The following is a 70,705-nucleotide window of genomic DNA, read 5'->3' on the forward strand; positions in this document are numbered from 1 at the left end:
GCAGAATGCGTGGAAAGACCAGGCTTCTAGGGATACAGTTTGAAAGAAAAAAAAATTCAAAGTATTTTTAACGAAGGGCTAGTTGAGTGAGGGTAAGTGGCGCTGGCCAAGTGTGGCCCCATTACTGTCCGATAGACCCTGGATATAGAGCGAATGATTTAATATGTGGTTGGTAGATTGTGGGCTGGGCAGGCAGGCGGGTAGATGGACACATGGGTGAAGAACTGGGTTGATGGGTGGCTGTTACTCTGTGTGGAGGAAGGCCAGGGTTTGGAGAAGACCAGGTGGGATGGAGGGTGGGCTGGAGAGAGCTTATTTCACCCAGGCCAGCCAGCTCAGCATGAATTGGGGTAGGGGTGTCTGAGAAAGGCCCCTGGTGAGGCTTGGGGGAGTACTGCTCCTGCATGTTTCCACCTGCGGGGAAGGCACAGGGGGGCGTCCCTTAGGTCAGTATAAAGGCAGCGGGATCGAGGTGCTGTAAGGGGCTGAGTAAGGGCGGGTGGTGGGCCGTGGGGAGTGGGCCCAACTGGAGGGAGTCTGGAGGCTTGGACCAAGGGCTAATGGCCTCTGTTCCCAGAGAATTCCCATAGGAAGGGAATCAGGGCAAGTGAGACACTCCCTCTAAGAGGTGGTGGAAGGGCTGTCACCCTACAGAGTGTGGCTGAGTGCAGATCTGGGGAGGGCTTCAGGGAATTCTTATTCCAGAAAGGGCTTTTTTCCTGTTGGTCAGGTAAACAGGCAGTTGGTGAGTTCAGCTGGTCAGCCAGTTAGCCAGGCAGTCAGTCTGTCTGGCAGGTAGAGATAGTTTGTCCATGCACCACCTGGATGGGACACTGGATCAGTCAGTTGGGTGGGTGGGTAGGAGCACGTCGTGTGTGCATGTTGCTGGTGAGCTGAACCAGGCATATGGACAGTAGGAGTCAGTCAGGAAAGAGAAGAGAGGGGTCCAGTCCCTGAGGACCCTCAACCAGTGGTTCCTAATGGGGTAGGACTGTGCCCTTAGAGACCATTGGAAATGTGGGGGGTTGGTTATAACAGTGTTGTAGGAAGTGGGCACTATGCTGTGTCAGGGGCCTAGGGCCATGGTGGCCAAGTGTCCTGCAATGAAGGATAATCCCACACAGCCAAGAATGATCTCACTCCAAAGGCCAGTAGTGTCCCTTTTGAGAAATATTGTGTCTGGTCAAATGGAGCATTGTATACAAATGGCTTGCAGGACCAGCCCTGTTGCCTTGTACCCCCCACCCCCCGCCGCCCCCCGGCCCCGGCCTCTGGTGGCCTCTTCATTCCCTCTTCCTTCTCTTCTCTGGAAGATATTAAAGTTGCTAACTTGAAAGTTCGCAGAGTGCCATGAGCTGTGGGGAGGGAGGTGGCAAGTGAGAAGTAGAAACACCATCTGGCTCCCTCCTGCAGCAGGAGTTGGACCACGGGGCTGGAGGAGGTGGGCTTCTGGGAAATGCGAGGCAGGGAGTCTCCCCATTCCCCCTGGCTCAGGGCCTCCAGAGCCTCCCAGCAGAAAGTCAGAGGCCCCCGGGATCCCCGGGAGCTGCCCTCAGCTCGGCGATGGAGGAGGGTAGCGGCCCGGATGCTCCTATTCCAGCATGGGCTTGAGAGGAGGACACCCCCATCTCCAAGTTGGTTCCTTCCCTCACCTCAGGACCGGGGAGGAGGGGGAGCCTGGCAGGAGGCTGCTTCTTTCAACACCGCATGTCCTGGAAGGACAAAATGTGAAAATATCAGAAGCCTCTGGTCTTGGTGCAGGATCACACGGATCACACGGCTGGGTGGCCTGTCACCCTGGCTGTCGGGTTTTCTCTGTCTGGGAAGGCTGAGGCCTGGCTGCAGCCAGAGCTGGGGACTGGGGGAGCCCTGGTCTTGGTAAGAACAGTACCTCTGGCTGCAGAGTCCTTCCTCATGAGGTCTCCTGGAGATGCCCGCCAGCCCCGTGGTGTTGGCTGGGGGCACCATATCCATATCCACTTCTCCAACAAGAAAACCTGGGCTTGGGTCTGTGGGTGACTAGTGGTGCTGTCAGACCCATGCCTCTGACTCCTATTCCAGTGCTCACTCCTCGACAGCAGGATCTGGCTGTCTGCTTGAGGGCAGGGAGCTGGTCACCCTGGAGGCCTTTTCCTAGGGGCTGTTCTGTGGAAGTTGTGTGGAAGGCTCAGCCTCCTGTGCTGTGGCCTGGCAGAGGCGGTGTGGGGGCAAGAGAAGTGGGCCCTTCGGGGTGAGCTGCGAGACTGGGGACTGTATGCAGCCCTCTTGGAGGCAGCCCGGTGAAGCCCAGGAAGGCCAAACCCCTGGTGCCTGGGAGGCAGCCGGTGAAGGAGAGGGGGCCACCAGGCCAGCCTTGATGACCCTGGGCTCCTTGCCAATCAGTCTGCTCCCTACCCGCTCCCTGACGCTAGGCACCCCAAGGGGCCAGGACAGGGGCCGTACTACTCTGGCCACCTTGGGTCCCCCTGACAGGAGCCTCTATCCCTGGCTTCCTCAAAAACTCTGCTTAATGCCCCTAGATTGCTGTGGGGCTCCCCTGGGCCTCTGCTCAGCCCAGCAGCCTGGGCCATGATGCAAGTGAAGCTGTCAATAATTCATGCGCTAGCTCCCCCCCACTTCCCCTGCTCAGCGGGCTGTAAATATTTCACGGTTTCAAGGGGGCAGAGATGGCCCAGCAGACTCCCAGGATGGGGCTCGAGGGAGTCTCGCCCTTTCCTGGAGGCTCCAGACCTTGCCCGCTGGCAGTGGGGAGTGGGGGCTACGCAGAGCTCCTCACCGGGCTGGCCTTGGCTTCTCTGGTGGGGACAGGGAGTCAGCCCTGAGGCCACCCTCAAGTCAATCCTCCTTCTCGCCTCCGGTTCTCTTGGTTTATCCCCTCCTCGGCTGGGCTGGCCGGGCTCCCCGTCTTACCTGCCCTGCCTCCCGCCTTGATTATCTCCTTCCTGGACAGTTGGCCAAGCCACTCTGACCACACCCAGCCCTGGAAAGCCTCAGGAACAGCACTCAGGCCCTGTCCCCTTGTCTCAGAGCCTTCACAAGCTCAGGTTACTCTCGGAGGGAAAAATCCACCTTCCTACCCCCATGCAGGGCCCCGCACGCTCAGCCATCTGGCCCTTTGAGCCCTGTTTCTCAGCCCCTTGGCCTGCTCCCCTGTGCTCTAGTCGTGCTACTCCTGCATCCCTAGGCTCCTACCCATCTTGTTCTGTGTCCCTCTGCCAGGGGGTGCTAGGGTTTCAAACTCAGGGCTCTGTGTAGACACAGAGCTCATTGGGGGAGTCACGGATGTTCTGGATCCAGGCTGGCCATGCCACGTAAGCCAAGGTGAGATCCCTGATGGGGCCGGGCCAGTTGCTTCTCTCTTATTCCTATTCTTTTGACCTTGGTATGTGTGTCTATAAAGTGGGGATAGGATTATGTATCTCACAGGGTAGTTGTGAGGCTTGGAGAGAAGGTCTGTAAAGGCACAGCCCAGGCCACAGCATGGCATCGGTGCACTAGCTGTGGCAGCTGTATGGTCGCTGTGCACTCTGTGGACCATGGGCTGCTGAATTTCCCCCAGTGGGGTAGAAAGTCTGTGGACAGGAGCCAAGGAAACAGCAGAGGGCTAGGGGCACTGAGAACCCTCCAAGGGGTCTTATGATAGGTAGGATAGCTTGGGAGGCTCTCTCCTCCCCGGGAAAGGGACAGAAGGAGGACAATCCAATATAAGGGTGCATCCTGGAGGACACTGCTCCAGGGAACTGGGCTGGGCCCCACTGAGAACCTTCCATCTGAGGGTGTGTGCTTATCCCCTGGCCCCTCTACCATTGATTGAGGGTTGCCTCCAAGGATATTGGTTTCCGGAACTTGCGGACTACATAGGCACCTATGCTGAGTGGGTCCCTATTGCTGTTTGCAGTTGCACAGAGACCGTGGGATGGGGGGAGACTTCCTGAGAGCATTGGAGGTAGGTGCAAGGGCACGGAGCTATGGCCAGGAGACAGGGGAGAGGGCAGCAGGAGACCAGGGTGTTAACCATGGGAGTAAAGTTGAGGCAGATGGAAGAGGGGAGCATGCTGTTGGGGGTGCACTGGCCTCCTCCCTGAGCTTCTCCCATTCATGTGCTCACTTGTTCATTCATCGGTGATTGTTGACTGTCCCCTAGGTACCACAGAGCAACCAGAGCAATCCAAAAATGACCAGCTCATCTTCTGCTCCTATGCTGGGCCCTTGAGGTAACGTGGAACCAACTGAGGGCATAAGGCAGATCTGATAGGTGCATAGCCTATCAGATCTGTGGGTGGCCCCCTCTTTAGGTTGTGGGGAGCCGTGGGGAGATGTCTTCTCTTAAGCTTCTTCTCAGGGCTCAACAGACCTTTCTTCTTCCTCTCGGGGCACTTGCCCTCCTGCTGGCTTTAGAGGGACAGATGCTCCGCCTGGGAGAGCCTCACCTTTCTGACATCAGGTAGACATCCTTGGCTGTGGTGCTGGAAGCCAACACGCGGACGTCCTAGAGCACGTTTGTACAGGCTCCCCTCGCTGCTGCATATATATTTGGAACTGAGAAAGGTCCTTTTATGTCTTCTCTCTCTCCCTCTCTTCCCAAACATTTCCAGAAACACTGCCAAGTATCGATTCCTGAACATCTGTCCATTCACTCATCTAGACAGTGTTCCCCCGATCTAGGTCCACTAAAGAGGAAAGGGGAACTAATTGGTCTCCTGGTTCTGAAAACCCAGCCTGGAATTGCCACAGAAAGACATCCGTGGTCCTGCCTCAGCCCTTGGATGAAGTCACTCAGCCCTGAAGCTCAGTTTCCTCTTCTGTAAACCAGAAGCTGATAATCATGATCATAATGAGCTCCCAGTGTTGGTAGGAGGCTAAAATGAGAGTCGGAATGTGTGAAAGCACTGCCAGCAGTGGAGTGTTGTGCCCATGGAAGGCCTGCCCCTCTCTATCGTTTTTATCATCTTCATTAGCCTCTCTGTCACCATCCTTAGCCTCAGGGAAGAGTGGTTTTCTTACAGCAGGAGGAGTTTTGCTGGTGTTCTCGGAAACAGCTGTTTCTCAAGTAGGCCACCCATGGGCTGCATGGAAGAAATGGCTTTAATTTATAATCAACTTCATTACGGGCCCACTTCAGAGGTGGGTTCATGGGAGCCTCAACCTGCGCATCTGCTGGGCTCTCCTCTGTGATGGCATGGTCTTCCCCAGCTGTACAGAGCTTGGCCATGCAAAGGGGGAGAGGCAGGAACTGCAAAGGAAGCAGCAGCTAATGAAAAATTCAAGCTAATTGTTTGTTAAAAAGCCCTGTCTGCTTTGGAGGGGATTCTCTAGGCTGGGAAGGGGGATGTGGGGTGGCCTGCGGCTACTGTCAGTTTGTCAGGTGCTTGCTTCCTGGAGGACCCAGGAGCAGGGGCTGGAGAGGATGGGGAGCTTCCTGGGCAGGCAGCCAAGGGCTGGAGGGAGGAGGAGCGTCCTCAGAAGCTCTGACTTCCATTGTGTTAAAGTACAATGTCTCTGTCTACACTGCCATCTCTGTGTGTGTGTGTGTATGTGTGTGCACGTGTGTGCATGAGCACACACCGTGCAGAGAAAGAGAGAAGGCAGACAAGTGTCCTGTTTAAGTCTCCAGAGTAGTCAAGACGCTCTGGATTGGAGAAACTCCCTCTCTGATATGAAGGGCACCCACTGTGTGGGTAGAGGGCTTCGCCTAAGATGCCAGGAAAGGTGCATGTGCTCTGCTACAGGGGAAATCAGAAATGGGTTTGGTAGTGACGGGACTAGTGACGAGCTAACTGAAGGGTATCAGTGGCGTGGCGGCTCCCTGCCAAGCCCCCCCAGCTGGGCTACTGCGTGTGCGGAGTGAGCGTTGTCTGAGCGCAGCCAGTTGGGGGCGGGGGGCGGGGGGCATGGGTGGCGCCGCTGCTGCTGGCTGCGTGGATGCTGGGAGCGCGGGTGCAGGGCTGAAGAGTGGAGAGATTAGATCAGACTACTTGGTAAACGGGTTGAGGTTTCAAGAAGTGGCCATTGGGATGGGCTGCAGAGTTGACAGCAGAAAAGAGAGACAAGAGGGGAATGTCTGTATGTGGGTCTGGAAAGGGAAGATGGCACCTTGGAACTGGAGTTCCAGAGGCCGGGCAGAGAGCAGCCCGCCCCAAACGGCACCTGAGGTCCCATGAGGAAGGTCTGTGCTCCCCAAGGTCAAGGCTAAAGGAGAACGCTGGTCTTTTTGATGGAAATTCCCAGAGTCATAGGTCATCCTGGAGCATAATTTTGAGCAAAACTCTGTCACTAGGCTTTCATTATGATCTGCTTGCTTGACACTGACCTCTCTCATCCAGTGTGATCTGTATCCCCAGATTGCCTCACTGTGGGGAGATAGCTTGTGCAGTGTGGCACAGTGAGAAGGGCTCGAGACCTGGGGTCGCATGGACTTGGGTCCAGATCCTGGCTCAGCACTTTTGGGACACCTTTGCTAAACCCTGTGGATAGGTTACACTGACTTCCGTGGCCCCCATGGCTGACTTATCTCTGTCTCTAAGCTCCACAGCACAGAGAAATAAATTTGAGAGAGAGAGAGAGAGAGAGAGAGAGAGAGAGAGAGTGCTTGCCACTGGGGGGAGGGGCAGAGGGAGAGAGAGAATCTTAAGTAGGTTCCCACCCCCCGGTGGTTCGGGGGTGGGAGCTCAATCTCAGGACACTGACATCATGACCTGAGCCTAAATCAAGAGTCAGACGCTCTAGCGACTGAGCCGCCCAGGCACCCCGAAATTGCATATTTTTGAGTGCAACTGTCATGTTTATTATGGGACTGCCCGACACTGGCCTCTGTAGAGTGTAAGCCAAGACTCTAAAGACCCGCGATCTCCTCATTGTTGAGTCTCTACCTTCACACTATGAGCTCCTCAAGGATGGGACGGCATCTAGTTTTCTGCGGGTCCCAAATGCCTGGACCTGTGCCTTGGAGCACCTAAGTGATACATGTTCAGGACACTGAACTGATCTTTGGCAACATCACCTCTCAGACCCTGGTTCTCATTGGTAAAATGTAGACAAGCAGTAGTGCCCACCGCGGGATTGCAGTGTGGCCTGAATGAACTAAGGACACTAACGAAAGGTCTGCCGGACATCTGGCACAGAAGAAGGGGCTCACACATGTGTGAATGAACAAGCGTCTGAGTCTGGCATCTTTTAATGGAATGGAGGAGAAATTCTTACTCCTCAGGTGAGGATAATAGAAGTGACTGTGAATTCCCAGAGACCTCTTCTTGGGGTTTTGCCTGAGTCCACTTTGTAAAGTTTCTTCTCTTGAAACACCTGCAACTTAGGCTTTCCTGGCAAAGGATGGAGAACTGTCCTTCCCAAAGAGGTTTCCAAGGCCAGGGAGACTGGTTAGAGGCAGAAATTGGCAGTGGAGAGGATGGGAAGTGGGAAGACAGGAACTTCTGGAGAGGAGTGGGCTTGGCTTTTACATTGCACTTGGGATGGAACAAACCATGTTTATGCGCCATGAAGACTGAACTTGGAGGAAACTTCCAGAGGCTTCCAAAGCTGGTTGTCTCATTCTATCTCAAGAGGTCATTCCTAAGGGTAGCCCTGGTGGCGCAGCAGGTTTAGTGCCACCTGCAGTCCAGGGTGTGATCTTGGAGACCCAGGATCGAGTCCCACGTTGGGCTCCCTGCATGGAGCCTGCTTCTCCCTCTGCCTGTGTCTCTGCCTCTCTCTCTCTGTCTCTCATGAATAAATAATAAAATCTTAAAAAAAAGAGAGAGATCATTCCTAAAGTTGAGGCAATTCTTGATAGTCTGGTTCAAGAGAAAACAGCCAAGGTGACCTCTCCAGTGTTTTATTTTATTGTTTTCTAAAAAATATGGCACGTAGAGGAATATAGTTTTGCAAAGGATTTAAACAGTAGGCACATTGGCAAATAAAGTAAATGATGGCTGTCCCCTTGGTCCCCAAGCAACCTCCTTCATTCCTACTTCATCCAAAGAGACACGACTGTTAACAATTTGATGTGGATTCCTTCAGAATTTTGCCTACCCATTTATGTGTATATGCATATGAATGGAAACAGATATAAGGCTTTTAAGCATACAAGGGATCATACTATTTGTATTTTTCTATGACATATATTTTTTAAAGATTTTATTTATTCACGAGAGATGCAGAAATGGAGGCAGAGACACAGGCAGAGGGAGAAGCTCCTGCAGGGAGCCCAATGTGGGACTCGATCCCAGGACCCTGGGATCACAACCTGAGCTGAAAGCAGATAGATGCTCAACCACTGAGACACCTAGGCGTCCCTCTACAACGTATTTTTTTATGAAATATGTTTGGAAATCTTTCCATGTTTGTACATGTAAATTGACCTTAATTTAAGCAAATAATGCCTCCATAGCATTCTATAGTATGGATTATAATTTTTAAACTACTTTTAGTGGATATCTGATGGGTATTCTGATTATAAATGTAGTGGAATATGTTAAATATTATTAATTAACCATTAATTTTTGTTACTGAATTGTCTTTTCATAATTTCTGTCCATGTTTATGTATATTCCAAATTTAGTCTTTTCTAATTGATTTTAGGTTATTGCCTGAAGGCCAGATATCAGTCCTTCATGTATTATGTATATTGCAAATATGTCCTTCCAACCTCTCACTTTTTTCTTTGTTTATAAGTCTTTCATTGTACACAAGTTTTAATTTGTAAGTTGTCGCATCTGTCAACAATTTTCTTTATGGCCATCAGGTATTATGTTTTGCTTAGGGAGGCCTTTATCTCCACTAGATGACACACTTTTATATTTTCATGTGATACTTTAAAATTGTTGTTCATGTCTGGCATTTTTGACATACTTGGAATTAATTTTGGTTGCTGGCATGAATCTATTATTTATTTGTTGTTGGAACATGTTAATGATGTAGAAAGACAAAGGCAAAGTAATTCCAAATGGCAAAGAAATGTTTAGCTTTGAAATCATGTGATTATATATTTTTATTTTAGAAGGTCAGTTTTTAAGAAATTTCTAGGGGCACTTGGGTGGCTGAGTCAGTTAAGCATCTGCTCAGGTCTTGATCTCAGTGTTATGAGTTCAAGCCCCATGTTGGGCTCCACACTGGGTGTGGAGTCTACTTAAAAAATTTTTCTAAAAAGTTTATGATAATAAATTTAAACAACGCAGAAATACATAATGTAAAAACTGAAGGTCCCTCAAGCATTCCCATCCAATCCTCCTTTGGGTGAATTGAAATTTTTTTATGACAACCATATCTTACAAAAGTAGGATATATTTGTTGGCTATTTGTATTTCTTCTATGAATTATGTCTTTGCATATTTATCTGTTCTTTTTTTTCTATTGGGTTATCTTTTTCACATTGATTTTCAGGCAATCTTTGTATATTAAGACATTAGCTCTTTGATTATTATATATGGTTCATATATTTCGGACTGTCCAGTCTGTAATGACTATCTATTACAATATTTATGATCAATTTTTGTTTCATTCATTCATTCATTCATTTCTGAGGGACTGAATAGTATAATGCAAAAGAGCACTGGACCAGGAATAAAAACAGTGGGGTTTATGACTTGACACATCCACAGACTAGCTGTGTAACTCTAAGTCACTCAAGATCTGTGCCTCGGTCTTCTCTCTTGTAAGAAGAAGATAGTGCATTAGGCTCTAGGATCCCTAACTTCTATGATTTTTATTATTCAGCTGCTGTATTTGTGATGGCCTTATTTTCTGGATGGGGAGGGGTATGTTAGATTCACATCCTGAATATGTTGTGCCCAAGTCCATAGTAGAGATTCTGATTCACCAGTACATATACTGACCAGAAAGTTGGGAGGTGGGTGAATGTTAGCTAAAGAGCAGAAAGGTACTGACCTGGGTGGGCACAGTCCCTCAGAGAGGACACAGAAGGACTGGAGAAGCAGGAGATGAGACTTGACGTCCTAGACAAGTCATTTTTCCTATCATGGGCTCAGATTTTGATTGGAAAGTGAAAATGGGGAATAGCAGGAGACTAGGGGTTTCTGAGCTTCTTGTAGCTCTGCTGTTCTGTGATGGCCCACAGAAGTCACAGGTAAGTGCTTCTGTGGCTGCCGGGCCAGCTCTTTGTCTGGTCACCTCCTCTCCTCCCTCCTGCAGGAGATAACCTCCCCCCACCCCTCTCCGTCCCTAACATATTATGCACAGCAGCTTTTGTGTTAATAGCATCGATCTGGCAGTTAGTGCCTGTCTCTGTCTGAGCAACTTGAGAACAAGACTTCTCAATAACTTCTTAAAAACCTTAATAAAAAACATTTTAATCCCTCCCCTGCCCTATTACCAATACAGGCTCATTGTGGAAAAAACAGTTCATAAAGTGGTTAAAGTATCCTAATTATGGGAGACATCTGCGGTTAGCATGTTTGTCATCATTCCTTGTCTCTTCTCTTCTTGTTCTTGTTTATAAACTATATACACAATTTTGTATTCTGAGTTTTTCGCTTATACCACAAGTATTTCCTTATTTTGTTCAACATTCTCTGTAAAGCATCATTTATAATCGCTACATATCAGTAGGGCAAGATGTTTTATTGTTCAAAAATATCTTCACATGTATATGCCATTTTTGTCTCCAAAACAACATTGGAAAAGAGCCTGTGTGGTTATCTCTGTTGTGGAGGATGGAAGTGCAGCTCATAGCAATTACTGGGACTTCCCCAGGTCATGGAGCTGGCCAGCTGCAAGGTAGAGCTACTGTGTAGCTGACATCTGCTTGGGACAATTCACTGTGTTTTCACATTTACCTTGTTCACTTTTCCCAATAATTCTGTAAGGAAGGTGGCTAGGAATTATCATCCTCTTTACTGAGAGCAAACTGAGGCTCAGAGAGTTGCGTGACTTGCCCAAGGACACAGAGCATCAGTGGCAGAGCCAGAACTGGAATCCTCCTTTTCTTATGCCAGATTTGGTGCTCTTGTGTCCCCCATTGAAGGCTCTTTCCACTCAAGTCCCAAGGCAACAGGAAATCTGAGTGATGCTGGTTGGCAGCAAGATTTCAGAATCGAGAGGTCAAGGTTGTTGCCGGAGGGAAATCCAATCCTCTAATCAATCCAGACATCATTTATTTATAACTGTAGAGGCTTGAAGAAGGTGCATGTCAGCAGAGGAAGGCAGGGGGAGGAAGCAACAGAATGCATCCAGAAGGGGCCGGAGGTGTCCTGATACAGGGAGGGCTGGGCCGGAGTAGGCTGGGGCTGGGGGGGCCTGGAGAGGAGAGAGGACAGAACTCAGTATGGGGGTTCCTCCTGGCACCGGTCCTGGCAGAAAGTGCCTCTCCTGGGTCGATGGGATGGGCCTTGGAGAATCCTCCTTCCTCCGTCCTTCTGCATTAGGTTCTTTAAAAGAAATGTGCTTTTGTCGCTTTTTCTCCCAGCCCTTAACTCCTCTGGACAGACATAGCCATAAAGAAACTGCTCTGTTGGCCAGAGCAAATGGTGGGTTTGGTGTTTCTCCAGAAAACACTGGTCTCAGCTTGATTTTTCCAGACCTAACCTGTCTGGTATGATTTTCCATCAGCATTGAGACTGCTTAGTTCTTTGGCTTAGGTCCTCAGGGATGAGCGCTGAGAGGTTGTCCTGGGGCAGCAGATGAGCTGCTGTGAGAGGAAGTGGTGTGGGGGTGGGTAGCATTGCCCTGGGAGTCAGGTGACCTGGGTTGCCATCCAGCTTGATCACTGAATACTGTGTGCTTTTGGGTGGATTAGCTTCTTGGATAGGCCCTCAGTTTCTTCATCTTAAAGATGAGGTGGTTGTACTAGATGACATTCAGGGCCCATGGGGCTCTGGTGTCCCTTGATTCATTTGGAGATAGCATAGCTCAGAAGACAAGTGTCTGGATCCTCGAGACAGAGCTAGACCACCTGGGCTGTGTCCAGCTCCACTACTAGCCGTGCATTGCTGTTGACTTGTTAAGAGCAAGTCACTCATCCTCTTCTGCATCTCTTTCCTCACCTATCCATTGGGGACAGTTGCTAATTCGCTACCTTATTAAGATGATTAAATGGGTTAATTTGGTGAAACCCTTGGAACAGTGTGTGGTACACAGTAAGTGCCTTTGAAATGTGTATCACGGTTAAACTCGAGGGAAGTTGGGACTGGGTGCCAGATAAGGCTTCTTCCTCCCAGAAGGCACACAGCTTGGCTGGGCCACCACTAGCAACTGTTCACAATTGCTTCTTCCTCCTAGAGCCCAGCGGGAACTCCATGGGTGCTCAGGACTGATCAGTGGCTCTGCACAGCCAGCTCCTTCCCAGCACCAAACCCATCATGCCAGTAACTAACTTGGATGCTTTCAAAGAGCCTACCTACTTCCTACATTATTTTATTGACTCTTCTCTCAACCCGGGAAGTCACTTGGTGGGGCTCACTCCAAGCTCACAGGTAAGAGACAGAGGTATACAGAGGTGCACAACTAGCAATGGTGGGGAAATGGTGGGGACCCAGCTTGTCCTATTTGCCTATGTAGCACTGGTCCGAAGCAAGGGCCTTCTGCCAGTGGGGGGAATCTGTGCTTGAGGTCACCTCATGGAGCACAAAGTAGCTGGAACGGGGAGGGGAGACTACCAGGTGCCTGGCCAGAGGACCTGATTTTTACAGATCATATAAAAAAAAGTATATAGATTTACCATGCTTCTGAAACTCACTCCCTTTTTGCTGAACATTTAAGCTATTTTCAATTTAGAGATATCATTATTTACCTATTAAACTAGTAAAAAAAGAATTCTTTCAGGACCTTAGAAGCAATTACATGTATATTGCTGATGGCTCCATAAATTGGTCCAGTTTTTCAAGAGAACAATCCAGTAATGTTTAAAAGCTGTAAAATTATTCCTACCCTTTGACCCAATAATTCCACTTCTGAGAATATACTCCAAGGAAATAGCTTAAAAGAGGAAAAAAAAAAAGAGAAAGTAATTTGTACTTAGTTGCTCTTAGAAATGCTATTTATAAAAATTGGAAGCAACTGAAATGCCCAGCCTTCGGGGTTTGGCTTAAAACCCATGGTGTATTTACATTCTAGAATATTACAGAACTTTAAAAAATGACGAATACGGGAACCATGTCAAAGCACGGACAAGTACACACATATGAAATAATGATACCTGGAGAAGAAAGTAAGTATGTTTGTATGCATTTTATAATAACATAGGCCAATATTTGTTCAATGAATTGATAAAGGTTAGATGCAAGTTGGCCTTGCTTTTAATATTCATTAAATGGTTTAAGCTTACAGTAAAAATAAAATGAGTCCTTTTTTACTCATAGATGAAGAGGATCAGCTACATAATTTGCAGGGCTCACTGCTAAATGAAAACGTGGAGTGTTCAAAAATTGAGATTTCAAAATGGTGGCAGCAGAACTTTAAACCAAGTGGAGGTCTTTTCAAGCCCCGGGGCCCCCGTAACTGCGCTATAAGCCTGTGAAGCTGGTCCTGGGTGGAGCTGTCGATCCAACCTACTCAATTCACCGACGAGAAAAATGAGTTTCCGAAACTCAGCTCTGTGTAGAAAACCTCAGAGGCACCAACGATCAATGCCCCTGGGTCTTGGCGTTCGTTAGTGCAGAGGTTACTGAGCACCAGAAGGGTGCGGTCTGGAGATGATGTGGTCACAGAACTCTGGCCTTTTGTCCCTTGGCTTTGCTGCTTTAGCTGGAGAGTCCATTGTGCTTTGTTCACCTACCCATCTGTTCATTTATCAAGCATTTATTCACAAATCATGTGTCCCGGATGCTATGCTGACTGATGGGGACACAGAGGACAAAGACTCAGGAGCTAGGGTTTACTTGCAAAGACAAAGGAAATCCCTGAGTAGAGAATTATATTTGGCAAAAGCTACGGTAGGTTTGGACAAGTGGTTTAGACATCACAGGAGAGGTGTAGGGGGCCAGGGCTCCTCTGGAGGAGCTGACCCCTGAGTCTTGAGGAAGGGCTGCCTTGATAAGGAAGGTGAAGAGTACCTGGCTACCTAGGAAACAACATGCTCTGCAAAGCCCCAGTGAGGATGGTATGTTTGGGAACTGCCAATAATGGCTTTGGGAGCCCTGTACCCTGATCCGTTAATACGAAGAGAAGTCAACTAAAGCCCTGACATCTTTACCTGAAGACAAGCTTGGAATTTCCCATTCTGTGTTTATGGAGTAGACTTTGTTACCTTGTAGCCCATAATCCCAGCCTACAGAATCTTTTAAGATGGACCCTGACATCTTTTCTGGCTTCATGCCACCTCCAGTTTAATCAGCAAGCTCTCCATTTATTTATCCAAGTAATCAATGGGAATACTGTTCAGGACGGAGCCAACACCTGGGACAGCCTCCATGGCCGCCCTCCCTTGGACACGTCCGTAAGTTGCCCACAGGACTTTGCAAGAGGCCCTGCTGAATGTCTTCTGACATAGCAACATAGTGCTATAGTGCCCCTCACAAAGGAATCTTGGGAGACGGGCAGTGTTGTTTTTGGAGAACCTGCTTGATTTCTAGTAGGCAGTGCTTGCCATTCTGAGAGCTCAAAGACAGACTAGCTGTGGACACTCATTCCTCACTCCCCAGAAACTTCTGTTTTGACCCACTCCTGAGACCTGGAGGTTGTCCATAGTGAGCTTAGAAACAGAAAAATGGAGACAGAGCTCCTTCCCTTTCCCACACGCCCCCTGACTCTCCCAACACACACACCATCCTGGCCACACATCTAATCCCTGGCTGATGTTAGTAGTATCAGATGGCTGCCCCTAATGTGGGGCCCTGTGTGTCATGTCCTTGACGACTGACTACTGACTTCTCCGCACAGGGCTGGTACAAACGCCCAGGGAAGCCAGAACCAGGCAAAGACTGTTCAGTGGATTTTCTCTTAGAACCTTCAAATATTATCCTTTACTACCCAGCTGAGTTTGTTCTTGCTACTCAGGTTTTTTTTTTTTTAAGATTTTTTTTTATTTATTCAGAGAGAGAGGCAGAGACAAAGACCGAGAGAGAAGCAGGATCCCCACGGGGAGCCCTATGTGGGACTCGATCCCAGATCCTGGGATCACGCCCTGAGCTGAAGGCAGACGCCCAACTACTGAGCCATCGAGTCGTCCCCTTGCTACTCAGGTTTAAAAATTATCATCTTTTGTATTTACATGTAAATGATTGGTAGTAAAAGAAAATATTTGCTTGAAAAAAAGCTAACCCATTCATATTACCAAAAAGAATCATCATTAACAGTCTGTGATAACCATTTTGGTCATGTCTCTATGCCTATACGGAGAAAGAGGAGTAGATGAATGGGCACTTAGTAGTTAGAGAAATAATTTGGCCAAGATGGAATCATACTGTGCAGGGCATTTTTACTAAATATGTGTTAAATTTAATTTAACTGAAATTTTTAATAGCTCAACAAGAAACTTAATGAACTGACACGGAATTTCTGGAGATTAGATCAATTTTTTTTTCCTACAAGAAACATTAGTTCCTAAAGTAGCCTTCAAAATTAAGAGCAAATACCATAAATATTAAGAAAGTAAAGTAAGTTCTAAACGCAATTTCAATTTGAGACACTATCCAGTGACTCTCTGTTAATGAGAAATAAGAAAACTAGTACATTACTCTTTTCCCCTCCCTCTCCCACAACAGAAGGTGCTTATTAAATGCACTGCTTTCATATTGTCCAAAGTAGTAACACTTATTTTCTGCTCTATAACTGAAATTTCTAGTTGCTTAATCTGTGGACTACTCACTGCCACCTGTAAGTTTTTTTAACCACAAATTTTCTCTCTTCAGGTTATTTTGATTCACTATTTGGTTGACTAGATTTATTGTTGAATAGTTTTTCTGAGGACAAGTTCTTATTTTGCCTTTGTGGTGGTGTCTGTCTGCTGCTTTACACTTGAAGTTCTTTCTTTTCTCAGAATGTTGTAGGCATTACTTCCCTGTCCTGAAGATGGAGTGTAGCTAAGGCACAGTCTGAGGGAGGCAGCCCCTCTTGGGTAGCTAGTAGGCTGTGCAAAGTTAACATAACCTAACCGAACTCCCCCAAACCGGTCCTCCACCAGCGTTGCCCAGTACTGTACAGGCACCACTGGTCACCCAGTTGTCCAGGCAACACCCTTCCCTTGGAGTCATTCTCTTGTACCTCATTTTCAGTCCTGAGGTAAAAAGTGACTTTATGCCCAAAATACATCCAGGTTCTGACCACTCCCCATTTCCTCCACTGATTTCATCCTGGCGTATGTCAACTGCAAATCTCCCTTGCACTATTGTATTTAGGTCCTGACTGCCTTCTTGCTTATAGTCTATCCTGTCCTATACTGCCATCCTGTCCCATCCCATTTTAGTTATGCATATTTTATTCTTTATTCTTTTAACTTGGCTTTCACACTTGTGGTGTTTTCTCTTTCATTTCTTTCCTCAGCTCTGTCAACTCAGTTTTTTTTTTTTTTTAAGATTTTAAAAATTTATTTGAGAGACAGAGAGAGAGAATGAATGCGTGCACGACCCGGAGGTGGGGGATATGAGGGGGGCAGTGCAGAGGGACAAGCAGACTCCCGGCTGAGAAAGGAGCTGACTGCAACTTGGGGCTTGATCCAGGACCCTGAGATCATGATCTGAGCCGAAGTCAGACACTTAACCCACTGAGACACCCAGGTGTCCCCAACTTAGTTTTTCTTTTACTACTTATAATTCCTGTTTTTGGTTTTCAAAGCATTTTATTAGATTCTGTTTTTTAAGTTTACATATGGTAAAATTCACTCTATGTGGTGTACAGTCCTATGGGTTTTGGCAAACGCATATATTCACCGCCATGTGGAGATACAGAAGAGTTCCATCATCCCAGATAATTCCCTTGTGTTGTCTTTTTTGTAGTCAACTCCTCCCCCTTACCTCTAACCCCCGGAAACCACTGATTGGTTCTCTAACCCCTTAGCTTTGCCCTTTCCACTAAGATCATAAACAAAGGTGTATGTTATATAGTCCTTTGGGTCTAGCTTCTTTCACTTAGTGAAATGCGTTTGAATTTATCCAAATCATTGTGTGTATGTAGAGTTGATTACATTTTATAGCTAAATAGTACTCTGTTGTTTAGGTATTTAGTTATTTGTCTATCCAATAACTGATTGAAGGATATTTGAGGTGATCTCAGTTTTCAGTTATTATGAATAAAGCAGCTATAAACATTCACATGATGGTTTTTACATGATCACAGTTTTCATTTCTTGGTTCAATATCTAGGAGTAGGATTGATAGATTATACATTAAGTATATGTGTGACTTTATAAGATACTATTAAGTTGTTTTCTAAAGGAGCAGTAGCAATTTGCAGCCAGTGATGTACGTGAGTCCAGTTATCCCACATTTCTAGCGCTTGCAATTGCCAGGATTTTTTATTTTAGTAACTCTTTTATTTATTTATTTTATTTTATTTTAGCAATTCTAGTAGGCATGTAGTGGTATCTACACAAACCACACATACTGTGGTTTTAATTTGCATTTCTTTTATGACTAAAACGTTTCACAACTTTTCATGTGCTTATTTTCCATCCATATACCTTTTCTTCTTCTTCACGAAGCTCAGTATTTCCAAGCCATTTATTGTTTATTGAAGTATGACTAGCATACCATGTTATGTTAGTTTCAGATGTGCAACATAGTGATTCAACAGTTCTATCCATTACTCAGCCATAAAAAGGAATGAAATCTTGCCATTTGCAGCAACATGGTTGGATCTATAGGGTGTCACGCTAAGTGAAATAAGTCACAAGACAAACGCCATACAGTTCCCCTCTATGAAGAATCTAAGGACCAAAAGAAAACAAAGAAACAGCAACAAAAAATCCACATGCCTTTTTAAGTAAAACATCTGTTCAAATTTCTTGCCTATTTCAGGAGGAGTTTGTGTTTTCTCACTGTTGAGTTTTGAAAGTTCTTTACATACACTGGATATAAGGCCTTTGTTTGTCAGATAGGTCATTTGCAAATATTTTCTTCCAGCCTGTGAATTATCTTTTCATTCTCCTTTAATCTCGTTCATTAAATGAGAGCAAATGTTTTAAATTCTGATAAGGCTCAATTTATCATAAAAAAAATAGATTCTTCTTGTGGGCCATCTCTAAGAACTCTTTACCTAACCCAAGATCATAAAGATTTTTCTCCCTGATTTTCTCCTAGAAGTTTAGGATTTTCTGTTTTATCCTTAAGGTTGTGCTATGTTTTGAATTAATTTCTGCATACGCTGTGAGTGTTTGGAGAGGGTAGCCTGGGACTGGGATAGCAGTTTCTTCCCAGGGCATGAGGCTTTTTCTAGAGTTCTGAGGCTGGAAAGAGAGAAGAAACCAGGTCTCCATGCCCAGCATTCTGGGAGGTGAGAGTGACTTTAAACCTCTCACCGTAGGATGTAACATCTTATACCAGGACATGGTCTCCAGCAAAACTCAGGGAAGACAGAGCTTGAACAGGCGTGAGAAGAGGACTCCAGAAACTGTTCATCTGGGAAAGCTTCTGGGTAAGGGATCTGGTGGCAAGGAAGTACTGGGCTTTTAGAGGGAAAACATTTAAAAAATAATAGCAAAAAAGTACTGACTATCTTATTTTGAAGTTATTCTGTGCCAGGTACATACTTTCTAATGCAAGTAGCCACCAGGCAAGGGGGAAGATATTCTTATATACAGAAGAGGGAACCAAAGTTCAGAGAAATTAAGTTATCTATTCAGGGCCACATAGCTATTGAGCAGGAGGGTGGGATTTCAAGCCCAGGTTGGACATCGAAGTGAGTGCTCTGTTTTCTCCAAAAAGGTATCTCCTGTGACCCAGGGAACACTAGATGGAAGTAGAGGAAGAGCAAGGAGGGAGGAAGGCTGGAGGTTGGTCAGAGGTAGATTTCCATGAGGCCAAAGGACAATCAACTCTTGGACTAAGGCTGAGAGAATCCATAGCATTATTCTCCCCATGATGTTTTCTGAAACAGAGTTTATAGCTTCTCATCTTTGGACAAAGTGGATGCTGGCCAAGGACTGGGCAGACGAACCTGGTGGCCTCTGAAGGAGGATTTCATTGAGGTGGGCCCGGTGGAGCCATCTGTGCCTGCCGTCCTGGATGCTTCCTGTCAAGGCTGGCTTGGCATTTGTTGACCACTCTCGGCCTAGGAAGCTGTCTGGATGACTTGGTGATGAAAAAACAAAATTCCTGCCTGCCAGATGGGAACCTATATCTCCCCTTGGCATCGTACGTGGAGCACTGCCAACAGAGACCCATCATTGTCTATTTGTCACTGTGGGGGATACCCAGGGAGCGTGGTAGGAGCAGGAGCTGTTCATCCTGAGAGAGTGGGACCTAGAGTTGGGAAGAGATGGTCCTGGCAAAGGGCAGTGATTCTGGACCATTCTTTTGTTCTGTCTAAAGGTTTTCTTCCCTCTGCCAAATATGGAGACTCTTTGGCCTAGGTCACTGAGCTATTCCTGGAAGGTAGGCAGCATGCCAGTGTTCCAGGCGGGCACTGTTCTCGCTCTGTAAATAAATGCAGTAGAGCCACTGCCCAGCACTCCCAGGGACCAGCAGCCCAGTGTGCCTCTAAGCAGGGCTCCCTGAGAAGTGAGGGCCAGAGAGGCAGAGACATGGAGTCCACCCATGGTCATCTTCTAGGTGGTCCCACCAACCTCGTTCAAACCCTGTTGGCCTCTCACTGACAGCAGTGGTCAAGGAGGGGTTGGGATGCAGCCCTGGAACCTGGCCTTGGGCTCTTGAGTCTGGAGGTAAGGCTCTGGGTGAGCAGTGTCTCCATGAACCTGGCCAGCCCAGGCCTGATTGGAGGGGCAGGCAGACAGTGAAGAGCACCTGGAGCCATCTCTGTGACAGTGAGTCTCTCTCGAGCCAGAAAGACAAAAGCTGAGAGGATGAGAGTCGAGTCCATAAATTCAGGAAGCATCTAAGCAGCATGAACAGAGACAGCACCAGGTAATCTGGAATACTGGGATGAGAGGTGAGGACCAGTCCAGCTTCCCCTTACTAGCTGGGCAAGTTACATAAGTGCTCTGAGTCTCAATTTCCTCAGTGGTAAAAGTCCAAGGTTGTTGGGTTATTTGACATAGGGGAAGTGCTTAGCATAGTGTCCAGCACACACGGTAAGTGCTCAAAATTGGGAGCAATCTTCTTCATCATCATCATCAGACATTTTTATTAGTGCATTTGGAGTCACACTACTTCAGTTTGAGACTACCTCCAACATTTAGTTATTATGTGATTCTGGTGAAGTTCCTTGACCGCTCTGAGCCTTGGCTTCCTCATCTCTACAATAGGGATAATAATAATAATAATAATAATAATAATAATAATAATAATACTTTCCAGAAAATTGTTAGGGTAACTAACTATAAGAGCGCCTGGTACAAGACAGGCTCCAAATACATTTGATTGGAATGAGGATACCCTCATAAATCTTAAGGTCTGTTTAGGACTTTCTCCTCAAATGAGTGCAATTTACATGGCAGGGGGCATCTCATGAGATTTATCACCTCAGGAGATGATGACGATTAGGGACTGAGTCAAGAGTGTTTCAGATGGAAGCAAAGAAATGCAACCCAAAGTAGCTTGAAAACCAGGGAAGATTAGGGGATTGAGGTGGGCTTCAGGAATGACTGGATCCAGCACCTCAACAAGGGCATCAGGCATCAGCATTCCGTTGGCCCTTCTCCAGCCCTCTTTTCCGTGGTATTGACTTCTTCCTCGGGCAGGTTTTCTCCTTGCAGTGCAGAGCTGGCTGCTGTGGGTGTGGAGTTGGCTCGCTTCAGAGCAAAGAGCTAATTACCTGTCCCTGAGCAAGCATCACCCTCCTCAGAACGACTGTTTGGGTCACTGAAGCGCTGGCTGGCTTGGGGCTGGATCACATGCCCAGCCCTGTGGCAACGCCTGAGGGCCCTTTGTTTGACAGCCGTGCTGGGATCCATTCCCGCAGAGCAAAGAAGTGCGCAGTTGGCAGCGGGAGGGAGGGCTCCTGGGCAGGCGGGTGGTTAGAGGGGACAGTGCTCCAGCATGCCCGCGATGCGTCACGGTACTGGGCTGTGAAGGGGAGTGGGAGTGCTCACACCTTTTATTCTGTGGGTCCCTCGGTGTCCTGGCAGGGAAGGGAGCAGAGCCCGGGCACACAGCCCGAGCCGCCTGCCCGGACCACAGCCCGGAGCACAGCCCGGGGCACGACCGCCCTTCCGGGGCTCCCCCTCCGCAGCTCCCCGGCGCGCGGGCAGGGCGGGGCCACGAGGCCTGGAGGCTGCGGCTCCCGCGGGCCGGGCAAGGGGAGGAGGGCCCCAGGCCCGACCTTGGCCCCCCGCGGCCCTGCGCACCCTCCCCGCCCACCGACGGGCGGCTGCGGGGTCTCTGACGTCTTTCCTGGGGCTGACATTCTGGGAATCTATGAATGTCATCAAATTCATGAATCGGCTTCTTTGCCTAGAACAAGTCGGCTTAAAATACATGCAAATTGCACTAAGTATAGCTGTTTCCTTGCAGGAGGCAGGCTGGCGCGTTTTCGCAGCTTGAGATTGGCGGCTGCCTGCGCGGGGTGGGCGCCGGGCTCCAGGCGGCTGTCCGGCTGTCCGGCCGTCTGGCTGTCCGGCCCGGCTGTCCGGCTGTCCGTGCCCGTCTGTTCGGCTGTCCGGCCAGGCTGTCTGGCTATCCGGCTGTCCCTGCCCGGCTGTCCAGCTCTCCAGCTGTCCGGCCGTCCGGCCGTCCGACTGTCCGGCTGTCCGGCTGTCCGCCCGCGGAGGGCTGCACCTGCCGACGCGTGTGAGCAGGGGGGATGGGGCCGCCCTCACCGGCCTGGACGGCCGAGCTGCGCCCGACGCTCCCCCTCCGTCCGGCCGCCGCCTTGGGAGGACCGCCTTCCCAGGTCATCAACGAGAAGGCCAAGAACGAGCCGCCCCGGCCCTAGGGAGTACGAGCGGAGGTTAGATCTTGGCGACTCTAAACCCACGTCCTCGGCACCTCTCCAGGCCGGAGGGCAACCTCCCGTCAGCTGGCCGGGGCGCGCAGTCGGCGTTCATCCTTTCATTCATTCATTCATTCATTCATTCACTCGATCGGATCGTGACAGGCCTCCGGGGGGCTGAGCCCTGTCTGGCCATCCCGCGGTGCCCACAGACCTGGCGTCGGAGCTCACCTTCCCGCAGGGGCCTCAGCAAAGCAACAGCGGGATAGAGAAGTGAACTGAATTGCAGATTGTGACAGATGCTCCGAAGATACTAGACCAGTCCACACACTGAGTCCAGAAGCCCCGCCTGGATGGGGGCTGCTTGAGAGGGACCTGCCTGCGGGAAGGGTGGCTCAGGGTTGAGCGCCTGCCTTGGGCCCAGGGTGTGACCCCCAGGTGGGATGGAGTCTCACCTTGGGCTCCCTACAGGGAGCCTGCTTCTCCCTCTGCCTGTGTCTCATGAATAGATAAATAAAAATATATATATATATTTTTAAGGCCTGCCTGAGAAGGTGCCATCAGAGCTGAGAACAGAACGATGCCTGGTGAAGGTAGAGCCAGCAGCTCTGGGTTCCAGTTTCAGCACCTGTCAGCCGTGTCACCTTGGGCAAGTCATTCTTTCTGATCTCTTGTCGCTCATCTGTGAAAAGGAAGTGATGACAGAGGGGCTGTGGGAGTCATAGCAGGGTGTGTAAAGCACCCAGCGCAGTGCCCTGCTGGAAGAGACGCCCACTGTTACTGCTGCTGTCATTGTACTTTCTGATCCAGGCCTGGGGTCTGCTCACTCTTGGCAGTGAGGCTGTGAGATCGAAAGCCTTTATGGCGAACTCCAGAGACCATCAAGCCTGGTGGGGCAGACCTGGGTACCAGGCCAGGAATTTGGGGCCTGATTTCAGGCCTGGCTCTAATACCTGCTGCTTGGTGACCCTGGCAGGTCAGAGAACATACAAGGTCTCTATGAGCCCCTTTCCTGCCTCCCAGGATGGCTGTGGCCAGGATATTCAGGTGCTTTGAGCAGCTCTGCTTCAATCCAGCTCTTTTGTCCAACCAGCTGCATGACTTTGACAAGTCTCCCTGTCTCTGGGCCCTGGTTTTCTCACATCTGCCAAAGGGATACAAGAATATCCACTTTGGGCTCATTGTGAGGCGCAGATGAGATGTAGAATGTGACAGTATAGTGGCCCCTCTCTTATCCATGGTTTTGCTCTCTGTGGTTTTACTTACTTATTTTTTTAAGATTTTATTTATTTATGTGACAGAGAGGGAGAGAGAAAGAGAGAGCACACAAGCAGGAGGGGTGGCAGGCAGAGGGAGAAGGAGAAGCAGGCTCCTTCCCGAGCAGACCCTGGGACCATGACCTGAGCCAAAGGAAGCCGCTTGACTGACTGAGCCACCCAGGTGCCCAGCTCTCTTGGTCAACCGTGGTCTGGAAGCAGGTGATCCTCCTGACATATCCAATGAAGGTCAATAGTAGCCTAAGGCTATGTCACCATGCCTGTGTCACTCACCTCATTCCATCTCATGTCAGCATTTTGTCATCCCATAGCATCACAAGAAGACAAGTGAGAACAGCACCATAGGGTATTTTGAGAAAGAGAGAGATCACACTCACATACCTTTTGCTACAGTATGTTGTTATAGTTGTTCTATTTTATTACTGGTCTGGTTGTTAATCTCTTACTGGGCTTAATTTATGAATTAAACTTTATCACAGGTGCATATGTATAGGAAAAAACAGTGTATGTAGGGTTCGGTACTCTTCAGAGTTTCAGGCCCCCACCAGGGGTCTTGGAATGCATACCCCGTGGATGAGGGGGGACTACTGTACTCCGAGTGCTGTGCAGCCGAGAGAAGTGGAGGGCTGCTGTGCTTGAGCTTAGGGTCATACTCACCCCCACCCCTCAGAGAGAGGGCACCTTGGCCATGGGCTAAATTGGAGCTACTCTTGAAGTGAGGGCAGGGACTGAGTCTCAGGAGAGTGAGAGTGAGCTTTCCACAGATGTGCAAATGACTGGTTGAAGTCAGTGTCCTAAGTTGTTCACCCTGAGGTAAAGGGAACTTAGGTCCACCATACCTGTCTCTAAATAACCAGAAGGAACAGAGGCGATCTAGCAATCTCGAGGCACCTGCTGTGAGCCAGTGAACCCTCACATGCTTCACAGAGAAGATAGCTCCAGTTCAGCGAGGTTAAGCAACATGTCCAGAATCACACAGCTTGTAAATGAATTTGAATCTAGTTCTCTCTGACTCCCAAAGGCAGATCCTGTTTTGTAGGGCCTGAAGCATATTCCATTTGGGTGGGGCTGGGGGGTGGGTGCAGGAGGTGAGGAGGACAGAGGAGGGGAGTCTTAAAGACAGACATTTTATAAGAATGCAACATTTGGTACGAAAATGACTATTGGGGCCCCTGGGTGTCTCAGTAGTTGAGCAACTGCCTTTGGCCCAGGTCATGATCCTGGGGTCTTGGGATCGGGTCCCACATCCACTCCCTGCATGGAGCCTGCTGGTCCCTCTGCAAGTGTCTCTGCCTCTCTCTCTCTGTGTGTCTCTCATGAATAAATAAATAAAATCTTTAGAAAAAAAAAGGAAAGTGACTATTGGTCTAGAATGAAAAGAAAAGAAGGGGCCTTGGGAGGGCCCATGCCAAATGAGGGCCCTGGGAGCTTCCCCATAAACTCTGAAGACATCACAAGGCTACTGTTTATTGCTCATAGAAATCCCAACACTCTGGCCCTATAGGAAATCACCTCATCGAAGCCCTTCATTTTCCAGAAGGAACTGAGGTGAAATTGTTGAGAGGAAATAAGCGGCTTTCACACCTGAAACCCCCACCATGGAAGTGTGGTGCGTCATGGGGAAAACACAGCTCACGGCATCAGACATATCTGGGTCTGAGGCTCCATGCGGCACTTTTTTAGCTACGTGAAACTTTTCAAGCCTTAGTTTCTCCAACTGTTAAAATAGGATAGTGATACTTACCTTAGAGGTATTATAGGTGGTGAACCTCTAGTTCAAATGGGCTGCTGCGTTTGAAAGAGGAGTAGGAGGAGCTGAAGGGTACAGGGCACATCATGGCTACACCATGAGGGCATCCTGGAGCAGTGAGCGTTGCACCTGTTGTCTGGGCGTGCTGGGTAATATGTGCTTGCTGCTGCCCTGCTGGCTCCATCAACTGAGCAGAGATCCTGGCGAAGGAAGGAGTGTTGCTGGAAGGAATTGCTGGAAGAGAGGGGGTCACTCCGGGAAGCTCCTGGGCTCCATGAGGGTCGTGGATCTGGGGAGACGCACAGGAGGGTGGAGGGAGGAAGGTGCTCTCTGCATGTGTGGTGGGTCACGGAGCTAGCACTGGACTGCGAGTCAGGCGCCCCTGGCTCTTGCTTGTAGCCACCACTACTTTGTACTCTTGAACGCGTTCTTTCTTGGGGCTGGGCCTTAGTCTTCCCACCTGTTAATGAGTGACGTGATCTCCGAGGTCCGTGCTGACCCTGATTTTCTATTTCTTCATGGCTGAGATGGCTCACCCGAGCCCCAAGAGCAGTTTTATGTCTGGGGAGAAGCAAAAGATGTGTTATTTGTGGGGAGCCCTGGAGGGAGACATCTGTGGGCCTGGTGGGAAGGCTCTGGCTGGAAAAGCTTAGTGTATATCCACCCCTGGGGGATCCTGTGGACACTGTGTGGCCCCATTTTAGAGATGCAGATAGAGGCCAGTGTCTCAAGAAGCCCATTTGGAGAATAGAAAGGAGAAGCTCAGGGAGGAACAAAGTCGGCACCTCGTTATACCAACTGGAGCCTTTCTGATCTTAGGAGGAAGAGCCAAGCTTCTCCATACCCACAGGTATGAACTTACCCAGGCCCCCAAGCAAGCAGTGTTTGAAATCTATTGCGTTGTCTTACTTCCAGGCATCCTGTAAGGAAGCCTATGCACTCAGGGGTGCAGCCTCCTCTGGCATCCCCACAGTGCTTTCCTAGTCTTGGTAAGGGCATTGCTTGAGATTCTGGACTAGCACTCAGCACTCGCCCACCCCATCCTGCACCTCAGTCTGGGCCCCAGGAGACAGGTCCACTATTTGTGATTCTCCTCCTTTCCCAGGAGCCCTAGCCGTGCAAGCCCCAGCAGGCTTGGCACCCCAAATCCCATGGCCTAGGGCTGGCCTGGCCCTCACTCTTCGCAGACTCTGGATGGCCAGTGGCAGAGCCAGCCAGGCCTGCTGGATGGGACCCAGGGAGTGGCAAGTGAGGCTAACTCCCTCTGACAAGCCCAGAAGCTGCGCCCCAGGGGCTGCCAAGCTGAGGCTCAGGGGCACTCCTGCTGGCAGGGCAGCTGGTCAGATTGATCTCATAATTAAATCAGGGCCAGGCCTGGCTGACCGTCTGGGCTCTGACCCTACTTGGGCTCTGGCCCTTGGCTCTCAGGACAGGCCAGGGTTTGCCTCTGAGAAGGCGGAAGGTTTATGGTTGGGTGGAGATGGGCCAATGGGGCATCTTAGGAGAGGGCCACCATGATTCCATCCATGGCTAAGGAAGGCCCCTTCAACAATGCCTGGTTGGTGGTCCAGAGCTAGGACGGTAGGGAGGGTGTGGGGCTAGAAGGGGCAGGCCCTTAGATGAGCAGCTCGGACGGATTTCTCCATCACAAGAAAGGGCAGCTCTGTTATGCCAGATGCTCAGGCCAAAAGCTTGGAGTCATCCTGGACGCCTTTGTTTTTTCCCATCCACCAGCGAATCCTGTTGGCTCCATCTTCGTACATAGGACGTAAAGGTTGGCTACCCAGGGTAGCTCCAGAATCCACCTGCTTCTCCCTAGCCTCTCCACTGCCACAGGCCTCCACGCTGCCAGGCTCTCTCACCTGCTTTGTGGCGGGCACCTTCCTGCTGGTCCTCCTGTCTCCTTCCCTGCCCGCTCTGGACTTTTCTACAGACGGCAGCTGGTGTGATCACAGGAAAACATGTCCAATCATTTTCCTTCTCTCCTGTGGCTTCCCACCTTACCTGGAAGAGAACCCAGAGTCCTTTCCGGAGCTACAGGGTTCTACAGGATCTGTAAGGCCCACATAACCCCCCTTCCCAAGCCTGTGGCTTCACTTCCTGCCGTCTTCCCCTGGCCTCCAGAGCACACTCTCTTGCCCGGAGCATCTGGCCCTGTGGCAGCGACCTAAGCCTGGAATCCTCTTCCCGCATCAATCTGCACATCCCCCCCCCCCTGCTTAGATAGGCCTTATCCAGCTCACAAAAGCCCCCTACCGGTACTCCTCATCTCCTCAACCCCCATAGGAGCAGGAGCTCTCACTGGTTTACTGGTATATATTCCCAGACTAGAAAGGAAGGGAGTTCAAGTCTTTGCATTCCTTATAAAATCAAGGGAGGTGTTGGAACAGGATAGGGGTTTCATTCGTGCTGCCTGACTGTGTACATCTCCCTTGTCAAATCCTATCGCTCTTGACTTCTTTTGAAGAAAAATGTGGTGCGTGTGGCTTGATTGATGGTTGACAGACTAGGATTCCAATTACTGATTTGCTGTGTAGCCTTAAGCAAAATGCTGTCCTTCTCTGGGCCTCAATCGTCTCACCTATAAAATGAAGCAGTCAGTATAGTTGACCCCGAGACCTTTTTTAGATCTGACAATCTGGGATTTTATTGTCTTCGACCTCCCCACCTCTCACCTCACTCTTGGTGACAACAGATGTGAGTTCTGGTTTTTGCATCCAGCTGGGTGTCCTTAGCAAGTTAGGATCATTTCAATGCCTTGGTTTCCTCCTCTGTAAATGATAATGCCTGCCAGGCTGGCCACCCCATACACGTATCATGAGGCTCAAGAGATGAGAAATTGCTGTGAGGTCTGGGTCATGAATAAGAGGGAGACTTAGCAGCATGAGCTTTGGAACCACATAGCTGGGGCTCCAATCCTGCCGTTGCAAGTTGCAAAAGCTTCCCTATGCCTCAATTCCCTTGTCCATAAAATAGGGATGATTAGAGTCTACCACATAGGATAGTCATAAGGGTTAAATTAGTTACTATATGAAAGTGCTTAGAACAGGTCCTGGCACAGAGTAGGTGCCAGATAAACATTTGCTTCTATTACCCATTCATGGAATCGTTCTTTCCTTCTAGAGTCATTTATCAAGAACCTCTTCATATGCTATTATAGGTTCAAGGCTCATGTCCTCCACTTCCCCAATTTATTTTTTCCCTCCACCTTTCCCACCTGAGGGGGGGAGCGGTCTTACCAAGAGGTATTTTTGGCACAAGGAGGGCATCTTATTTGCCTTGCATTCCCAGAGCCTACCAGGCACATACAGTTGCTCTGCAAATACTGAGTTGGCAAGCAGTGAGGAGGACCCAGCACTGGGCAGGTTCTGTTAAATACTGGTTTACCTGTCAGGTTCCCTGAGAACAATAGTTCCACACGGTGGGCACTGTCAGGAGGAAGTTGGCACTCAGCGAGCCCAGTGTCCCAGACAGAAGCCAGCTCTGGGATTCTGAGGCACACCTGCTAGTCCAGAGCCGAGGCTCCTTGCTTCCTGGGGCACTTGTCCTCCAGGGTGGAAGGCACTACTTAGTGAGCGCTTACTGGGTACCAGGCATTGTGCCAGGCGCCTTCCAATACCCACTGCGTCCTCATGGCTGTCCTGTGAAAAGCAGTTGTCCCCCACCCTCATGTCTGCTTCATAAACGAGGAGCTGGGCTCCAGCTTGGGGGGGAAGGGGAGGAGGGAGGGAGGAAGAATAGCAATCCCTTCAGCCACTTCCAGGACCCTGAAAATAGCAATTGAGGAAGGAGGCTGGGGGCGGGTGCAGAACCCCCTAGACTTCCTCCTTTCTCTAGACCAGGAGCTGAGGCTCAAGGGAAGAAAGCTTTTTCAGGAACTTTTAATATAGCGATTGCTCATTCACACCTCGCTGCCTCGTGAATCCCGTTGACAAAAACACCTGAGGAGGGTGATCTGATTCCATTGCACCTCATAATCCCTACACTTCCGGATTCTTCCCCAAGGCGCTTCATTCCTGTTTTCTCCTGGAGGCTCCTTGAGATGAGAGGGCTCAGGAGACAGCGGAGTCCTTGCTGGTTTTTGCTGCAATCTCTTTGTAAGTCCCAGCTGGAGTTGACCCCACCAGGGGGGCTGTGGTGTCATAGCAAGGGCACTAGACGTCAATGGCTTCCAGCTTTCTGGGGCCTGAGTCCTATTGGCTTTTTGAGTTTGGGCAATTACTTTGCCTCTCTGAGCCTAAATTTCCTCATCTGAAAATTGAGATAGTGACAAAGACCTCACAGTTACTGTAAAGATTAAACTCGTTAAGACAGGTTGATTCTCCTGCACAAAGCCTGGGCATGGGTGCCTTATATTTTGGTCAGATTTGAATTGTTTATTCAGTCAGCATGTTTACTGAATATCCACTTTGCATAAGGAACCCTTCGTTTCTGGATTTGATAGTGTTCAGCGTCAAGGCCTTAGGTTAAGCTGAGAATGATCAACGCAGGTCTTAGGCTTTGTGAGGACTTGCCTAACTCTACCTGTGTGTGCGTCTGTGTGTGTGTGTGTGTAACCCAACCCTGACTCCAAGGCCCAGCATTTTCTTTTTAAAAAATTAAACAAAAAAATTTAAAAAAGATTTTATTTCTTCATGAGACACACACACACACACACACACACACACACAGAGAGAGAGAGAGAGAGGCACAGAGACACAGGCAGAGGGAGAAGCAGGCTCCATGCAGGGAGGCCGAAGTGGGACTCCATCCCAGGACCCTGGGATCACGCCCTAAGCTGAAGGCAGATGCTCAACTGCTGAGCCACCCTGGTGCCCTCCCCCTAATTTTAAAAATTTAAATTCAATTTAATTAACATATAGTGTATATTAATTTCGGATGTAGAATTTAGTGATTTATCTGTTGCATATCGCACCCAGTACTCATTCCATCAAGTGCCCTCTTTAATGCCCATCACCTAGTTATCCCATCCCACTCCACCCCTTCCCCTTCAGCAACCCTCAGTTTATTTCCTGTGATTAAAAGTCTTTTACGGTTTGTATCCCTCTCTGATTTCATCTTGCTTTATTTTTTCCTTTCTTCCTCTATGATCCTGTTTTGTTTCTTAAATTCTACATGAGTGAGATCATATGATATTTGTCTTTCTCTGACTTGTTTCACTTAGCATAACAGCCTCTAGTTCCATCCATGTTGTTGCAAATAGCAAGATTTTTTAAAGATTTATTTATTTATTTATTTATTCATGAGAGGCACAGAGAGAGAGGCAAAGACACAGGCAGAGGGAGAAGCAGGCTCGCCGTGGGGAACATGATGTGGGACCCGGTCCTGGGCCCCGGGGATCATGACCTAAGCAAAGCAGATGCTCAACCACTGAGCCACCCAGGTGCCCTGCAAATGGCAAGATTTCATTTTTTTTTGGTAGTCCCAGTAATATTCCATTAAATGTGTATAGACCACATCTTTATCCATTCATGTGTTGATGGACATCTGGCTCTTTCCATAGTTTGGCTATTGTGGACATTGCTGCTATAAACATTTGGGGTGCCTGTGCCCCTTCGAATCATTATGTTTCCGTGCTTTGGATAAATACATAATAGTGCAATTTCTGGGTTGTAGGGAAGCTCTATTTTTAACTTTTTGAGGAACTTCCATACTCTTTCCCAGAGTGGCTGCACATTTGCAATCCCACAAAGGGTGTAAGAGGGTTTCCCTTTCTCCACATCCTTGCCAACATCTGTTGTTTCTTGACTTGTTAATTTTAGCCATTCTAACCTGTGTGAGGTGGTATCTCATTATGATTTTGATTTGTATTTCCCTGATACAGAGTGATATTGAGCATTTTTTCATGTGTTTGTTAAGGCTCAGCATTTTCTAAGGCACCAAGATCTCTTCAGTCTTGGAATTTGGGAAGCCTGTAGGAACACTTTAGATTCTAGTCCCTTGGGAAATGGGAAGAGTTTGGCCCTGGGGCTGCTGTGGGGCTGGGCAGACTTTGGAGGGCAACTTCTCTGGCACCTGTGGAAGTGTGTGCAGTGGGCAAGGCATCAGGAGAAGCATGACACCCTGACCATGGACTAGTTGCCTCAAGTGATTCAGACCACCTGTATGTAAACAGCAGTCTGACCCCAGAAGTGAGATTAGAGGTCTCTTGTAGAGCCAGAAAAAAATAAAGACGTAAGGGGAGTCCTAACATGGCCATATTTCTGCTGTCCCAATGACATGGATATTTTGGCCTCCATTGTGATGATGTGATGTAAATAGTCATTGATTCAATGATTATTTATTGTGCCTGGCACTGTCTCAGATGCCGGGGATTCAGAGATTAAGGAGACACTTACAGATGACTGCTTTAGGCTGGGAGAGAGAAGGCACCACAAGCCACTGAAACACGGCTATGGTTTTACTTCTCACATGGTTGTTGGTAGCTCCCCAAATGATCAGTGAAAAGAGTATAAATCTTCATCAGAACAGACATGGGAAGAGGCTGGTTTTCCTGGGTATAGTAAGCCATGTATGTGGGAGATTTTCCGTCCAACTTCACTGCAAATCATTAAGCATGGAGCCCTGGCTAGTGTTCAGGTTGGAATAGGTACAGAGCAAAAGGCCTTGATATTTTTGATAAGCCAACTTGTGGATGTGTTGCTTACTGACCTATGTGAGGGCCAGGTGTGAGGGGTGACCTATGGGAACAGATGGGAGAGAGAATCAGAGCTGACAGATTCAGAAGTATCTAGACTTCCTCCAGTCAAAGAGATGCAGGCTTGCCTCATTTGCATGTCATTTAAATAGCACTACTTTCATATCAGAATACGAGGTCTTTTTCAGCTAGGGAAACTTCAAGTCTGAGGCCCAAGCACAGCTACCAAGAAATGTCCTGGGAGTGAGGTCTGGTCTAGCTCTGTGCTGACCAGTAGTAATTCACGGAGGGTAAAAGTTTGTCTTCCCCTGGAAGACCCACAAGGGGAGAGCATCCTAAGCACCAAGTGCAAAAGTATTTGTTGAATACATGAATTTTTTTTGAACAAATGATAACTTTTGGACAACTGCTTTTCCTTCCTAGGCATTGGGGAAAACGTATGGGATGTAAGTTTGATCCATGGTTTTGACTTTTGGGGCCCTGGGCAGCTGTGGACACTATCTGTGGTAAAATTACCATACCACAACATGTCATATAATTTGGGGAGTTTTCTAGACCCTTTGAAGTCAATTCTTGTGTCTCTTAGCCCAGACTGGGAGCCCCTGGACCAGAAGAAGTTGAAAATCCTTCTTTTACGCCTCAGATTCCCAAGAATCCTGGCCTACTTGGGTCTCTCAGGCATGGGAACCTAAGAGAGAAGAGGCATTTGCTATTTTTTTTGAATTCCCACTATGTTCCAGGTGCTCATTTAATCCAAGACCAAGTAGACATCATGGGTCCTTTTATAGAGATGAAGAACCTGAGGCTTAAAGAGAGTGAAATCGTTTCCCTGGAGTCATGGAGCTAGATTCACACCCAAGCCCTGGGCTCCAGACCCTTTCTCTTTCCGTAAGGTTAGCTGTATTTCTGACTTGTTCCACTACAGCTCCACTCCTTTTGCCCAGCACACTGACCCCTGGACGAGGGGGGCTTGCACCCACTGTAGCCCATTAAGTACCTCTCTTCATTGGGAGGCACCTGCTGGGCAGAGCCCAGGGTCTCAGCCTTCCTGGTGCACAATGCACAGGGCAGGCGGCCCAGGACAGCCAGGGAAAGGTCCAGTGTGCCCAAGTGGCATGGCTGGCCTACACTTGAACTGGCTGAGCCACCCCTGCCATAGATGGAGAAAAGAAGGGGAACTTGGTGCTGTAGCTTCCACACATCCCCATTCCCTTTCACTCTTCCCTTTGACATATCGACCTAATGAAATCTAAACAGTCAGGGGCAGACAAAACTCTCTCCAGCTCCCATCCCCCCGCTCTTTAAAGGCAGGAGTTCCATCATCTCCCCGGAGAAACTGGCAGGAGAGACCAGACCTGGGGCGCGCAGATTCAGTTTCCCATTTCTTTGGGGGCAAGGAGCCCTATTAGTTACCATTAGTCTGCTTGGGGCTGTTCTGAGGGTTCTAGGCTCTTCTGGATACTTCCCACTTCCTGCTCCATGCCAGGAGAAGTGCCCACTGCGACAGTCACTGTCCCAAACGGCTCTCATCTCTTTATCACAGCCTCCCTCGTCACCGCAAGACCTGCTGCCCAGAAACAGCACCCTCTGCAGGTGAGACCAGGGTGGGGGTCCAGTTGCTTCAGTTGGTCAGTTTCCTAGAGGCGGAGCGTGGCGGACCCTGAACGGGGACATTATTCACAAGAGACCAGGAGCAGGGTGGAACGTGCTTGCTGGTGGCTGAGGGCAAGGACTTCTCTGTTGTGGTGCCTCACCCCATGGCTACTTTTGAGCCATCTGAATGCTGGGAAGTCCGGCTATGGACTAGATTAGCCCTTGGCAGAAATCAGACAGATGTGCCTCAGCAGCTTGGGTGCGTGCGTGCGTGTGTGCATGTGTGTATCAGACTCTTTTCCAAGGAGGTGCCACTGCATCACTGCATGGCTGGAGACCCAGGCAGCCCCCCTCCTGGGGAGGCAAAGGCAGAAGGTCCTCCTTACTTGAGTGTTAAGAGTGTGGTTGATCTAGACCCCTGGGCGCCAACAGCAACGGGCAGAGGTAGGTACAGCTGGAGTTCAAGGAGTCCCAGGGGTCTGACTGCCTTTGGTCTTCAAACTGGATCCCCCTTCCCCACACATCCCCCCAGCTCCACAGAAGATGCAAGAAGCACTGACATAATGTGGACAAGAGCTCAGACTCACCCTCCTATTGTCCCATCCACATTCTCTGCTTCATGTGCACTGGGCCTCCGGGCAAGGGTGGGTGGGCACGAGGCCCAGGTGGCCTCAGATGCAACCAGGGGAGCCCTCTCCAGCCTGCCTTGGTCTCTGGTGGGGCCCTCGTGGCCGCAGAAACTGGGGTGAGGGTGAGGCGAGCTCACAGGGATGTTGTAGGGACAGTAATTCGGTCAAGCAAGCAAGAAGGTGGAGACAACCAATGTGTGTCAAAAATTTTATTTTATTTTTTCATTTCACACAGAATGATGTTAAAATAAATCCTCAGTAATATATATATTTATATACCTATTTACTTGTGTTGATATTTACAAAAGATTGTGGAGCTCTATGAGGTCTATGTACACCCATGAACAGGTAGGCAGGCGATGTTCGTTGAGGCATGTATGTACACACGTATGTATAACCTATGTACAAATATCAGACCCTACTGACACAGGAACTCTCAGCTGCAGAAGTCCTGGGTGGGCAGTTTTGGTGGGGACAAAAACTTCCAGAAAATGTCAGCAGGAATGATAATACCTACACACCCTGTGCAATGCACTTACAGCTGGTGTCTCCATTTTCACGAAGCGAACAAATAGTTAAACGCCTCCCGACTCCCATGAGTCTTCCCCGCCAGCCCTGCTCCGCCTTCAGCTCCCATTGGCCCCCAGCCTCTTATCACCATGGAGACCCCGGTTCCCTTTCGGCATCATCCTTACGAAGCTTTACCGTCAGCCTTGGAGTTCCTTCTCCTATTGATCCCAGGGAGGATTATTTATGTGCCTCCGTTTTTCTGAGTTTTCAGCAATCGTTAGAGACAGGACACCGGAGGGCAGCTGCGGAGTCATGCACGGGCCCGAGGAAGCCAGTGCAAACCCTAATTAGAGTCTGTGCTGCATGAGCCTAAGTGAGCGGCCATTTCCACATGTTATATGTGTGTGTGTGTGTGTGTGTGTGCGTGTGTGTGTGTGTGTGTGTATGTGTGTGTGCGCGCGCGCGCAATATATAAACTCTCCCGAGACAGCCTGTATCAGCACATAAGCACACAGGTCTAGAGGAGGAAATAGCATTGGGCACTCCGGAGCGTTGCAGCTGCGAGCCTGCTGAAAGTGGAGAATCCGCCTTGATTCTGGCACATTAATTCCCACCGTTCCGAGATTACCCTTAGTGGAGAGAGGGGTGCAGGGGTGCAGAAACCCAGGCTGAGGCCAGTTTGGCCGGGGCACCGTTCGCTCAGCAGGCTGGGGCTCGATCATGGGACTCTCCCGCTTCCTGGGGCCCTTCAAATGAAGGAATCATCCGAGCACGACAACAAAAGGAAACTGGGTCGCGGATCCCACGTGAAGGCGGAACTGGGGCAAGCACAGAGCATGTTCAGGGCCTCCGGGGCTGACATGCCGCGCGCCAGCGGTAGCCGGGCTGCGCCTGCTCTCTCCCCCATGTCCTGCCCGCAGCCCTTTGCCCCTTTCCAGCCGCACCTGGCGGGGCACGGGCCTTGCCCTGCACTTCAGGAGCAGAGCAAGGCAGTTGCGTCAGCAGCAGGCGTGGAAAGTGCTTGGTAGCCACCCGAGCCCCGAAGATTCCCTTCCTCCCAGCCCTGCCTCTCGCTTTCTCTAGCGGCCCTTGTACAAACAAGGCAGCCAGTGTCTCGGGAGTCCTTTTTAGGGAGAAGCAGGGCTTCACGCCTGCCTCTCACAAGGGCTGGGGAGAGACACAGGACTGAGTCCTCTGGGTAGCTACCGCAGTCCTAGCGCACAGCCGTGTCTACGCTGCCCTCAATTACCTCGATGATGCAGCAGCTGTCCACATTATTATGTAATCACACCTGCCCTTGCATCCATCCCTGGAATGATGCAGGGAGTTCTCAGCTGTAAACTCATCTGGAACATTTCTGACTATTTTAGGAGTGCAGAGGAGCAGAAAGAGTTCTATCTGTTTCCACGCCAAGGTTCACGCAGCGTTAAGAGGAGGCCATCCGGGCATGCTGCCGCCACGGCCCGGTTTGCCCGCCGGTCACGCTACGCCTGGGATGGGCTTCCACTGCCTGATCTTGGCCAGCTCGGCTAGACTGGAGGCTGCCACGAACGGGGGTTGGCAGCAGGCAGCCCTGCAGTGCCCCGCCTGCCCCAGACAGCAGTGAGGACTGCCCCCTGCCCCCATCCAGGCAGGCTGCACACAGCCGAGTGCGGGATGCTAGGCTGGAGCCCTCTCCCACGGCTCTAACACGATGCTGGGGACGGTGGAGGCACAGAGTGTGGCCAGCCCAGAGCTAGCTGTTTCTCCAGAGAGGCCAGTGACTCACAGCTGCTCCGCAGCCCGTACCCACAAACTACGTTCAGTCAGGACAACAACGGGGTGGCTTTGTTAGTGCCACTGGTTATCACACATCTTGCCTTCCGTGGGACAGAGATGTTCTTTAGTTCTTCATCAAAAGCTTCACTCATACATCTCTTGAAATTCAAGCCTAGGACACCACCCATGACAAAGAAAGCCTAACAGATCAGTCCTGGGCCGCCGTGTCTTCGAGCTTTCCACCCCGCCAGATCCAAAAGTTTGGAATAACTTTTTTGGCTTCAGTGATGAGGTTACAGCCAACCAGGGCAGATGGAACAAAGGAAAAAGCACCTGGCCCTTAGATCAGACTTCCCTTTTATCCCCAAGTCAGGCAGCCACCTGGGAGGGATGGGAAAGAGGTGATCCTGGAGCCCAATCGTTTGTTAGGAAAGAACTGCCTTCTAGAGAGGTTCCTACGTGGAAGCAAAAGAGCTGAACCGGAGAGGTGGTAAGAATGCAAAGGAAGGTCGTTTAAAAATTCAAATAAACGCCGTTTATTCCTCGGATTGCCAAATTTATTCCACATCAGTGAAGCTAAGGGGATCAGTCACTGTATAATTTTTGAAACAACGGTATACATATATACATATACTATACATATATATACACAGATATATGTATATATGGAAAACCTCTGATAACTCAGGACCAAGTAACCAAAACCTCAGTTACCGCAGGCATTACGTTCTCTTACTCTACTTTCTGTAGGAAGAGGCAAATGACAGCAAGGGCATTATCTGATGAGCCAGGACGCACCCAGATGGCCAACTTCTGGGAATGCCTTGCAGCCAGCATACGTTCAGCCCGTCTCTTTGGTCTCTTCCGTCTGCACTTCCGCACGATGAGCACTGAGGTTTACAGTGTTGACCCTGAGCAATGCAAGGTCTTCTGTCGTCTCCAAACTCTCTACTTGCTAAGGCAGGAAAGTTTATACTGACCTACTTAGGAAATGGGTTTGTTTTTGTTTTTGTTTTTTCTCAACAGCAAAGGTTGAACCCACACGTGGCGTCCCATTCCCACTCAAACAACCATGGTTGTAAAGCAGTCGGGACACTCCCTTCCCTGAGGATTTTCCCATCAGTTAACTGAGGTTTCGCTGTACACACGTGTATAGAGCAAGGTAGACTGAGAAGGGTGCAATAGGACCCTGGGGTTGCCAGCCTTCCTGATTGTCCAGTCTGAATATTTAACCTCACAGATTCTTTCTTCAGGAGAGGGGGTTTCTCCTGAAGCTCCCAGTTATGTGTGCAAATACATGTGCAACTGCGCACAGTAGTGGGTGGTGGGGCCTTTGCTTCCCCAACGTCATGCCCTAACCACCCACTTTCTATCCCTGTAGACGTCTACCCTCAATAACTTGCTTCCCTCCACAGCTCTCAAGGAGTCCCTCTGGTTAAGCGAGTCAGCTTATTTTTGAAGGACAGCCAGAGGGCAACTCCCCAGATGTGCCCAGGCTACCTATCCCAGGTAGGATGCTCCAGGCCACATTCCCCCAACGTCTGTCTCCCCAGGGAGGGGGGCGGGGGGGGGAGGGGAGACAAATGGATTAAGTAATGGCTTTTAGTGCATGGAAATGATCTTCTGTAATGGCTCAGGATGCTTTATTCTTATCTGTTGGTAAGTGCTTTCCCGCGGGGTCCCATTATACCCTGCCAGACTGACTGACAGGCAGATGGGCTGGCGTGAGGTCGCCCGCACTGAAGGCTGCAGCGCCTCATGGGTGGTGAGAATGCCCTGTGAGAGCTGGCAGAGAGGGGCGGCTGGGAGGGACAGGGGGACCGAGGGGCCCGCAGGGACAGAGAGATGTGCCTGTGGGAAAGAGCGCGACCAAGAAGGCCTTCTCGCGGCCCTTCCTTGCCGCCCGCCCGCGCTGCACCTCAGCCTATGTGTACACTCCAAAGGAGGGTCAGAGCCCCCGGGGGCAGGAATTGCGTGGACTTGCAGGAAGAAGAGGGAACCACAGACAGTGATCTAGTGCCCAGAAGCCAAGGGTATTATCTGATAATCCAGGTACTATCCCTTTTCGGTCCTGAGAACATGGTTTTGAAATAGCTATTGCTAAAGAAAACAGTCACGATTTATTGTATTGCACTTTTCCTTGTTAAAAATGTTCAAACGCAAACTATGAGAGATGGAGCTGAGCTTTGGTGGGAAGGGAAGCAGAAAGAAAGGAAAAGGGAACCAGATCATTTTAGGGAAGAGACCCAGCCCAGCTTGCAGAGGCTCCGCCTCCACCGAAACCTGCTTGCTGCTTTGGTGGGGAAACACACCAACACTTCAGGGCTGACTCTGAAGACAAGGATGACGGTCACGGGAGCCACAGGGATACCTCCCGGCATCCAGCACCCTGCTAGCTGACTCAGGTGGCTAACAATGTTAGAGGTTAAGGTCTTGAGTTCAAACCTGGCAATGGACACTTTGCAGAGGGTGGGGGATCTCCACTGTGCCAAGGAGCACCCCAGGTGTTACAGCCCGTGTGGACCAGCCTCTCAGACCAGGCAGCCATCACCCAGATGGAGGCTGTTATAATAATGGGCCCCAGGAGAGCCAGAGGTAGACCAGAGCTCACCATCCCCACTCCTGGGTAAACAAAGTCCTGTGCTCTTCCTGCCTGCCACGGGGGCTCTGGTGCCACCCTCACGTGCAGTTTGCAAACTGTCCTAAGGTCTCCTTTGGGGAAAGTCAGCCTCCAAATCTTTCCTCCATTACTGCGGGCTGCACTAAACCCCCAGCCTGAGACTCTTCAGGGGGCTGCCCTCCCCCAACATGGCTCAGTGCTGATACTCTATGGCTGACTCTGAGGAAGGAAGTTGGCCAAGTCCACCACGATGATGGAGAGATCCAGGGACAGCAGATAGGACAAGCCGGTCCTGAAGCCCTCCCCACACGAGCACACAGGCCCACAAAACTCTCACACAAAGCCAATGGGGCCTGGAGGCACACTCCTTTCAAGAGGCTAACCTCCTGGGACACACTAGTCCATCCTCAGAAGCCCAGCTGACAGGGACAGAGGGAAGCCGAGAGGAAGGAAGACAGCGTGTCAGACACCACAGAAGCTTCAGGAAGCACAGGGCCCTAATTATGTCCTCAGTTAGGTTTCAGCTCTTGCAAAGTTTACACAGCAAGAGGACCCTCTCTTCCTGGTCATCTCTCCGCCTTTTCTGGACTTCTTTCTCTTTAGCCTCCTGAAAACTCCAACTTACTTGAAAGTTTGAGCTCATGGAGACACCTGCTGAAGCCGAAGGGGAAACTGCTACCTTCACTTGGAAGCTCACGGAAGGCCCGGCATCTTGCACTGAACGTGCACAGTCGAGCCCACGCGTCCATTCCCTGCTGCTGCCCATTCCTCTGTGAAGACGGGGTGCTCTGGCCATCGTGGGACCCGCCTGGGAGGGCCACAGGAGCGAAACCAAGATGCCCGAGCTGATGCCTGACTTCAGTTCCCAACTTCCATCCACGGTGATGCCTTGGCCAGAAAAGCACTCAGCTCTCAGCCAGTCCTACCAGTGGGAGGAAGCAGCTCTGTGCGCCACCCAAAACAGTGAGGAACCTTACAAAGCATTTAAATCTGGCCTTAGAATATAGGATAAAAATCAGGCTGTCTGGAAAATGATCGCTTGCTCCTGTGGCATGAGGTCTGTGTCCTTAATCATGTTTTAGGTAAGCTGAGTTAGTGTGCATTTCCACAAGGCCTAGCAATTAGATGGGAGGCAGGGAGTCCAGGTAGAGGCCTGGCAAAGGAGAGGAGCATGCCTGGCATCAAGCAACCATAGAGGGGACTCAAGGGTTGACCCCACTGGGCTTAGGCCCAAGAGCAAGTGAAATGCCACAAGCAAGGAAAGGGTGGCTCGTTTTCAGAGCCAAGTCTATGCGTGGTCTTGACTTTCAGATCCACCCTGATAAAGTCATTGAGGATGGAAGGGCATTAGGGTCTGTGGACTGACAGGATGCTGGGGCATCTTCACTCTGGTTTTGGGCTCAGAACCCTGCACTTTCTTGGGCCATCCTAGCTTTCAAGAGAATGGAGCTGAATCTAGAGATCCCAGGGGTTGGGAACAGGGGAGCCTGGGCCAGAGGATTGTCTATGTGGACTCGCTCTGAAGGATAGGGCATGGCAAGGAGTGAAATAGGCTGCTGGTTGTCCTAGGTCTTCCCACACCCACATTTCTGGTGGGAGGAAGGTAAATAAGTAGAAGCCCTATGAGATTCCCAGTCTTAATCGGAGATCTGCCTAACAATAAACCTCAGAGTTTACTTCTCTGAAATCTGGAGGTGAAAGAAAGAGGGTAGAGAAAGAGGCTTCTTGAAGGCTACTGAAGGGTGTGGCTGCAGGCTTGGGAAAGGTGATGAAATCTCATCTTTTGTTTGTGCCTACTACTAATTTATAGCTTTGGGGGCAGAGAGATGGATCTGAGTACACGTGCACATGTACATAATCCATGTGAATTGTGTGCGTATGTGCTTGGGTGTGTGTGCTGGATTTTGTGTGCCTCACATGAGTAAATAAATGCATTGGGTGTATAAACTGAGTTTGTATGTGTTTTATGGGCAGAAACAATATAAAGTATCCTTGGTGTACTGTGTACTCATATCCATTGTGTTCATGTGGTTTTTATGCATTTGCCTCTGAGCTGTCATTGTGTCTTTGTGTGTGGTGTATGTAGGTCTTCTGTGTTATGTTCTGTATTGGTGAGTATGTTCCAGGTTTGTACCGAATGTGCATATTCTGGATACCAGTGTAGTTCTCTGTCATCTGTGTATGCCCTTTTCATTAGCTGGCCTCTGTGCATTTCACATAGCATGTTTTATATTTGTGTGTGGCAACAGTATATCTGTTTTGCCGTGGGTGTGCATACATGTGTGCCTACACCTGTGGGTATTTTATAATCCCCAGGTCAAGGACACAGGGATAGATCTCCCCACTTACCAAGGCCTTGGGTATGGGCTGTTTTACCATCTGTTTCCCAAGGTCTGTGCCCTTCCTACCCCACGTCTTGGAAATTCAGCACCACCTCCCATGAAGGAGAGGAAGAGAAGCACAGGGGCATCGCACTGGGCATGGGGTGTCCTGCAGATCCCTGGGGAAGTGGGTGACCAGGAACTAATGAGCACCCTGGGCCTAGCACCCTGAGCTGGTGCCCCACCCCCCAAGGTAACTGTAGGTGCTAAATAGCCAACGGTGAGGCGAGGCCTAGAGCCACCACTTGGTGGCCTGGACCACACAACTCACTGTGTTTGGGAAATGTAAGCTGTTATGTGGGAAGGCAAAGGAGCCAGTCTGTGAAGCGAAAGCCTCCCCAACTCAACCCATCCCAGGGCCAGCCTGAACTCCACCCGTAGGTGGTGCAGGGCTCATTCACTCTCAATCTGTCCCAGGCCAGTGAATGATTCTCTGCCCACCCTTTGGTTTGTTTAAAAGCAGCTCTGATTGCCAGTTCAATGGGGAGAGAGTTTGAGACTGGCAATTGAAAGGATGCCTGTGGATCATCTAGCATCTCCATCCCTTCGTCCAGGACTTCAGAAGTTTCCACACAGAGGAAGCTTCCTTCAAGTCTAGACCTGAGGCATTGGGTCCCTGGAAGCCTTCCTCCTCGCATCCCTGGTTTCAAGCATCCATTCTGGCTCTTTAGGAAAAGGGTCATTAAAGTGACTGATGCAGAGCCAAATGACAAGAAAAACCAAAGAGAGCGGGCAAAGACGGGAAGAGAGATGATTAACATGATGGGCTGTAGAGAGGAGGCCTGGGGTGGGTCTGGCCCAGGGCAGCTGGAGCTGTGAGGGCCACAGGCCCTTGTGCACTCGGTAAGACGAGCTTCAGCCATGGCAAACTGAAGCTGCAGCACATGGAGGGCAGAAGGACAATTCTAACATCTAAGAATCCATGAAGACTGGAGTGTCTGAGGCAACGGCGGCAAACCCAGTCCCAGTGGGGTTATCAATGAGATAAATTAACCCATTAGGCCTCTCAGACAACCAAGCCACCAAGCAGTGGATTTGCTCCTGAACCTGAACTCCAGAGAATGAATATATACATATATATATATATAAGTATGTGTGTGTGTGCATGTGTGCATATCTACATATACACACACATGTATGTATGTATATAATACTCAGTATATACATACATACGCTAGTGCACATAGTCAAACACATGCATAAATTGCCCTGTGTCAGAAATATTGCATAAGCTTATACAAGGTTCAAACGCAATTTCTTCTATAGCTAGCTAGGCAGAGGGACTCGTGAAAGATACTCAATAGGTATTTTTATACATTGGATCCACAAATCCGCCTGTCCTCGGGACCAGAGGCCCTGGTCAGCTATAGAGTCATGCCCGTGACTAGGTTAATTCTTAAGGTGCAGTTACGTGAGGGGTTCAGGCGCTGCTCTCCTGCTCACTTTCCAGGCTTTGTGGAGGTCTGTGCCCCCACGTGGAAGATAGAATAAGGGACGGGGTGGGCTGGAGAGCCAGAGGCTTTGGTTCCTCCTTCCAAGTAGTCTCTTTTTTTTTTCCGACTGAGGGCTTTTGTCCTCCATTGGGGGGCGTGGTGGGGGGGGACACCAACCCCTAGGTCAATGCCACTCCGGGGCTACGAAGACGCCAAACATGAATACTGTGTTAGGCTACTAAGAAAATAGGTTATCTCCTGTGTTTTAAATATTGAGATTCATGCAGCAAACACCCATGCAGCTCTATCGCGTCACTGGTAATTGCACTGCGGGGCCAGAGCAGCTGGCACAGCACGAGGAAAGCAGACGTCTGCAAACTCCAGTATAACGAAGAAGTCAGACGTGTTTTGTGACCCTGAAGCCTGCAAGGATGGTGAGATCTGAAGCGGAGAGGTCCCTTGGTTGGTTAGCTTCTCCCCATAGGCCTAAGAGCAAACGTGCAACTTGACAGCTCACATTCGGTCATATAGGCGGTCCCTCCCCCTGGGGTTCCCTCACAGCCACACCGCAGAGAAAAACCAAATGCAGCATTTTCCGTTATGAAACACCAGCCTCCAGAGCATCTACTTGGCAACTGCAGTTCACAAACCCCAGCCCGTGACACAGAAAGTAATTCCAATACACAGGACTGTGTGTTCTTTTCAATGCAAAAATGGGAATGACCTTTTGAATCACTACCAGTGCTTTCAAGCTAAGCCATCATGGTTTTCCTCTGGGAAGGGGGAGGTGGGCTCATACGGGACGAGGCGGTTGGGGGCCCAGTGGGGAGTGGAGTGGTGGCGGAGGATGCTCGGGAAGGGTCGGGTGTGTCTCTTGGGGTGCTGTGTGCATTTAATTAGGAAAGGAAGGTGGCACAGATGTGGTGGGTTATGTATTCAATGTGAGGTGGACCCCCCCCGCCCATGTGTCCTTCTGAGATTCTGGCTCCACTGGTGACTCCCCTGTTTGGAAACCCCTAAGCCGGTGATGAAGATTTGCATGAAAGCCATGGATAGATATTCTGTGTTCTAAATCAAAAATCAAAAGATCAAAAGTCACTTGCACGACTATTGCTTTCCATGCAGAACCAGATACACACTGTAGAACATGTTACTACAATGCAGGCTATTATGCAGTATCTGCATTAGTTCCATGGAGCTGAGAGTACGTTAATAGGTTTCAATCAGACATCAGTTAACATTTTGGTAATATTCACATAGTTTGTATTAGCCAAAGTGCAGTTGGCCGTTTTCAAGTTTTCCTCTCTAAAGTCCTCGTTACTGTTGTTTACCCCCTCCTGGATCTCCATGTAATCAGACTTACTAATGGTAGAGGCACTTCTACTTTTCTTCAGGTCAGGGGAGGATGGGATCTTTGGGCAGCTCGTCACTTGCAGGTACTGGGCCTGCTCCTCCCCCTCCGTCTCCCGGTGGTAGAAGTAGTTGAAGTTGGACACTATGACGGGGACCGGTAAGGCAATGGTTAACACACCTGCAATTGCACACAGGGAACCCACGATCTTTCCCCCAATGGTAGTTGGAACCATGTCTCCATAGCCTACAGTTGTCATGGAGACGACTGCCCACCAGAAGGCATCCGGGATGCTGGGGAACTGGGACTCTCGCTCATCGGCCTCTGCGAAATAGACAGCACTAGAGAAAAGGATGACCCCAATGAAGAGAAAGAATATTAGGAGGCCCAATTCTCTCATGCTGGCTTTGAGGGTCTGACCTAGAATCTGGAGACCTTTGGAGTGTCTAGACAACTTGAAAATCCTAAAGACTCTTACCAACCGGATGACACGGAGGATGGCCAGTGACATGGCCTGCTGGCCCTGCTGGGCATCCTCTGGCTTCTCAGCCAGCTCCGTCCCCAGGGTGATGAAGTAGGGAATGATGGCCACAATGTCAATGATGTTCATGATGTTAGTGAAGAAGCCGGCTTTGCTGGGACAGGCAAAGAACCTCACTAAGAATTCAAACGAGAACCAGATGATGCAGAGGGTTTCTACGATGAAGAAGGGGTCGGTGAAGGAAGTTGACTGCTGGTACCCGATTGTGCTGTTGGAGTAGGTGTGGAAGGTCACCCCGCCACCGTGCATGTCCTCGTTCTCATCCCGGAATATGGGCAGGGTTTCCAGGCAGAAGCTCACGATCGAGATCAGGATCACCATGACAGATACGATAGCTATAATCCTGGCAGGCCCAGAGCTCTCTGGGTATTCAAAGAGAAGCCACACTTGCCTCTGAAACTCATTTTCGGGCAGAGGACGCTCTTCCTCCTTGATGTAGCCTTCATCTTCCCGAAACATCTCCATCGCTTCTTCTCCCAACTCGTAAAACCGAATTTCTTCGGAGAAAATGTCTAAGGGCACGTTCACAGGCCGTCTCAGCCGGCCCCCGGACTGGTAGTAGTACAAAATGGCATCAAAGCTGGGGCGGTTCCGATCGAAAAAGTACTCGTTTCGGAGGGGGTCAAAGTACCTCATCCGCTTCTTGGGGTCCCCTAAGAGGGTCTCCGGAAACTGGGCTAAGGTCTTGAGCTGGGTCTCAAAACGCAGCCCCGAGATGTTGATGACCACCCTCTCACAGCACTCATGGTCTGCCTCGGGGTCGTAGGTGTCCTGCGGGTGCCCGGGGAGGGCGGCAGCCTCGTCCGCTGGCTCTCCAGTGGCCACTGTCATAATGGGGACTGAGAGAAGGATCTCACGCTATGCCTTCCAGCTGCCTGGTGGCAGGGAGCTCAGGGTGCTGCTTACGGCCCCAGGAAACACAGGAGCATTGGCCTGGGTTCCTGCAGGAGAGCCCTGATGGCTCTCTGAGGGCCAGAGAGATAGCCCGGCTTGGCTGAAAGACAGAGGCAGTTAAGGAGGTGAGACCACTCAGCATTGGCAGCCTGACCTGCCTTGCTGCTCCTTGACTCCTCTCTCTCAGCCAAGAGCTCGGAAACATGACCGCCATGGGCATCCCCATCACCACCACTGCCACCACCATCATCAAAAAGCAAAGCTTACGTTCACCTTGTAACCTGGCTGGGGATCAGAGGCAAGCGGGTGGCGGTCTCTCGAGAAAGCTCTGGATTGCCCTGTGCTGGGGGAAGGTGGCTGGTACAGGGCCCCCCCTCTGCACTGCACAGGAGTGCAAGTGTCATAGAGCAGAGCCCCATACTAGAGGCTGAAAGGGAGCCCTCTCCCAGGCACTGAACTAATGTCTTGCAGATACCTGCACCCTGGGAGGAATTCACAGTGGTGGATCTTGGGCTTGGGTCTCCCTCACGGCCCCCTCTCCAGTTACTCTACACACGGCTGTTATTAAATAAGAGACTGATTTACCTGGCAAGGCAGGAACCTGAAGCTCTCTTCCTCGAAGGGCTGATCAGATACTGTGGGAATCCTAGATACACAAATAGGCAGCCCGACTGCCCATCACGTCTTCTCACTTGAGCGAGAAATAATGGTGAGTCATTCTGGGCAGGAGGGCAGGCTCCAGGTCCTGGAGGTGAGCTCCAGAACTGGGCTGGCCTGGAAGGGCAGTGGAGCGCCTGGCCAGGGGCACAAGGGCCTCGAGGACCGCCACACTTGGGTCTGGAGTAAGATGGAAGGAAGGAGGCAAGATGTGAAGCTCAGCAAAAGCTGGAGTCCTCCTGGCTGTCCTCAAGAGGTGTGACGTTGCCTGGAAAAAACAGCAGCAAGGTGGAACCAGGGCTTTCGGGTGGCCGGTGCCAAGATTTAGGAGGGCTCGCCAGGCTTCCCTTCCATGCCCACCTTCCGTGCTGGTGTCGTACCTGAGACCTGGCCCTCAGCCTCCCAGCCTCCTCTGGGCAGGCTTCCATTAGCTGGAAGCATTTTCTCCCAGGGAACAAGCCTTCAGGCTTGGCTGGGCCTGCCTCCTCGGGGGCCTCCCTGGGCCCAGTCCCATCGTCCTTGGTCCTCACCAGCCGTCAGGAGGGAATCTGGGCCAAGCCCTCCCACCCCCAGGTCAGGCTGGGGCATCTCCCCAGCCCAGCCGACCGACCGCGGGCTCTAACCCCGCAGGGCCCAGGGGGAGGAAGAACGCCCCCCCCCCCATCCCTGGCCCGGCCGGGGCCCCAGGTCCCCACGCACAGGCCATCCCAGCCCATCTAGGGAGGCTCCTCACACAGGAAGGTCGACTCCAGCGAGGCTGGCCGGCCTGGTCCCAGGACTTGCTGTCCCTAGGGGGTCGCCGGGCTGTAGGCTTCCCTCCGAGCAGGGTGGCATTTGATCTGGGGCCACCGATCCTGCCCCGGCACAGCCTCGCGTCCCCGCGGCAGGAGCGCAGAGCCGGGGCTCGGGGAGCTTGGCAGCCACGGCCGGGGACCCCGGGATCCCGAGGAGCCCGAGGAGCCCGAGGAGCCCGGCAGCAGCCGCGTCCGGTCTGGCCCCCTGCCGGCCGAGCGCGCCCCGGGGCGGGGAGGGTCCGGGCCGGGGCCCCGCGCCGCCCTCACAGCGAGGGGTGACCCTGGCCGCCAGGGTCCGCGTGGGGGGCGCTGCCCGACCTCCGCGTCGTCCTCCGCGGCGCGGCCAGGGAGCGGGACGGCCCTGCCCCCGCCGCGGAGCCCCTGGATCCGCAGCCGCGGCCGGGAAGGCAGGCCGGCGCCCCCCGCGATTCGGGTCCCAGCCGCCGGCACCGCCGAGCACACCCGGCTCTGCCGTCACCCCGCAGCTCCGCCCGCGCCGTGCGCAGCCCCGGGCCCGAGCCCGAGCCCAGCCGGCGCCCCCCCCAGCAGCCGGTGCCCCCCCGGCCCCCGCCCCCCCAGCCGGTGCCTGCCCCCCCGCCGGCGCCCCCCCGCCCCCCGCCGGCGCCCCCCCAGCGGGTGCCCCCCCAGCCGGCGCCCCCCCCCGCCCCGACTCAGCCGAGCCCGCCGCGCTGCAGGCTGCGCCGCCCGGTCCCGCAGCCCCCGCGCGCAGCCCCGCGCCCCGACTCGGCTTTACCCTTCCCGCCGGGCACCCGGGGCCTCCATGCTCCTGGGCGACGGCGAGCGCCGGCCGAGCGGCGGTGGCGGGCGGGTGCGGGCGGCCAGCCGGAGCCGGCTCTGCAGTCCCGCGGGCGGCGCGTACCGAGCGCCCCGCCGCCGCCCGCAGCCGCACCGCCCCCCGCGCCCCGCAGCGCCGCACCTGGCCCGGCAGCGAACTCCAATTAAAGGGCCGGCGGGGCCCAGAGCCGAGCAGGTGGCCGAGCCCAGCTCGCCGCAGACGCCTGGGGCCACCGCTGGGGGGGTTATGGGGGGCGCCGGCTGGGGGGGAGCAGGGGGGACGCCGGCTGGGGGGGGCATGGGGGGCGCCGGCTGGGGGGGAGCAGGGGGGCGCCGGCTGCGGGGTTTATGGGGGGCGCCGGCTGGGGGGAGAGGGCGCCGGCTGGGGGGGTTATGGGGGGCGCCGGCTGGGGGGATTATGGGGGGCGCCGGCTGGGGGGGAGCAGGGGGGCGCCGGCTGCGAGGGTTATGGGGGCGCCGGCTGGGGGGAGAGGGCGCCAGCTGGGGGTGTTATGGGGGGCGCCGGCTGGGGGGGCCAGGGCCACGAGCTGAGGGCGGGCGCAGGGTGTTGGCGTGCAGGACGCAGTGGCTGAAACCTGCTGCTGGGGGTCCTGCCAAGGAGCAGAGCTGCAGAGCCGGTGGGGGGGGGGTCGGCCTCCCTCCCTCCCTCCCCCAGGCTGCAGGGAAGGCTGTATGCCCCCCCCCCCCCCTCCCGCAAACGGTCTCTCTGCGGACTTTCACAGAGCCAGCTGGCCCACGGGCCTGACACTGGGGGCACAGCCCCTGGGACCAGGGTGGCCAGAGCAGGATGCCCTCTGCTTTTGGAATAAACTGTATGGGAAGCCCAGCCTGTCCTCTGCTCAGATGGTGGATCCCAGAGGGCCCAGGGTGCTCTTGGGAGCCACAGGACAGCTCATGGCCCTGGGAGTTCTGGTCTCTGAATCTGTGTCAGAATCACAGTTCCAACCAGGGATTCCTTGAGCCTCCCCCCAGAGGGGCTCCAGCCCCAGGGAGGCTCCCGCTGGGTCCTCCTTGCTGAGACCTTCCTCCCCAGGCCTGCGGCTCGCGATGGAAGTTCTGAGAGCCTGCCAGGTCCAGCTCTGTGGAATTGCTGCCTGCCACTAGGGTAGTCGGCTAGGTTTGGTGGAGAGCTGCAGGGGGTGGGCCCGGAGGGCAGGGGCCTTAGTGAGCCCTGGACTACTATAAAACAGGACTGGTTTGGTCTAGAAGTTAGACCCTCAGTGACCCAGCCTGAGCGTGGCCTGGGGTGTTTTGGAGTCAGCCAGGCTGGGACTTAAATCCCTGCCAGGTACTAGCTGAATTAATTCAAGTTTCTGGACTTGTGTCCTCATCTGCAAAATGGGGACACTTCACGGGCTGCTGGAAGGGTTAAGTGGCTTCTGGGAAGAGTGTAGGTGCCCCAGACACTCCGCAAATGATGAGTTCTCCACTCTGCTTCCCTGTGAAAGTCCCCGTGACTCCCAGCCTGTAGCTTAGCTTGTGACTGCTGCTCTAAGAGCCCAGTCCCTGGGCTTGGCTGGCCTGTTCCCTCTGCTTCCCAGGGTACCACGCTCCTCACTTGCCCTGAGCTTTCAGGCATTCCTCCCGCCTTCAGCAGACTGTCCTCCAGTCCATGCTCGATGACACCCCTTCTACAAGCCTCACCTGCTCAGCACTGCAAGGCTCCGTGTCTCCTTCTGTCCACTCGGGTGCTTGTGGCGATTGAAGTACGATGGACATCCATTTGATCACACCTCTACACTTTCCTGGCCTTCCTCCTTTGTCAAAATGCAAGCCGTGGACAGAGAAAAGCACTCGAGGGAGCATGAATAATGGTGCTAATTGGTAACGTGTGCCTACCACGTGGCAGACACCGGGCCCAGCACCTCCAGCGCAGCGGAGCCTTGATCCAGCCCCCTGAGCTCGTTTCTACATCAGTACCGTTTCAGGGGAGAGGAGACTGAGGCAGAGACAGGTGAAGCAACCTGCCCAAGGTCACTAAGTGGTGGCTCAGAGACGTGAATCAGGGGTCTGTGACTCCAGGGCAGACACCCTCAGCCCCCACAACACCCTGCTCGGGTACAGCGAGCAGCCTCCGACCCCCCCACCTCTGTCCTGTCTGATTGGCCTCAGGGGGTATGTCCTCCTACCTCCCCCCTTTCAGCCTGCCATAAGTGTGAACAACAGAAGAGAAATTAAGGAAAGAAGGAGAGAAAGAAAAAAACCCCTGACATCAGTTGTACAAGGGCACAGGGCGTGCCTCGTCCCCGAGTGGTCGGTCTTGGTTGGGTGGGCTGTGCTGTCTGAGAACAAGAACACGGGCCCAATTCCCACCTCTGACACTTCCTAGCTGTGTAAACTTGAGCAAATTGTCTAAACTCTTTGAGCCTCCATTTCTCGTTTGTTGTGTAGGATGGTGGAACTACTCACAGGGTGGTCTGGTTTAAGCCAGTTACGATGGACAGCTGGCCTCACCTCGCTGTTTAATCACTGTTTAATCACTGTTTCCAGCCCGAAAGAGGTCACCATTTCCTACTTCTGGCCACTGAAGAACAGTTGGAGTGCCCCCTTGATCCCTCCCTGGGGTCGATCAAACCCGGGAGGACCACTCCTTTATCCTTCAGTTGGCTTTCCTGCTTGGGGGCCATGCCTTGCCTTCAGTAGAGTGACCCGCCAGGGACCTGAAGTTGTGGGTTCCTGTACTCTGTGACTACGGTCACTGAAAGGAAGAGTTTATGACAGGGCACATCCATGCCTCACCCCGGCCCTCAGCGGCAACACCCTCCTCCCGAGGCTCTTCAGCTACAAGAGGGATGTTCTCTTAGTACTTCCCATTGCAATTTATGAGCACTGAAGACTACATGAGCTCCCTTCTCAGGTGTCACTCCCAGAGGAGAGGCTCTCCCTCCTTGCAGGACTGTCACCTCTACTGATGCTTGGTTGCCCGCCCACCGTGGTGGCGCAGCTCCCTCTAACCCACAGGCAGCAGGTCAGGGAAGCATGGAATGTGGGCCAAAGCACCCGGCTGACAGCTGTCCATAGGTCATTTGACTGCACCCTTTGGCACCACCTGGAGGGAGAGATGCCATGATCTCTGTTTTACAGATGAAGATACTCAAAGAGGACAAGCTGCTTCCAGGGTAATTTAGCTGGTAAGTGGTGAGGCCGTGATGGAACTCAAGAGGTCTGACTCCACAAATCACTGTTCCATTTGGCTGCCCACTTCGACCGGTAGCTGGGTGCCAGCCCTCTGGGCTTGCTTCTTGGTCTTGGGAGCATGGATTCTGGCCAGCAGAGCTTCCAACCTGACAGGAGGTCTGTTTTAGAAGCTGTTTTAGAAGTTGGAGTCAAGGCAGTGGCCCAAGAGATCTCCACGCTATGGCCTTGCCTGGTGCAGCTCTACTCATGCTTATCCCTCACTCTGGAGCTTTAGTCTTAGCATGCAGAGCTGTGTGACCCAAAGTCACTCCCTTGTCCTTTCTGTGCCTCGGTCTACTTGTAAGATAGGAAGGATAGCATTTGTCCCTGGCTCCCCTTGCTTCGTAGGGTTTAAAGAGAGAGTGGAAGGAAGGAGGGGAGGCATGAAGGATGGAGGCTAACATTCAGTGTTAGTGGGTATCAAGGTCTCATCTGTTAGCTTCAAAGAAGAGAATTTATGTGAGTGCACTTGGAGAAGCGGGAAGCCTGGTCAGTGTGGAAGCGTACACTGGGCTTGTGAGCGCTGTTGCTGCTGTCATGATTGTGCTCTGCCAGTGTGCACCATGTGTGAGGTCTGAGGACTTGCCCTGGAAGTGGAATGAGCCACCTACTTACCTGAGGGCTGCCTCCCGCAGGAAACCTTCTTTTTTTTTTTTTTTTTTCCGCAGGAAACCTTCTGAGATTAACCCCCGCTGCCTGCAAGGTCTCCTCTGTGGAGGTCTGGGCCTCAGCTCCTGTACCGCTAATCTTGGCCTTTACAAACACAAGAGGATATTAAGGAGTGGTAGAAGGGGTAGACCTTCCCTCTGCTTTTGGAGCCACTGTCCTGGGTCAGGCACTATGCTGGTGGCCTCACCCTCTCGCCCCGGCTGTTAACACCCAGAGGCAGAAGAGCACAATGCTTAAAGTACAACCTCTGGTGCTGGCGGGTCTAGGGCCCAACCCCAGGCCTGGGGTTTAGCTCTGTGCTTTAGCTCTGTGACTCAGTTCCTCACCCGAAAAATTTAATTGTGTGGCTGGGATGTAAAGCATCTGGAACAGTGTGTAGTCCATAGCGCACGCTAAGTGTTGCTTTCAGCAGATCATCCTCTGCATTGCCTGATATGGGTAGGTGGCCCGGATATTGGCGGGTGGGGCTGGGGCTGCATCTCTGAGTGTCCCAGCCTCCCACCTGTAAGAGGGACAATTCATATTCTGCAGCTGGCTCCCCAGATGGCTCCCGTCTGTATGGAGCCTGGTGGCTCAGGGGCAATCAGCTCAATCACGTGAGCCAGGTCAAGGTCCTGAGCAAAGGTTTCTTGCACCTGTGCTCCAGGCAGCCGAGCCGGCTCCCGGCCCTGCTCCAGGCTGGCTCCCTGGGTGCTCTGTCTTCAGCCCAGGCCTGTCTCTAGAGCTGCTGACTCATCAGCCTCACTTCCCAGGACGGCATCTCCCTCACAGTCCCCTGGCTGGGAAAAAGATCACCTTTTCCCTGTTGCCCAAACCAGAAACCTGGGAACGCTCTCAGCACTCTTTGCTTACCCAACCCAGATATCCCCTGCACTCAGTCCATCACTTGGCCTTGGCAACTGTTCACTTCTCTCTGATTCCATCTCCCTTTCCTGCTACCCTGGTTTCAGCCACCAGCGGGCGGGATCTGAGCCACTTTGTTCAGACCAGCTCCCCCCCATCCTTTCTCCCCACAGTTGCCATAGTAATCTTCCTAAAGTGCGAATCCAATCATGTCGCTTACTCTTAACTCCTCTTTGGCTCCCTATTGCTGTGACCCAGGCTACATGTTCTAAAAGACAAGCGGGGCCCTTCATGGTCTGGTGTGTGCCCCCCCAACCCCTTCATTGTGATGCTCTACTGGCATCAAACTAAACTGCTGTGATGGCTCTACCTGGCTTCAAACAGACATATTAAATAAAGTCCTAAAGTCAGACAGACCTGGGGTTGAGTCCTGGCTCTGGTGCTTGCCACTCATGTGATCTTGGAGTATTATTCCTTTCTGAGTTTTAATCTGTAAAATGGGGCTAATGCCTAATGCTTGGTCTGAGGACCAAATGAGGTAATGTGCACAGTGTTTATCTCAGAGCCTCACCTACAGGATGGGCTCAAGAAATATGAACTTCCAGATGGTTGTAGGTCTTCCTGCTTTGGGTAGCATCCCCACAGCCCCATTACCCCAATGACTCCCTTCCTTCCTTCCTTCCTTCCTTCCTTCCTTCCTTCCTTCCTTCCTCCCTTCCTCCCTTCCTTCCCTTCCTTTCCTTCCTTTCCTTCCTTTCCTTCCTTCCCTTCCTTCCCTTCCTTCCCTTCCTTTCTTTCTTTTTAAAGATTTATTTGAGAGAGAGAGAGAGAGAGAGAGAGAGAGAGAGAGAAAAAATGGGGTGGGGAGGGGCAGAAGCAGAGAGAGAGAGAGAACCCTCAACTAGACTCCCCGCTGGGTGCAGAGCTCATCACAGGCCCATCACATTGAGGTCTGGGGGCTGGCTCTGTCCATATCTGTCTTCCACTGGGCAGGGAGCGTCCTGAGGGCAGGTGCGTGTGTCTTGTGCCTGCATCTGTGTATCTGGTCTAGGCCCAGAGCAATCGCCCCAGCGGTGTTTGTGAACAGCAGACATTGGCAGGTGCGCAGACTCTGGCACCCACGGCTTAACAATCCCCTCTGCCTTTTAGCCCCCAGACCTAGCATCTCTGGAAGGCCCCTGCTTCTGAAGAGCCCTCAGTCACCACAGGGCCAGCCAGGAGCTTTCTTGACTCTTGCCTAATCTCCTAAGAGGGGTCCAGAAGGAGGGCTGGCTTTCAGCAACCCCCACCAGCGGGGGACACGCCTGGGCAGCCCCTGTGTCAGAGGGGGCAGCATGGTTCCCCAGGGGGTGGCTCCCTGTTATCTCACAGAGAGGGTAGGTAACTTGCTCTAAGTCACACAGCCGGTCCAGGTAAGAGCCAGGGTTTGAACTCAGGCTCCGGGATCCATGCTGTTAGCCATTCTGCTGTGTTCCTGCGCAGCTGGAGTATCCCGGCATCCTATGGGCTGGACTGGATCTTGTCCACCTGTCGCTCTATGCTTTAAGCTCTGCAAGGATTCCTAAGGCCCCTTGACGCAGACTTCACCTTCTGGCTGCTATATGCCTTCAGGGACCAGTGCTTGTTGCCTCCCTTTGTGTGTCATTTGGACTTTTCCATTGCCTTGTGCCAACCTGGAATCTTCCTCCCTGAAGCCTCTACTCAGGGGTCTTCATTCCACCTGCAGCCATAAAGCATAATGCTCCCCCGCCCCTCCCTGCCCCCAGCACACATCAGCATTCACACAGTTGAAGAGAACAGCCAGGAGTTCTGCAGCTTCTCTTCTTTGAAGCCATCAACCCCAGCCCTCCATTCCCCTTAATACCCCATGGCCTGGGGCTTTGCGTCTCTGCAAATCTGGGCCGTTCTCTTAGGGTACTGCTGGGGTAATTGCTCTTGGGGCCTTACTGTTCTCTGAAAATTGCTCTGACTTTCAAGTGAGCCTCGCACTGAGGTCCCCAGGGAAGAGCCCTTTGACCCAAGTGTGGCCCAATCAGCCCAGAGGCGGGGGTTGCTAATGCAGCCTAGCACACAGTGACTGCTTAGTGTTCGTGTCCTGTGGCTGGCTCGTCTGGGCCTGATTGTACTCTGACCCCTGTGTCCTCCTTTTCACCTCTGTACTGCCTTAGTCCATGGACCAAGGGAATGTAGCAGACTACCGAGAAGCAACTAGATATGGAAAGCTACCAGCCTGGCAGTTACAGCACCAGATTTGCCACTACTGGGATGACCTTGGATTTTTGACCTTGAGTAAGTGTTTTCCCTTCTTTGGGCCTCAGCTTCCTCATCTGTAAAATGAAAAAGCTGGACATGATATACATGACCCTATCCTTGTTCTAGGACTCGTTCTTTGACCTCATCCCAGCTAAGGAATGGGAGCCCCATGCAAACAGATGGATGTATCTCATTAACTAGTATCGTAAGTGCTCCTGTTGTAACTATTGTGGTGAGAGGACATTAAGGCTCAGAGAGGCATGTGACCTGCTCAAGGTCACAAGGCTCCCTTTAGATAGTGACGGGGCTGGGATTCATGCACAAATCCCCTCTGACTCCCAAGTCAGCAGCCCCCATCACATCTCACTGCCTGTTTAAAAAGGGAGGAAGGAATTTTGGAGATACTTTGAAACAATCCTGAAAAAATTCAAAGCAGTGCAAACCTGATGCTCAACGCATCTTAATGATGTTCTCTGAAACCAAGAAGGGTCATTACAAGGGGAACTCAGGGCTTCTTCAGCTCTGAGCCCCAATGGAGAGAAAACGGGCCAACCCTGCAGCTCGGGCAGACGGGGGGATAAGGCTAGGCCCTGTGGGTTGTTTGACAGATTAAGGGACCTCAGGAGACCTTAAAGAACAAGGCAGGGGCCTGAGTGCTGTACACCCCTTAGGAAATAGCCTTCCCCAGGATGCTAACTAAGGAGGTCGAGTCAGGGGAGTGAAGGATGAATAGGAGAGTATCAGGTGGCACATGTGTTTGTTGGATGGAACGAGCTCTGGTCTGGAGAGGCAGGGGGGCCTTGTCCAGGGAGCTCACAGCTGAGCTCTGGATGACTCAGCCTCTCTGACCCGGCTTTGAATTAGGGGAAATGAAAGACCGAGAAAGGAGGTGACAGGGCCATCTTGACAACTGGTGTTGCAGAGCCAGGAAAGTGAAGGGAGGGGGACAAAGGCCTAGGGAGGCGAGAGATGGCTAGAGAGAGGGCCAGGGAGCTAAAACTGCTGTTTCTCCGGGTCCCTGCGGGAGCCCAGCCCCAGCCAGGCCTGCGGGGCCTCTGAAATGCCGGGATCATCCGACAGTGCCACCCAGTGGCCACATGGGAGGGGTGCAGAGCGTTGCCCGGAAAAGCCAAAATTAGGTGGTTAAAAGGAAAAATACCAGAGCTATGTGGAAAAAGAGAAAGCTCTATGTTTTTTTTGCTGCCTTGAAGATGTGGTGCAGGGCTCCCCGCAGGCCTGTGGGTCTAGGCAGAGCTGTTCTGTAATGGTCCACATGCCTCAAAAGACTTCCTCTCTTCTCTCAACTCTGGCACTTAGAAGCTTCTGGGTTAAGCCAGTGCTCCCCTAACCCAGAGATCCCCAGGCTGCCTGGGGCATGGATCTGAAGAGACGGGGGAGTATGCAACCCCGCCTCCAGGGTCCCCTTTCTCCAGGGATGAGGGGATGAGAATGCAGTTGTCCGGGGGCCCTCCCCTTGGGTTGATCTGGTCATGGTTGTAGTGAGGTTTGCACAGTGGGGTCCCTGTGGCGGCAGTAGAGGGGGCTGGAGGTCACTTCACAATGGACTGCATACCATCCCTCTTCTAGCTACACCCTCTCTGAGGCCCTGAGCTTTGAGGAAAGAAGCAAAGCTCTTCCTTTAAGAAAGGTGGGACCTCAGAGTTAGATCACAAAGAAGGTGGCATAGGTCTTAAGAAGAATACAAGAGAACCTGGCAGTGAGGGTCTAATTGAAACTCTTCTGCCCAGGAACACGTGATAAGGATAATATTTAACAGAGGTGGGTCTTATTTTCATTTCCCATTCTACAAACACAGAAACCAAAGCTTAGTGAGGTTGAGCAGTTAGCTGGTCGCCACATAACCTGTAAGCAGGTGCAAGAGGCAGGAGATGGACTGTGGCCTTTCCCCAGCGCCGCGGGGGTGCTCAGGGCTTGGCCCATAGGAGGCACTCAGCAATATCAGTTGAAGTAGGTCCTTCCCCAGAGCTCGAGAGGGAAGCAAGTTGTCAGCAACCGACACTGGCTCGGGGCACAATGAACTGGCTTCAGTTGGGGGATCAAGTAAGAAAGTGTATACGACAAGGAGAGCCTTCATAAAAGACTGGGTGCGGGGGCGGGGAAGGGGGGCTTAAGAGGAATGTCCGAAGGCCTTGAAAGGGGTGTTGAGGCAAGGGTTGGGGCTTTCTGCTTGGGGAACTCTGTACGCCTCACCCTTGCACTGGCTCGGGAGCAGCCCACGGCCCACGCCCACAGGGAGCTCAGCGTGCTCTATTTCTCCCCGCAGCACCTGTCTCTCCCTGTCAAGGTGTTATTTACCCATTTGCAGATTGTCTCACTTCCTGCTGCCAGAGGCGAAATTCTATGAGGGGGGATTTTGAGGACTTTGCTCTTCCCTGTATCCCCATTGCCTGGGATGCCAACGGTAGTCAAGACATACTTGTAAAATAAATGCCTAACTGGCTGGATGAGTGGGTTCCAAGATAGGGGGACATGAGGGCCGGAGCTCAGAAGTGTGGCCCATCCCAGGAACGCCTAGGTCCTCCCGCAGGACAGGACAGCAGCGCGCAGCGGGAGGCAGGCGAGGAGGGAGAGGGGTTCCAGAGCCCGGGAAGGCCACCGAGGCCTGCTGCGGACTGCGATTTATTTTGTCCTATAGATGAGGGTGGCCCTGGGAGGGCTTTGCGCAGGAGAGTGGCAGGATCCAGCTAGATTTTAGAAAGATAACCGTAGGAATGTAATATAATTTGTAATGAAATCTGTCCTGAAGCCCTAGCGTGAGGGCTGGTCCGAGAGCAGAGGCAGGAAGCCAGCCAGGAGGAGGCTGCTGCCTCTGGTGAGAGGCCCGGGCGCCTGGGCAGGGCATGAAGCGGCAGGACCACGGGGAGCCCCTGCGGGGGAGTCCAGGGACCGGTGGTCAGTGAGTGGGAGCTGGGAGCAGGGGACAGAGGGCGCCCTAGGCAGCAAGGTTGGGGGGCCCACAGGAGGGCACTTCTGACAGAGGTGGGGCCCCCGGGGCCACGACGGCCTGTCCTGTCCTGTCCTGTCCGCGGCAAGCAGCACTGTTGGCCTGACGCTTGGGGGACAGCCCAGCGCTGGGAGACCGAGGTCCTCCGGGATGAGCTGAGTGTGTGGATGAAGTGAGAGGAGAAGAACACCCACGTTATGGAGAAGGGAAGAGCCAGGTGAAGGGGAGCCAGGGGAGTGGAGGCTGAAGGGGGCACTGAGTGCTGTGTCCCAGACTGGCCCTCTCCCTTGTTCCCACACAGATGCGTAGGGCATAGCAGGGCCTGCACCACTGGATCTGAGTTTGGGTCAATGTTGGTGGCACTTTGGGGACTCACTCTGCAGAGTGGTTGTGGGGGTGGAAGCCCAGAGGGGACTCGGGACTTGGCCCTGGAATGTAGGGTCCCACCTGCTGGGGTCCGTGGATCCACACTCCCCAAAGTAGGAGGGGCTCAGCCACAGGAAGAGAAACGTGCCAGTTTGGAATAAAAGTGTTTTCTCCTCTTCTAATTATTTTCTGGAGGGTCTGAAGAGCCCAGAACCCTAAGCTTTTCTCCAACTTTGCCATTCAGTTGAGGCACGGCCCTGGAAGATCAGCGATGCCCTCTTGCTCCTCTGGTTTGGAATAACTGCTCTGGGTGGACTTGCCTTCCCGGAAGTGGAAGCGGGATGGAGGATGCAAGGCCCTCCAATGGGAAAGAGGCCCAGGAGGGCAAGAAAGAGACAAAGAGAGAGGAGGAAAAGGATAGAAAGTCCTGCTCAGGTGTCCTTGACCTCGTTCCCTAGACTGCCAACAGGCAGCTCAAACTTGCATGTCCAAAACACAATTCTCCTTTCTGTTCCCTCATCCCCAAACCTGATCCTCCTCCACGTCATTATGTAGCACTATTGCTTATTCAGTTGTTCAGGCCCAAACCCTGGAGACAGCCTTGTCCTAAGCCATCAGCCAATCCCCTTGTCTCTACCTTCAAAATGTATTGTGACTCTGATGTCTCGGCTCCTCCAAGGATCGAGGCAGGTACCAAACACTCCCATCTCTCACCTGGGCTCCAAAGGGCCTCTCTGCTCTTACCCGCGCTTGCAGAGAAGCCAGAGTGAATTTTTAAAAAATGTAAATCAGGTTGTATCATGCCTTTGTTCAAAATCCAATGGTTGTTTACCGGCCTTAGAACTAAACCTACAGCTCTTCTGTGGCCTGGAAGTCTCTGCACCATCTGTGCCCTGGATACCTTTCTGACCTCATTTCCAACCACCTCCCGTGTTCACTTGGCTGGACCAGCTGCCTCCTTGCCTATCCCCAAACCTAGCAAGCATCTCCCTGCTGCAGGGCCTATACTTTGGTTGTCCCCACCCCCTGGAAGACTCTTATCCCAAGCATTCTTGAGACTTGTTTCCTTTATGAGGTCTCTGTTTACACATGATTTCCTAGGAGGTGCCTGACACATATTGAAGATATAAATGAATGAATGAATGAATGATAATACCTGTATTAGCCCTGTGCCTGGCACAGAGGAAGGACTTAATAACCAGCATGGAATAATAGCCTGGCCGAAGCTCTCTTGTCTTGACTATGAAATCTGCTCCTACCCCCTGGCAGTTGCCCTGGGCCTACACAGAGAAGGTGGAAATAAGCTCTGCAGAAAGGACCAGGTGCGTGTACTGTCCATGGCCACCAGAGAGAGCCACACGCAGCGGCAACTGCACACTGCGGCAGAGGCTGCGTCTGCAGCAGCCTGGGGACACTGGAGCCATGCTGCCCGCCCCTCCACCCCACCCCACCCCACCCCCCAGCACAGGAGGGATGGGACAGAGACATTCTGAACCAGCACCTGGCTTCCCGCATACCCACTAACCAAGGCCTTTCTTCTTGAAAAGAGGCAGGTGAGATTTTGAAGGTTAAAAATGTTTTGTTTTCCCCCCACCTATTTGTCAAACTGCAAACCTCAGCACTTCCAGTGGCCTGACGTCCTATTACTGACAGCAGTCCCCCTCACTCCCCATTCTGCACATTCTTGTCCAGACACTACCCATTCTAGTGTAGTTAAGTAACACAAACGCCTCTGCCTGACAAACTCATTTAAGCAAACCCCCCCCCCCACCCCCAGCAGCATTCCCAGGCTGACTTGGTCTAGTCTCCCAGGAGGCCACTGTTCTGTGCACATGCCTCCCACAGCAAGTACTGCTCTGAACTGTAACTGTGTGAGTTTCCCGAGAGATAAAGAGAGAGGGAGAGGGAGAGAGAAAGATGAATTGGTGAGTGCCTAGGGTGTCAGACTTCTTGGCCTCCAGACTCACACTCTGTCCTCACGCTTACGGTCTCTCAGCAGGCCTCAGACACCTCCAGCCTGCTGGGGATGCACTGCTCGCCACTCCCAGCCCCGTCCCAGTCTCTCAAGTGTGGTTTGGCTCACTGGGATTGGTGGACTGTCTTCCTGATGGCAAGCAAACTGTCTCTCCTGGGCCCAGCTGCCCACGGTGTCGCCTGTCTGTCCCACAGCCCCTTCTTAGGGGCCGAATATTGTGTCACTGAGAATGGGGCCTTCACTTAGCAGAGGGCTGGAGAGCAGGAGTGGGCAGGCTGGACAGGGCAGGGAGTGCGGTGGTCTAGCCAGACAGTGTCCCGAGATAAGGATGTGGTGGGAGTTGACTATGAGATCAGGGCCGAGCAGCACTGAAGTGGGCTTAGTCAGGCCTCCAGGTACTCCCATCCTCCACAGAGCTCTGCTTTTTGGTCATTCCCACTGAAAACTCCTTTTAAAATATCCTCCCCACCCACCCCCAGGAACCCCATGTGTCGGATCATTTTGCCTGAAAAACAAACTGCTTTTATTATGTAACGATGAGTGTATCTATCTGCTGTCAGCAATGTGAACATTTATAACAGCCAACAAAGTTTCTGGCCAGCATGATAGGCTGCAGACTGCCTCACTCAGGTGTGAGAATTCAGCCCAAAGTAAAGCCACTTGATGTTCCGTTTTGCCTGGGCAGCCTTGTTACAAGTAAAGGTGTGACTTTTCCTCAGGCTTTTTGAAATTCTAAAATAACTAGAGTGCTGCAGTATTATCCCCGTGGACACCAAGTGCCTGCAGATCCCTGAGTTTAGACCCTGGCTTTGGCATCTGACCTGTTTGGCCCTTCGAAGTCCTGCCCCCTAGAATGCTGTTCTTTGGTGGATGAATAAGGATACATTAATTTTTTTTCGAGTTTCCATAAAACAATGGATTAGTGGGTTAGTTTTGACTCTAGCCCTCCCAGGTAACATAATGCTTTATCTCAGTAACATACGAGTGTCTCTGAAGCATAAAATTATAACTGCATTAAAAACAACAACTGGTAAGATTTCCAGCTACAGCAGAATGAAGAGGTTGACAAATCCTCTCATCTAAAAATAATCTTCTGCTGGACAGAATTGTCAAAATCAATCATTTCAGGGCTCTGAAAATTGATCAAATATAAAATAACACATTGAAAAATGTTTATTCATAAAAAAAATTGTTGAACTCCTGGTCAGAATAATGGGAGCCCGTAGTGTCTTGCGGAGCTGCCTTCCTGCCTCCAAGCTTGGGGGAGGTGGTGCCAGCAGAGTGTGGCTGTCTATGAAAACCAACAGTGTCACTGCTGGAGGAGGCTCTCTTGATTTGGGGAGGAGGGCAAAAGTCAGCAGAACACTCAGTAAAAGAAGCAAATGTGGAATGAAACAAATGGGAAAGCCCACAGCCCTGTTTGCTTGAAGCTTCATGCTTGGGGTGGGCAGCAGACCAGTAGAGTACTCAGAAATGTAACAGGAAAATCTGGAAATAAGATAGTCACAGAGGGACTAAATAAACACTCCACACATCTCTGTCTGACTGGGAGGTTGTGCTTATGCACAGGCAAGTTCTGGGAGGATCCAGTGGAAAATAAAAGCTGACTTAAAAACCTGCCTGAGCTTTGAATTTGCTCCCCACCCCACACTCAGCTCCATAGGTAAGGGGTGGAAGCTTTACTGGCTCAGTGTGCCTGGGGACAGTCTCTGACCAATCATTGGCTGATCGTTAAGCTATGCAGACCAAGGTAGCCCTTCTAAAGACAGACAAACAAACAAAAAAAGGAATAAGGGGGAAAACCCCCCAAAACAAATGAATAGACCCATCAGTGAGGCACATTTCAGAGAGATAAATAACCACAGATTAAACCCAGGCAGGTTACTCAAGAGACAAAGCCAAACCAAGCCAGTAAAAATTCTCAGAGGAAAAAAATCAGAACCCAGAGTTACAAAAAATATTATCTAAAAATTTCCAGTTTTCAACCAATTACAAGACATTCAAAGAAATAGGAAAATGTGCCCCATACACGAGAAAAAACAGTTAAAAATGGTCCTCAGTGGGCCCAGATTTTGGATTTAGCAGGAAAAAAATTCAAAGTAGCTATTATAAATGCTTAAAGAATTAAGCATGTTTAAAGAATTAAAGGAAAATACTATGAAAATGGCTCAGCAAGTCGGGAATCTAAATAAATAAATAGAAGCTCTAAAAAAGGGCCATATGTTTCACTAAATAGGCTTAAAAGCATATTTGAGATGTCAGAAACATGGTTAACATAAATGAAGATCAATAGAAATCATCCACTGTAAGGAACAAAGAGGAAAAAAATGGAAGAAAAGTAAACAGAGACTATGATATCTTTGGGACAATAGCAAATGTGCCCCAAAAATGTGTACTGAGACTCTCAGAAGGAAAGGAAAGAGAGAAAAGAACAGAAAAAAAAAATGTGTGTTTGTTCAAAGAGTGGCTGAAAACCTCTCAAATTTGATAAGAAACATTAATCTACAGATTCAACAAGCTGAACAAACCCCAAACAAGTAAACACAAAGAGATCCACACCCAGACTCATGATAGTCAAACTTTTAACAGCTAAAATGACGAGAAAATCTTGAAAGCAGCAGGAAAAAAATGCCTTATCATGTACAAGGGAACAAGCATGTGGTCAAGAGCTGACTTGTCCCGAGAAATGATGGAGGCTCCAAAGCAGTGGATATTATTCAAGTACAGGGTGGTGGTTGGGGGTCAGGGGAGGAGAGTCAAACAGAAATCCTACATCCACTCAAACATCCTTCAAAAATGAAGACAAATATAACTAAAAATAAATATAACTAAAAATATTATTTTTATAAAAAATATTTTATTTGTTTATTCATGAGAGACACAGAGAGAGAGGCAGAGACACAGGCAGAAGCAGAAGAAGCAGGCTCCTTGCAGGGAGCCCGACGCGGGACTGGATCCCGGGACCCCGGGATCACACCCTAAGCCAAAAGCAGATGCTCAACTGCTGAGCCACCCAGACATCCCAAGAATATTATTTTAAATGAATAATACAGAAAAGATAAATTAAAAAAGAAAAGCCTAATGCATCCATATTTGTGAGATGCCATTTGTGAGAAGCAGTAGTGAGGGGAAGTTAATGGTATCATATGCCAAAATTAGAAACGATCTCAAAAGGGGGACAGATGAAGCCCAAAATAAGCAAAAGGAAGGGGAAAAAAAGTTGGGTGGAAATGAATAAAATAGAAAACAGTAAAGAGTAGTGAAAAGATATACCCCCTCTCTCATAATTAAAAGGAATTGCATATTAATACTACACTGAGACATCATTTTTTTTCACATCAATTTGGCAAGAGTTCAAGTTTGACTATACCCTTTGTTTTCTGGGCTCTGAAGAAATAGGGACCCTCATCAGTACGTTGTTGACAGGAGTGTTAGTTGGTTGGACCCCCCAAAGAGGGCAATTCAGCAATAGTTTTCAAAATGACAAAGGCACTTACCCTTTGAGCCAGCAATCCCATCTTAGGAATTTATCCCACAAGTGTACTGGCATATAGCATCAGAATGATGAAGAGTGACATGGTTATTCATGGTAGGATGACTCTCACAGTAAGATTGGACATAGCCAAAGTGCCCATCTCTAGGGGATTGGTGAAACGAAATGCGGTATGTTCATACACGGAATACTCTGCTACTGTGAAAAGAGATTGAGTACCTTTATGTTTGGATATAGGAAGAAAAAAAGCTCTGGATATATTATAAAGAAAAAAAAGCAAAGGGAAAATGTATATTTAGTACGCTAGTGTTTGAATACAAATGTCAGGAGGAAGAAATAAAAATATACATTTGTATTTGTTCACATTTGCACAAAGAAATACTGGAAAGATATAGAAGAAATTAAACTCGGTGGTTACCTCTAGGGGTCATAAAATGGGGTGGCCAGGGCAGAGGGAGAACGAGACTTATCTATGTGTATCTTTATTATTCTGATTTTTGATCTATATGAAACATTACCATTCAAAACAACAACAACAAAACCCTATTTTTAAAGGTCACCATTAGTGGATGTTAACACACACATATACACGACTGCTTTGAGGTGTCGTTGCCATAGTCCACAGGTTCAGGTACAAACTCCTAAGCCTGCACTCAAGAGTCTCAGTTCCCAGCTTTAATTCCACCTCAGACCTGCCCAGACCTCACAACTGGAGCCAAACTAGGTTGGTCCTGAGTCCCTGCAAACACCATGTGCTCTGGGGCCTGAATCTTGTTCTTTCCACCTGCCTGCATAGAGTACCATTCCCTTGCTCTCTATCAATAATGTCTAGGACCCTCTTCCTGCTTCCCTGGGAGGCTTTAATAATAAGAAGATGTGACCAGGATGATGATGATGGCCGTGGTTATAACCACTACTTACCAGGAACCTTCCGTGCTGGCACTGCAGTAGGTGTTCTTTTGCAGCTCTTTAAGTCTTCCCACCAATCGTGTGGAGGAATTGCTACATCACACACAGGAAACTCTAGCCAGAGATGGCTCTGCAAAGTGACCCAAACCTTAATGTCTGGGGTCACATAGGCCTGGGCTAAACCCCCAGCCCTGCTCCTTCCTGGCTCTGTGATTTTGGAAAGCTACATCATCTACAGAAGCTTTAATTTAATCATCAGTAAAATGGGCATAATAATAAATTCCTACTGCGAGAAGTTGTTAAGGATTAGATGAGACACCGGGAAGGAAACATTCCACATATTGCTTGGCACATAGTGTTTGGTTAACGTCCAGTCACAAGGTGTTTATAGTTCCAGACTCTAGCCATTACCCCATGTAAAAGTCTTCCTTTCTTGAAATATGAAGTCCTAACCACCCGAGCCTCCTGATATCACCACCAACACCATGCCAGCTAATGCCATGTTATCTCTACCCACCTCCATGTGTCCTTATCAGTCAGATTATAAGGGCTTAGGAGGAACCAGGACAGTTCTGCATTTCTCTATATGGACATTCTATGATTGAACCAGGCACAGAGATGCTCATTGAAAGTTTGATGATTAATTAAATATGAAGAAAGTAGGGAAGGGGAAAAAAGGTAGGAGAAAACTAAAATTAAACATGACATTAATGTTAGATGTCTCTAACATCTTCAGGGCTCATTTAACTATAGAAAACGCTGGTGTTTCAGATTTGGTTTCAGGAGGAAGTGAGAGAGGCAGGAACTCCTATGAGGTGGACAGGAAGTGAAATAGGAAGGACAGGAATGGGAAAAGAGGTATCGAAAGTAGTGCCATGCATTGAGGAAACATATTTAGAGGGGCTGCTCTTGGGCAATATTGAGTTTCCCCTTTTCTTAAATTCAATAAGATATTGATGATTGAAATGAGATTCAAAAGCCACCACTAGTTCCCAAGTGCCTTACCCAATGAAGCCTTATTGTTTCCAGATGATGGTGGTGGTTGGTGGGGCTGTTCACTCATCACAGGCTGCCTGTGTGCCCTAATGAGTGGGAGAAGGTAGTGTGCAGCTGGGATTGTTAATGGGCATGGATCATGCAGGGCCAGGAGGCAATCCCCTTCTCTGTCCTCCACCCTGGACATGTCCAGAATCTAGCAAAATGGTGAGGAGTGAAATGCTTTCCCTTTCTTCCATGTTCTACTTCGGAAATCCCACCCATCTGTTAAGGCTTGCTGCAAAAAGATGTCAGATATCTAGGGCTTCCAGCTGTCAGGGCTGACCTGGCCAGCCTCCACGTTCCGCAGCAATGGTTTCTACTCTGTGACGGGGCTCACCCCAAATTGTTTCGTCTGAGAGGAATGAGAGAGAAAGACTATTCACTCCAGTTTGTGAATGCCTTGGGGGGTATGGATCTATCTTCTACATCCTTGTACTGCATCAGGGACCTCATCCACTGCCTGGCTCCTGGTGTCTGACATAGAACAGATGCCCTGAACCCTTTTGTCGGTCAAGTTCTCTCTGTAGAGAGCTGGAAAAGAGCAGATGATGTAAAGGACTGGAGCCCAGATTCGATGCCCCACTGCAGTGTCCCTGTGGCACCCTAGATATCTCCCATTTTTTCAGCAATCATGTCCCCCAACCAGATCCTTGAGAACAGGGATGGACTGACTTGGGCTCAAAGCAGGCACAAAGTGAGTGCAGAATGATTGTTAATGGTGGACACAACTTCACACTGTTGCCCATTGACTTAGAGCCCAGCAGAGCCATTTCCTCTGGGAGTCATGGCCTTGCCCTTCAAACCCAGGAGCGAGTCCCTGGCTGCAGGACCTCACCTGCTGTCCTCAAACTCGCATCTGATTTTATTCATTTCCAAGACCAGCTCTGTGAGAATCTGCAAAAGTGGCTCCTGAACATGCACATTAGAATCTCCTGGGGGAGCTTTAAAAATTCCTGGTTTCCAAGCTGCATTTCAGATAGATTAAATCTGAATGTTTGGGATGGGTAAGAGCCTGGCATTGGTGATTTTTAAAAGATTCCCAGGTGATCCTAAGGGCTGCTAAGTTTTGAAACCACCTGTTTGGAACCACTTATTTGGGAGATATTCCAATAAACTGGCACTCACTTCCATGTCCCAGTGCCTAGCACAGCACGACATACAGTGGTGCTCAGTAAATATTTATCAAGTGAGTCAGCAGATTGCTCGTGGCTTCAGTTCTTTCTTCTATTAAAAAAAAATCACAATATACTCATCTCAGGGTTGTTATAAGGAATAATTTAGATACTAATATACATAAGTACCTGGTGATGGTAGGCATTCAACAATTGTTAATTCATTATTGTTATTAGGAGAGAACACCTACTCTGTGCCAGCCTCTGTGCCAAATAATGGCCAAAAAGAGACAACCGAAAGAGCAGAGAAATTGCACCTTTTGGAAGGGTAAGGACTTGAGGACCCCAGCGTCACCACTTTCACAGCTCAAAGAGCCTCGCAAACTCCAGCATCCACTCACAGCGTCCTCCCTGGCCACACACGCCCCTCAGTGAGTCCTGCAACCACTAAGACTGGTCTTCCACTCCGCTGCCACCAGATGGCAGCACAAAGCCCACTGACTGCTGGGCCTAAGGTAGGCCAGGGATGGGTCCAGGCCCCTTGCAGCGTCTCCGTCTGAAACACTGGAGAAGGAGGGTCTACCGCTTGCCTCTCTGGGTTGATGTGCTACTTGGGAGTTACAATCAGTGCTGTGATGTTGGCTTCTTCCTTTCAATTTTCAATCCCCTGATTCCAGCTTATTGTCCTGGGGTCACCTTATACCTGTACGGTCCTTGTTCAGGATCCTTCCTGGAGCACCTTCCTTTCACCTTCATTGCACCACGGACCCCCAAGTGGCTTTTTGTGAAGGCTCAGAATCCCCTGTTTGGCCCTTAAGGTGTGTCCTCATCAAAGTTTACCACCTTATGCCTGTCACTCCTCAACGTGGCTAGTTAGGCATCTCCCGTCCTGTCTTTGCTCACATTATTCCTCACCTCCTTGAGGACCCAGCCCAAAGCTCACCTCTAGGAAGTCTTCTGGTTTGACACCCAGTGAAGGCTCACTCTGTTAAGTGCCTCATCAGCACTCCCTTTCTCAGTAAGTGCTGTCTGGTTTCAGGTTTGGTGGTTGACCTGTTTGCATCATGCTTTACCAAAAATCTCCAGGTGTTTCCTGTCACCCCAGTAAAGGAGGGCAAGAATAGGTCTTTTCTCCTCAAAGGAAAACAAGTCCTTTTCCCCTGCTCTGGCCCATACTGTGCATTCATCAAGCCCTTAATCATCACGGATGAGCTGAAGAGAGAAAGAAGGAGGTCTGCAAATGGTGTGGGGGATGAGAACCGAGGTTACTCAGGGAAGAAGTTTTGGGGAAAGAGTGCAGATTCCCTGTGTACCGAAGCTCCTTGGTGAGCAGGACGGGAGGGCACCGTAGAAGCCAAAAGTCCCAGAGAAATTGGATTTTTATTTTAGGAAATCTAGTGCCTTCTGAGGCTAACTAAAAAAAAACACAGCCTCCCTGTCATTCACTAATTTATTCAGAACAATGCATTAAGCCCTGACTGGCCTGTAGGAACTTGGAACATGCAGATAAGACCCAGTGCCAGTCCTCAAAACCCCCAAAGCCTAAATGGTACATAGGCTAATGAACAGCCACTTACTGTGGAGCAGAAGTGCCACGAGGGAGCAAAGTGCAAGGTGCTGTGGGAGCATAGAAAGTGGGGGGAGGGCTGGGGGAGGCCACGGAAGTTCCAGAGTCAGCTACTAGCAATTGAGCCCCAAAGGGCCAGTAGGGGCTAGTTAGCCATGTGAGAAATTAGGAAGAGGAATCAGCGCTTGTGAAACCATGAAGGGCGATAACACGGAAGGCCAGGGATCTATAAGCAATTCATGATGACCAGAGCATCACGTGCCGGAAATCACAGAGAGGCACACGGAGTGGGTAGTAGGAGCCCAATCTCATAGTGTCTGTCTGGAAGGCTCAGCAAAGGCTATCTGGACTTTTCATTGGAGGTAGATAGGCTGGAGGGATTTTAAGCAGAGGGGCAACATGACTGGATTTTCCTGTTAAGGACGTTCACTCTGGCTGCTGAGAGCAGACGGGAGTGAGCAGGCCAGGAGGTGAGGAGGCCAGAGGGGAGGCTACTGCTTGTCCCCGCAGACACCACGTGGGTGTGAACTGGTAGGTGATACTGCAGCGGTAGAGCCACACGCTCAGTGACCTGGGGGCTTGCAGAATCTGAGGGATCCATGGTAGGCTGAGTCAGGGGTGCAGTGGGAGTTAGATGTCACCTGGAGCTCAGGAGACAGTCTAGGGCTGGATCCCAGTGGGGGGGTGGGGGGAGATCTGGAGTCTGCATGGGGAGGCCTCCAACGTGGATGAGATGGCACTAGGGGCAAGGGTGCAGAAGAGAGGGAAGCAGGGACATTTAGGGACCTGAAGGAGAAGGAAGGACCTGCAAGGGGACTGGAGAAGGTGGGGTCAGAGATAGAGAAGGTATGTTGGGGCAGTGATGACATAGGAGTCTCAATGGAGGCAGGCAGCACAAGTTGAAGGCAGCTGAGTTCAAGCATTTGGAGTCAGCAACATGGAGGTGGTGGCTTCAGTGGGACAATGTGGGGTCAAGGGGTGAATCGGGAGTGAGGAGGCAGGGAAAAGGATTCAGAGCTCCCCTTTGAAGTATTGTGAATATAAGAGAAAAAATTAAAATAACAGCGGTAGAAGGGGATGTCCAAGGAAAGAAGTGTCTTGTTTGAGGCTGTCTGGTTTGGGATGGAAGAAACGTATGGAGGGAAATGCCTACAGAATGAATAGTTAGGGATGCAGGAGAAATAAGGGAAGAGAATCCCATAGGGAGGATGGCCGAGCACAGGTGGAGGAGAGCATCAGGTAAGGCCTGGGACAGTTGTTCAGTGAGAGAGAAGGAGGTGGGCATTGCTGAGAGCCAGGCTGGGTGGAGTCAGGGCTCTGGAGCCGCAAGGTGTTCTCTGAGCTCTGCCCAGAGCACAGTGGGAGGGAGCACCTGGAGCCTGATGTCAGGGTGATGCCCAGACTTGAGGGGCAGCCTTCGGGCCAGGGTCCAAAGCTTTCAATGTCTGGAGAGGGACCGGGTTGTTGACAGACACCAAACGAGGATGGGAAGCTAGTGCTGCAGTCAGGTCCCAGGAGCTTCCCTGGAGCAGGGGTTTTCACAGAAGGGCAGGAGGGCAGTGGCTCTGAGGGGAGGGGCACGGGGACCATGAGCCTTGCTATCTGAAAGTACTGCAGACTACGAGCCCCTGGGGCGGGCTAGAGAGGTGTCCTTAAGGCACAGGATGCAGCCCCAGCCCCAGCCCCAGGCCTGCTGAGATGTGGAGGCCTGCCTGAGTACAGGCGGCTAGAAAGTGGCTGAGACAAGATTGCAACTAACCTAATGTGTGTATTTACTTACTCTTCCTACCTGCGGGGCTGCCCATTTGTACAGATGTTTTGATTCACTGAAAGCTTGGTCTGCAGGCCCTTTTATTCTGGCTGAATTTGTAATATGTATTTACCATGTGACCTTGGGAAATGCATGACATGTTCTGTGAACCTCTGTACAATGACGGGTTCGGCTGTGGGTTGTCAACTGTGTCATGTGGAGCCCCAGTGACTCAGTGGAAGAGACTATGGGGGGCTCCTGGGGGCAGGACTGCAGGGAGTCGGAGTGAGACTGGGCTCCCCGCTCTGCCCTGGTGTCCACCCGAGCAGCTACCCTTGCATCTGCCTGAGACTTTGTTTGGAGCAAGAATTCAGCTGTCCAAACTAATGTTAAAATTCGTGGTCTCATTTGGCCCTTCCCTTGCATGAGACTCGTTGTTGTGGGCCCTTGTCCGTTTGATTGTTAAGGACTTGGTGGGCACCTGGGCAGCTCCAGGCCCTCTCTCACTGGGCTCACCGAAAAGCCAGTGCTCTTCTGTGGGGGTCATGACGCCCTTCCAGAAATCTGATTTTACTAAAGTGGTTTTGATGGTTTGAGGGCTCTGGTGCTCCACAGTAACCTCGATGATGAATTACATCCTGAATCTAACAAGTAGGACAGACAGGTCCTGTAACCAAGGGACAAAGCCTGGACCTGTTCTTCATCACCCAGCACCAGCTGGAATCCCTTGTCGCTGGGCTGGCAGCTGTGAGGGATCACTTGGCCACCAGGAAAGCTTCCCAGCTGGGACCTTTATGAGAGTCTGTGCCAGAGAAACGACATCTGTGAGTCACTGCTCAGGGGAAAACCCAGCTGCTCTGCTCAGTCCCGGGCCCAGTGGCCATGGGGAAGGGCCAGCAGGCAGAGCAAGCATAGAGGATAGGCCACTTTGCTTTTCTCAGTTTCCACAGCAGCTGGCCAGATTTGCATTTCTCGATTTCAGAAGGGAAGCTGGGAGGTGGGCCTAGAACCGAAGAG

The 70,705-nt window shown here is 50.9% G+C and overlaps 1 protein-coding gene across 3 annotated transcripts; it reads right to left on the reverse strand.

The window, feature by feature from the left end:
• Window positions 1-36,504: 36,504 nt before the first annotated feature.
• KCNA2 (potassium voltage-gated channel subfamily A member 2) lies at window positions 36,505-47,639 on the reverse strand. Of its 3 annotated transcripts, none has more exons than XM_077905820.1 (3): window positions 47,510-47,639; window positions 45,890-46,229; window positions 36,505-45,404 (listed from the first exon to the last, which is right to left on the reverse strand). In XM_077905820.1, the coding sequence occupies exon 3, from the start codon at window positions 45,239-45,241 to the stop codon at window positions 43,742-43,744; it is 1,500 nt and encodes a 499-aa protein (XP_077761946.1). In that variant the 5' UTR covers window positions 45,242-45,404; window positions 45,890-46,229; window positions 47,510-47,639; the 3' UTR covers window positions 36,505-43,741. The 3 variants fall into 3 exon arrangements, with proteins under 3 accessions (XP_077761946.1, XP_077761947.1, XP_077761948.1); XM_077905821.1 differs by lacking the exon at window positions 47,510-47,639 and adding an exon at window positions 46,695-46,923; XM_077905822.1 differs by lacking the exon at window positions 47,510-47,639 and adding an exon at window positions 46,661-46,923.
• Window positions 47,640-70,705: the final 23,066 nt, after the last annotated feature.

This window comes from Canis aureus, chromosome 8, assembly GCF_053574225.1.
Source record: "Canis aureus isolate CA01 chromosome 8, VMU_Caureus_v.1.0, whole genome shotgun sequence".
NCBI classification, from domain to species: Eukaryota; Metazoa; Chordata; class Mammalia; order Carnivora; family Canidae; genus Canis; species Canis aureus.

Bases quoted from the DNA above. Each gene is read 5' to 3' on its own strand.
- KCNA2 (XM_077905820.1), bottom strand. From the start codon at position 45,241: ATGACAGTGGCCACTGGAGAGCCAGCGGACGAGGCTGCCGCCCTCCCC.